The 68,808-nt window shown below is 40.1% G+C and overlaps 3 protein-coding genes, 1 long non-coding RNA gene and 1 pseudogene across 4 annotated transcripts; 2 read left to right on the top strand and 3 right to left on the bottom strand.

Annotated features, from left to right (window-relative positions):
• Positions 1-8,252: 8,252 nt before the first annotated feature.
• On the bottom strand, positions 8,253-9,208 carry LOC120563556 (leukocyte cysteine proteinase inhibitor 1-like). Its single transcript, XM_039807785.1, has 3 exons — positions 9,062-9,208; positions 8,877-8,978; positions 8,253-8,560 (listed from the first exon to the last, which is right to left on the bottom strand). Exons 1-3 carry the CDS (start codon positions 9,131-9,133, stop codon positions 8,441-8,443), a joined length of 294 nt encoding a protein of 97 aa, XP_039663719.1. The 5' UTR covers positions 9,134-9,208; the 3' UTR covers positions 8,253-8,440.
• Positions 9,209-24,336: 15,128 nt separating this feature from the next.
• LOC120563554 lies at positions 24,337-31,916 on the top strand. Its single transcript, XM_039807782.1, has 5 exons — positions 24,337-24,454; positions 26,074-26,108; positions 26,437-26,486; positions 26,571-26,968; positions 31,321-31,916. The coding sequence occupies exons 2-5, from the start codon at positions 26,083-26,085 to the stop codon at positions 31,450-31,452; spliced, it is 606 nt and encodes a 201-aa protein (XP_039663716.1). The 5' UTR covers positions 24,337-24,454; positions 26,074-26,082; the 3' UTR covers positions 31,453-31,916.
• Positions 31,917-33,595: 1,679 nt separating this feature from the next.
• On the top strand, positions 33,596-37,624 carry LOC120563551. Its single transcript, XM_039807778.1, has 5 exons — positions 33,596-33,728; positions 33,841-33,860; positions 35,244-35,352; positions 35,779-35,952; positions 36,374-37,624. Exons 1-5 carry the CDS (start codon positions 33,726-33,728, stop codon positions 37,007-37,009), a joined length of 942 nt encoding a protein of 313 aa, XP_039663712.1. The 5' UTR covers positions 33,596-33,725; the 3' UTR covers positions 37,010-37,624.
• Positions 37,625-45,100: 7,476 nt separating this feature from the next.
• LOC120563558 lies at positions 45,101-46,352 on the bottom strand. Its single transcript, XR_005639976.1, has 3 exons — positions 46,239-46,352; positions 46,051-46,155; positions 45,101-45,425 (listed from the first exon to the last, which is right to left on the bottom strand). It is a non-coding gene; the product is annotated as an uncharacterized LOC120563558 (long non-coding RNA).
• Positions 46,353-64,751: 18,399 nt separating this feature from the next.
• LOC120563550 overlaps positions 64,752-68,808 on the bottom strand; it is a 6,628-nt pseudogene continuing 2,571 nt past the window's right edge.

Below are 68,808 nucleotides of genomic sequence, written 5' to 3'. Positions count from 1 at the left end.
CTTGGTTTTCGGTTGAGGCTTCTCTGTGCCTCTGTGGTTTAGTTACCATGAATTATATAAAAGCAACAGCCGGGGGCATCGTTTTACTTCTAAATAAATGCATCAGGTTAAGGGAGCACATAGGCAGGCTTGTCTATTTTCTTTGGAGGGCATATTAGGCAAGCTGGTTCTGTCCTGACATTTGCTTATATTTCACACGCTCAAACATTTCAGCTGACGTTCTTAAATTCACGTGTGCATTAGCAGTGGTATACGTCTCTTGCTGTTATTACCGAAGCCCTCTAGTGGTTCACTCCGTCTATGCTTCGGGGGACTCTGGGAAGCAGCTCTTTGATTATCATGCTCAATACGTTATCTTGCAGTATCTGGTGTGAGTTTCATACTCTTCACCAATACTGAGTTTTAGTCATTTATATTTTATGTTGATTGGCGATTGAGTGGCTTCCATGCATTTGTCACATACTCGTGACATGTTGTGGGGTTAAATCACTGTTCTAATACTTGAGCAGGTATCAGATTCTTTTCTTGTTAGGGAAACGTCACGCATGTTAAAAGTTTGTCTTCGGAGTTGTCACGATAATTATCAGTAGTTCATTGTTACGTCAAGCAGCATGCATGAGGCATTTATATTCTGCCTCTGTTTCAATATTATATATACAGTATATATTTATATATTCATTCTTGTTAGGCGGGTAGTGATATATTCATTGTATTTTATAAACTGTGTATCAATGTAAAAGTTTTCTCAGCCTCAGTATTCTTTGATTTTTTACAATGACGTCATATCATCGTTGCTGGCTTATGACTTATTTCATTGATATTTAATTGTCTGTTATCAAACAGGCTGCATTCTTCGCTTGTACATGCATGCTCTTGCTTGTGCTTAAATTTAGTATTTGGGGGAAATCCCTATACTAGCTGTGGTGGCAGTAGATCCATCTTACTGGGCAAGCAGTGGTCATTAATTGTTCTCATAAATATTGAAGCAAACTCAATTTTGTTGCAGGTCCAACAGGTTTTATCTCTGCATTACATTTAACAGCATTTCATTTTGCAGCAGGGATTCTCACCACGCGTTCATGGGCATCAGAAAAACATTTTTCCCAGTGAAAACGGCATCATTCACGTAACTTCCTGTGGGAATCGGCGGTGGGAAACTGGAGCTAGATTTGCTAACAGTTTCCCAGTTGGTGACGATGTTGACAACGTACAGAAACATGGCCGGCGATCGTTCAAATGTGTTGAATGGTGAGAAACATTTCCTAAATATAGAACATTCACGCATACATGTGATGTATTTCCCGGTCGTGGTCCCGCAGGTAACGCAAACACCTGTCCATGTGCTGTTTGTATGCCCACATAAGGACACAGCAGCATATTTTTTGTTATTATGGCCTCCATGTTTTCACACACCTATTGCTCTAGGCCACGCCCAACAGTTGGTGGCAGTCATGCTACAAGTTATGTCAAACGCCAACATAACAGAAGAAGAACACGCATCTCGACCATGGACTGTAAGAAGCACATGAACGCTGTCAATCGGAACAAACAACGTAACCACGGGAGCGGTCCCTGATATTCCCAGGTGGCATGAACGGCATCACGTTTGATGTATCATCATGAGCACGTTTTACATGATGTCATTGCAACATGGTCAACTAGACTTCATTATCAGCGCCTTCAACTTGTCTTTTTCTGCAGCATGTTTATCCCATCATTCTCATGCAGCATGGTTAAAATGATCCTCTTAATAGAGCATGCACAATACAATTATTCTTCCTATTGCAGCATTATAAACATGATGTTGAAGGTGGTTAATTTATGGCATCTGGCCTCAGTCAAGTCGTACTGCTTACAACACTAACATTCTAAACGTGGACACTGCGCTGAAGAACTTAATATCAGCATTCGTTCTGGATAAGGGCTGCGACTACTGGGACAAATCAAGGCATCTGTCGTACTTCTCTGTGAATGTTGGGTTGGTGGTCATCTTGTCCTTACCCCTCGTACATTTGGCCAGACATCAACGACGTTCTTGCTAACATTCTGAAGCCTAAAGCCATGAATCTGGAGAGCATGCATATGACTGGTGGTGGTGAGAGTTCATGGTCATTTTCATATGGCTCACATCTACGGAGTCATCCTGCTATTTTTGCATTTCATCATTTGTAGTATATTAACACCCTATTTTATCTGACCATTCTATATAACTTGTATTTAAGCTTTATCTGAACATTTATGACTTGTACTTAAGATTCGGCATGATGACTCAAATGAAGTCTACCACACTTCTATAGGAAATGGTTACAGGAAATGGCCACAGGAAACATCTGGAATGTGTTATCAGTGGGGCCCCCAAAACAGAGAGGTCCTTGTTGGATATGTGCCAAAATACTATTGGTCAAACTATTATTCCCTCCCCTATCTATGATACATGGTTACATATATATATATATATATATATACGATTTTCAAACAAAGAAAGTTAGAGTGACTATTCAGAGAATTGGGAAACGGTTGCTCTCCGGGCTCTGCAGAAGCTTGTAAATTGATGCTGAATTCTTTGATGTAAATAAACCTTTATAATCAAGAATCGTGTCAGCAGATTCCTCTCCACACAGCATTACACTATCGCTGCTAAACTACACCACAAATTCCTTCATGAGTATTTAGTTTACTGGCCAGAATTGCCAATATCGGACGCTGTGTCCTGGGGAAAATAAAACATCTGCATGTTTTGCCGGCCGAGTGCCCTATCGGCGGAGATGCTGAGATTTATTTCTTGGCTTTAGTTGCCACACCGGTGGTGATGCCCAGATTTATTCTTCACATTTTGGGGGATATGTCTGTTTCCCTACCCCTTTGAAAGAAAATTATTTTAATGATGGAGTCTAATTTCCAAAAGACTCTGTGCGTTCATTAAGCATATTGTATAATAAACTTTTGCATATCTGCAACGAAGTCTCTCCTAATTGAGTTATCGTGGGTGTGTCTGATGTGTTTAGGCGGGCATTCAAGAAGACTCGGGGCAGTAATTTTGACGCTCGATAATTACGAGAATATCATTCAGAATCTTGTTGAGAATTTAGGTTATACTTGCGGGCAAGTGCAAAAGTTCTTACAGACGAACTTTGGACTGAACAGGGGGGCAAGCATCTCGTCATTACACAAGTTTTGCACAGAGCGCAAAATACACAGGCTTGATTATGCAAGACTAGGAAGGGAAGGGAGTGGGACGTATCAAGTTGTGGCGTCTGCGGCAGCCTCAAGTGGTCCTGTGTATGGGCGGAGGATGACGACCGGTTCACTAAGAGCGGCGGGGTTACCGGTTAGGTGAGAGAAGTGTCAGACATGCACTCGCAGAGATGACCCCAGTGTTGTTACATTAAACTCTGATGAAGAGATTTTATGTTGAATAATGAAAACCCAACTTTAGGTCCAGCTGCAGTCGCTGCTGATTTTATTAATGACATTTTAAATCATGACTTCTGTTCTGAAAATAGAGAATAAAGTCCCGCCCCTTCCTGTGTCCACTTGATCAATTATCTTTTAAAGTGACAAACATCATCATGTGTGAAATTCAGACATCTCTCTGTCAGTTCCCTACTCTAACAGGGGAGTTTGTCTGTTTTATGTGTAATTATTGTTACACGTGAACTGGTAACGTGTGTTTTATTAAAACAATATAAAATCCTATGACCGATACTTAGAATATCTGTTGTCTAGATTCATGTTTTTATATCTACGATGAGAAGTGTGTAAATATTTGTAATCACCAACCAACCTGGGGTCCATTCTTCGTACGTTGCTTAAAACATCCGAGATCAAATGACACATCCTAGATGATATCATCGTGCTAATCATGATCTGGCTAATTAGGTTCTTCGAACACACCTGCTGTTGATGATTAGTATAGCTGGATTGAGTTAGTGAGATAATTGCGCGTTCATGCGCTTGTTTAAAAGGGGAGATGTATCGATAGCAGAAACTTTGATCAGCAACGCTGCTATTGGCTGCTCACCATGGCCAAAGAGCGCGCTCAGTTTTTCAACGCAGCAGAGCACGAACTATGACTGGAAGGGTATGCTGAATTTGAAACAATATTTAAAACGCCAGGGAACACCTCAAAGTCTGCAAAAGCCAGGAGAGAGGGCTGGCAAAAAGAAGCAGACAAATTAAATCCGTAAGTGTTCCATGTTATGGTTATATCACTTATGACAGTATATATTCTTGTATTTTAATAATTTCATAATTGCTTAATGTCAGAGCCAGCTCAGGACCCACTAGAACATGAGAACAAGTAAAAGTGAAGTACAAGAATATTCTTCAAACTGGTAAGATTTTCTACTTCTACTGTTTAGTCTCTTTTACCCAAAAACATTTTAAATGATGTTTGTCTGTTTATAACAGCAACCAAGAAAAAGGCGGAGCATAAAAAAACAGGTGGTGGTCCTGCACCCCCACATTATACCCCGGCAGAAGAGCTGGCCTTTGGGCTAAATGCGAACCGACCCACTGTGGAGGGCATCCCTGGGGGCAGCTCTTCCTTAGACCTACAGCCAGGGACCAGTAACAGCAACACCTTCATTACAGGGAAATGAGTTTGAAATCATCTTGCTACAGTGTAAATAATTTGTTGCTGCATTAAATTAAGTATGTCTATAATCCAAATGGCTGGTACAGTCATTCCAACAGATAAATACTGAGTCAATTGCTTTGACTTGTGAAGGTGAAAACTGCATAACTTAATGTAGTAATGTTTTGATCATATTTTTTCCTAGTGTAGTTCATTGTAATGCCATTGTGTTCTCTTTTCCGACGAGTCAAACTTTTAACGTGTGGCTCCAACAAGTTGATAATGTAGATGAGACCCTCCCGAGAAAAACGATATCGCTCAATCAGCAGATTATCTAAAGGATCCTGTCGATCTCGCAAAACGCGATTGCTTCGAAAAGCTCTTTGAATTATTCTGGCACCTTCAGCAACAGGTTCCTGACGTAGAAACGGACCAGACATGGCTGTGACAGACTTCCCAAATCACCTCCGTTTATATAGCCGGGATCTAATCCTGTTGACATGAAATAAGCCTGCTCGCGAGCAGGTTTAAGATTGCGCACCTGTTGCTATGACAGCAAGTCCAGGATGAGAGTTGAAGAACTAAACAATCCAAGATCATGCCAAATCGCCAACAATCAAATCCAGCTAATTGAGTTAGCGACGTATGAAGAATGGGCCCCTGGAGAAGAGAGGAAGGCATGAACACACACACAGACAAAATACAAAGAGACAGAGAGTTGTTTTAACTTTAGAGAACAAATGGAGCTGCGTCACGCGGCCTGAGGTTCAATCTCTCACCGCTGTGCAGTGGTTCCTGGTTGGAGGAGAACCAGATGTTTCCTCTGAGCTCTGTGCAGCGGTTCCTGGTTGAAGGAGAACCAGATGTTTCCTCTGAGCTCTGTGCAGTGGTTCCTGGTTGAAGGAGAACCAGATGTTTCCTCTGAGCTCTGTGCAGTGGTTCCTGGTTGAAGGAGAACCAGATGTTTCCTCTGAGCTCTGTGCAGCGGTTCCTGGTTGGAGGAGAACCAGATGTTTCCTCTGAGCTCTGTGCAGCGGTTCCTGGTTGGAGGAGAACCAGATGTTTCCTCTGAGCTCTGTGCAGCGGTTCCTGGTTGAAGGAGAACCAGATGTTTCCTCTGAGCTCTGTGCAGCGGTTCCTGGTTGGAGGAGAACCAGATGTTTCCTCTGAGCTCTGTGCAGCGGTTCCTGGTTGGAGGAGAACCAGATGTTTCCTCTGAGCTCTGTGCAGCGGTTCCTGGTTGAAGGAGAACCAGATGTTTCCTCTGAGCTCTGTGCAGCAGGCTCTGAGGTCTGTTTTCTCTGGTTGGTGTCTGTAAACCTGTGGTGATGAAAAGGCAGAGCGCTCACAGCAGAGTGTCCAATGCCCCTCCCCCCCCATTTCAGTTTAAATTAGCATGTTGCTACGTGGTGTCAGGGCTGAACGTGGCTCAGGTGTTGTAGTAAAAGGAAGTCAGTAAAAGATGCCCGTTGTTACATTAAATTATGTAGTATTTCTTCGCTGTTTTCTTGCAGGTTTCTCTATAGAGCCCCCCCTCACTACAGCTTCAGAGTAGATATTTGGCAACATCTTCTCCCTCTGGTCATGTGCATTTGTTTTCAAAGAAGCCGGCGAACGCACGGAGCCATGTCCACTGAGGTAGACCGCTAGTACCAGACAGCGATCAGAATAAAAACCTTTACAGACAATAACAAGAAATAGAAAGATTAAACTGAGTTTATCCCAAAGATACTTCCATGAGCAGCAGCAAGAAGGCCAGGTCAGCATCAGATCAGCAGGCTTCTGTTTGTCTCAGTTCTCTCCGTTCTGAAAACACAGCTCCTACAGTATGTTTCCTCGTGTCTGACCCCTCCCTCGGTCAGTCTGCCGTTTCTTCTCTCTCTGTTCCTCAGACAATGCTCTCCTAGCTTTCTGCTTCTTTTTTACCGGCTCAGATGACCATAGCGTGAAAAAGAACTTCAGGGGGGAGGACTACTCTCTACCACCACCAAGGTGTAGCCCCCACCTGGGTGATGCACGGCAGCACTACGGCGCCAGACGCTCACCACACATCAGCTCGGTAGAACATGTTTTTAGTGGTGGGGGGGGGGGCTGGATCACCCGGAGAAAACCCACGCAGACACGGGGAGAACATGCTAACTCCACACAGAAAGGCCCGGGACGACCAGGGTTTGAACCCGGGACCTTCTTGCTGTGAGGCCAGAGTGCTGTTATTAAAGTCATATGAAAAATAAAAATAACATGAAAGAAGTCATATAACCATTCCAATAACTCCGAAGCTGTTCAGTTAGGGTAAATGAAGGTAAAAAAAACTGCAGAGTTCCCCTTTAAACTCTGATGAAGAGATTTTATGTGCTGAATAATGAAAACCCAACTTTAGCTCCAGCTGCAGTCGCTGCTGATTTTATTAATGACATTTTAAATCATGACTTCTGTTCTGAAAATAGAAGCAAAGTCCCGCCCCTTCCTGTGTCCACTTGATCAATTATCTTTTAAAGTGACAAACATCATCATGTGTGTAATTCAGACAGGATCTAAACATCCTCTCTGTCAGGTCACTCCTCCTCTAACGGGGGAGTTAGTTTGATTTATGTGTAATTATTGTACTATGATTTATATGTAATTATTGTACTATGACTATGTTTTATGTGTAATTATTGTACTATGTTTTATGTGTAATTATTGTACTATGACTATGTTTTATGTGTAATTATTGTACTATGATTTATGTGTAATTATTGTACTATGACTATGATTTATGTGTAATTATTGTACTATGACTAACTGGTAGCATGTGTTTTATTGACCCATGGGTCAATAAAACACATGCTATAGCTTATAGGATTTTATATTGTTTATGCATAAACAATATAAAATCCTATAACCGATACTAAGAATATCTGTGATCTAGATTCATGTTTTTATATCTATGATGAGAAGTGTGTAAATATTTGTAAAAAAGAGAAAAGAAGTTATTTTATGGAGGTGATGGAAGTGAAGTGCCTTTATTTTTTACTCGTGAAGCTGTTTTTATGATGTTTAAAATCTCTGATGTAATAAAATGTTTAATGTGATGTTGTTGTTGGTGTGTGTGTGTGTGTGTGTGTGTGTGTGTGTGTGTGTGTGTGTGTGTGTGTGGACACTAAATAGAGCTGTGGGAGAATATGAATGTTTTTGGGTTTATTTTTGGGTCTTAACTCTTGTGTTGTCTTCGGGTCAAATATGACCCATTTTCAAAAAGTTTCTATATCAGAAATTTTGGGTTTCTTTCTTTCTTGTCTTCCTGCTGATCATGCGCGCCGTGAAGCTTAAGACCTCATTTATTATGACATATGATCAGATGTTTGAGTGAAAGAAGAAGTAAGTTATGAAGTATTTTGCCTAATTAAAATCAGAGGAAGGTTTGTTGATGGATTATTATTATTATTATATATTATTATACTTCAGCAGATTTAGTCAGGATACGGTTATGAAACCATTTTATTATTTGTAATGGCAATAAATAATCACATCTGTGATCTGGGAAGAAAATGTATTCTATAAAATTAAATAAAACACCTAAAATTAATTCATTTTAGAACATTGTATAAAATCATTCATGTTATTTTGGGGCATTTAGGTTGAAAGAAACCATAATTGTATGTATAGAAGTTTAAATAAGTCCCAAACACTGTAGGATAGTGGCAGAATATTTATTTGGGATTAAAGGATATTGCATTCCACCAAATCTCTTCATCTCTCAGCGTTAAAACATTCAAAATCAATGTTATATCATTTCAGAATAAAGAAGCAGAAGATTTTAACATGAGACTGCAGCCTTTAAATATTTTTCTGTTGAACCTGGTTCTGGGATTGGTCAATAGGTTAGAGGGGGCTGTCTTTGGTCTGATGACTCTTTACATTAGTCAGCGACACCTTTCCTCCGTTACACGGAAGAGCTTGGAAGACCTCCAGATGAATGTAGTTCGCTCCTCCAACATGAACCTGTAAGAACAACAGAGGGAAATTAGACGTCTAAACACATGGATTCATGTTGATCTGGTGTTGTTGAGCAGTGAGAGTGTGGTTAACACACACAGACACACACACACACACACACACACACACACACACACACACACAGATCTTCCATGTTCAACTGCACACACACACACACACACACACACACACACACACACACACACACACACACACACACACACACACACACACACACACACACACACACTCTAACACCTGCCATGGTTCAACAGCATCTGACTAATAATTCAACCTGTTTATTAAAGACATATCTATTTACCTTGATAACGAAGTTGGTTCCTGCCACAGGTTGACTCCTGTATTTAACTGCTTTGAATTCCTTATAATTTGCTCCTGTCTTTTTCTCCACCTGGTGCTTCACCTGTGTATGAAGGAAATAAATCTGATGTAAATTCAGACCTTGGGTGTGGAGGTTGTGAAGAATGAAGGTAGAGAGAAGCTCACCTGATGACAAAGATCCTGAGTTTCCTTAGTGGCGTCTATTATCGGATTGTATCCTCCGACTATGGTTGCCATTGTGTCGAGGTCTGTTGAAGTTAACAGAGAAGTCAACTGTCTGCTTGTTCTTGTGTCAACTGTTTATCACATACAGTAAGCATGTATTTATAGAGAGTAACCCCCCCACCCCCAGAGAGCTCCACCTGACAGGTGGTTCCCCTGCATGTTGGGAGGAGCTGTATGAGTAACAACAACCCTTTTGTTCCTCTTATGAATTCCTTTCCAAATTCTGTTTGAGGATTTTCAACAAAAGGATGTTTCAAATCTTATCATTCAGATTTTCATTGTTGTACAGAACTAAAATTCAAAAAATTAATGTTTTGATGTGAAATGATGATGCAGCATTAAGAGTGTTGACCTGAACTAAAACATTAACAGTGTATGTTTCATTAACATTTAATTCATATAAACAATGTCTAAGTCTTATGTAGATGGTTACACAAATGAACAATCAGTTCAGTAAAGTAATTTTACTAAGGTAACACACACACACAGACACACACAAAAAACACACACACATACTCACACACACACACACACACACACACACACACACACACACACACACACACACACACACACACACACACAACCCTTTCAGTACAGTCTAATCCTAGCATTGTTTATCACAAATTTCTAATTAATTCAACAATGACTTTGACACTATAAATAAAATTGAATTGAATACATAGGCTCCAGGTTGAAAAAGACTAAACTAACCTTTAAAATCAGTTCTTGTGCAAGTTCTAAAAACCGTGGGAAAGGGCGTGTTCACTTCTGTCGAAACCACACCTGCAAAAGATTGATAGTGATCTTGGCTGGAGTTTAAGAACATTGTATTATTATTTTAAAATAACAGCCTAACTTGAACACCCACACTCATACACACACACACACACACACACACACACACAAACACACTTTCAGAAAATTCAGTCTAATCCTATCAGCGTTTATCACAATTAATTAACAATGAATAATTTCATAATGACAGCATGAACTTTCTTCATGTGTCTTTCCTGGTATCAGACCTGATGATCCAGAAGATCAACCTTTGGTCTGTTGTTGTTCAGCAGAGTCAAAGCATCAGCTTTAATATTTGGGATTTTAATGTGCTGGCTGCATTGACTTGTGTGGTCAAGACCTCCTCTATCTGGAAAGGGCCCAAAAATAACTCCTGCTGGGATTTGACACTATCAATAAAGTTGAATTGAATACTGGAGCAATTTCAGAGATAGTTGTTCCCATCAGTCATAGAAACTAACCTTTAACTTCACTTATAGAGACCTGGACCATAACAACCAGGTTGTAATGCACTGTTTCATATTTTAACATCAAGAAATACAGCAAGTAAAGACAGGATACTAGTTTGATAATAATCAGTTATTGTGCAACTTTTAATAACTGTGAGAAAGGGTGTGTTCAATTCTGTAGAAACCTGCTGAGGACTAATATGTGTTGTTGGCAGGAATTTAAAGGTGCTCTAAGCGATGTTGGCTGACGTTACTTCTTGTTGACGTTCAAAGTATTTTCAATCAAAACAAAGACTAGCTCACCCCTCCCTCCTCTCTATGATTTATGTATAATTATTGTACTCAGTCCCTCCGAAACAAGTCGGATGAACTGAAGGACCATGTCAAGTACCAACATGAATTCAAAGAAGCTTGTATCCTGGCTCTGACAGAAACCTGGCTGGGAGAAGCTGACTCGGATGCTGGCATTGCATTGGAGGGGTTCAGTGCTCCTTTTCGTATGGACCGGGTTGCAGCGAGCACTGGAAAGTCGCGAGGGGGCGGGGTTTGCCTCTACATGAATGAGCGCTGGTGTAAAACAACACTAGTGAGAGAAAAGCTGTGTACAAAAGACATTGAACTGCTCTCAGTCTCCTTGCGCCCCTTCTATTTGCCCAGAGAATTCCCGCAGATTTTTGTAGCTGTTGTTTACATTCACCCAAAGGCCAATGAAAGCACTGCCCTAGAATTAATCCATAGCACTGTCCAGAAACTACAGGCACTATCCCCCGATGCCCCAAATCTAATTTTAGGTGACTTCAATCACTGTCACTTGGACAAAATTTTAAAATGTTTTTATAAATATGTGTCCTGTCCAACTCGAAATGGGAAGATTCTTGATCAGTGTTATGGCTCTAACAAAGGTGCCTATAAATCTGTCCCTCTCCCTCCCCTGGGTTCTGCCGATCACAACTGTGTGCATCTTATACCAGCGTACCGCACTTGCCTACAGAGGGGGAAAGTAGATACCAGGCAAGTGAAGGTCTGGTCTGAGGAGGCTATGCTGGCCCTGCAAGGCTGCCTGGACTGCACCTTATGGGAGGAGTTTGTCCAATCTTCACGGGACACAGATGAACTGACTGAAGTGGGCAGCTCATGGGTTGCATATTGTGAGGACACGGTAATTCCTAAAAAAGTTGTCAAAATATACCCAAATAACAAGCCATGGGTGAGAAAACAACTTAAAGATTTGTTGAAAAAGAAAAAGCTAGCATTCAGACAAAATAATTTTCAGGAATTATACAGCATTCAAAGGAGATTAAACTTGAAATTAAAAGGGCTAAATGGGACTATAAACTCAAAGTGGAACACAAACTTAGTAATAACCTCTTAGGCTCAGCATGGGACAGTATTAAAACAATGGTGGGTCTAAATGACAAAACAAAAAAAAAGGGTGGCACTGGAAGGCTTTACCTCAGATATATCCCTGGCCCAAGAACTAAATCATTTTTATTCAAGATATGACAAATATGATTTTAGCAACAACATTTTTGGCCTAAAACAGTCCTTACTTCCCCTGTCCCAATCACCTGTCTGCTTCTCTACACAAAGTGTTGTGAACATCTTCGGGCGGGCTCTACACCAATCACAACCGTTGAGGCGGGCTTTACACCAATCACAACCGTTGAGGAGGGCTCTACACCAATCACAACCGTTGAGGCGGGCTTTACACCAATCACAACCGTTGAGGCGGGCTTTACACCAATCACAACCGTTGAGGCGGGCTCTACACCAATCACAACCGTTGAGGAGGGCTTTACACCAATCACAACCGTTGAGGCGGGCTTTACACCAATCACAACCGTTGAGGCGGGCTTTACACCAATCACAACCGTTGAGGCGGGCTTTACACCAATCACAACCGCTGAGGCGGGCTTTACACCAATCACAACCGTTGAGGCGGGCTTTACGCAGACGAGGATAGCGCAGCAACAGCGAGCAGCTTTTTGTTTACATTCAACATGACGGCCATGACCGGCGAGCTGCAGGTCAGTCTGACATATGGCGATTTCATGGCGGTCAACGTTACAATTAACTGACACCATAAGTTATACGAGTTACAGTTCTCAAGGACGCACGCACACACGCCACAGCACGGTCTCTTTCTCCTTTCTCTCAACTTCTCCGCCGTGTGTGGCGCGTACCTGCAGTGCTCGCCGTGTGAAGCGTGTGTCCGCACTATTCTCCCACATGTAGGAACCTGGTGAGTTAACCTGCAACATGTCAGCTGTTTGGACATTCTTCAGCGTGTGGTCAGAAGATAACAAGTTTACAATATGAACACCTGCAGGGAGACAGTAGGGCGTGGAGGGACCACACCAAACCATCACCTGCAGGGAGACAGTAGGGCGTGGAGGGACCACACCAAACCATCACCTGCAGGGAGACAGCAGGGCGTGGAGGGACCACACCAAACCATCACCTGCAGGGAGACAGCAGGGCGTGGAGGGACCACACCAAACCATCACCTGCAGGGAGACAGCAGGGCGTGGACTTCTTATGTACTGTCTATGGGTGTGGAGGGAACCAAAAACCACAATCACATTTTTTTTGTTGGATATTGGATGTGAAAAGCGTCACCTGGATCATTGGTCTGATTGGTTGAAGGACTATCCAATGAGCCCAGAGGCATTTGAGTGGCATCCGTTGGTGACGCCCCTTTGGAAATGAACTGTCAATGAACCTTTCCCAGACCCTTCTCAGTTACAGCTGAGGAGGGTCTGGTGTCAACCAGGCTATAGGATAGTGGCAGAATATTTATTTGGGATTAAAGGACATTGTGAGCAAACAGGAAAAAGAAATATGAATCATTTTAAAGCTTTGATCTAAGTGCATTCCACCAAATCTCTTCATCTCTCAGCGTTAAAACATTCAAAACCAATGTTAAATCATTTCAGAATAAAGAAGCAGAAGATTTTAACATGAGACTGCAGCCTTTATACACACAAACACACACACACACACACACACACACACACACACACACAGACACACCAACACACAAACACACAGACACACACACACACACTCACACACACATACACACACAAACACTCACACACACACACAGACACAAACACACAAACACACACACACACACAAACACTCACACACACACAGACACAAACACACAAACACACAGACACACTCACACACAACACACACACACACAAACACACACACAAACACACACAAACACTCACACACAAACACACACACAGACAAACACACACGCACGCACACACATACACAGACAGACAGACAGACAGACACACACACACACACTCTCACACACGCGGACCTGCCATGGTTCATCTGCATACACACAGAAGCACCACACACACACACACACACACATACACACACACACACACACACACACACACACACACACACACACACACACACACACACACACACTCACACACACACACACATCAAACAAAACACACACACACCATAGCTGCCAACACTCCCCTTTTTCCCGGGTTTCTCACGTTTTCTGTCTCCTGGACCCCTCCCGGTTTCTTATTTCTCCCGGGAACTCTGTCAGTACCCGATCCGTTCCACCTGCACAATCCGTTCTGCGCATGTGCAAGATGACACGTATGCCATGACGTAGGCGCAGATGATAATGCTGCGTTCACGCCACCTCGAAATAACAGGCACCGCCCCACTGGTTACGTTGTTTCTGCAGCTGGTTTCTGGTGCCGTTATTCCAAGGTGGTGGTGGAATGAACGCAGCTTTATCATCTACGCCTACGTCATGGCATACGTGTCATCTTGCACATGCGCAGAACGGATTGTGCAGGTGGAACGGATCGGGTACTGACAAACTCCTGTAATTTGCAGCACGGCCCAAACTCCTTTATCAATAATCACACCAATATGTTTGACTAATGTTGACTAGTTGCCAGATCTTGTATGAAACGCACCCTATTCACACAATCCACCATATACAATGTTCAACCCGTTAGTCACCTTAACCTGGCAACCTGTAACCCTCAACCTGGCAACCTATAACCCTCAACCTGGCAACCTGTAACCCTCAACCTGGCAACCTGTAACCCTCAACCTGGCAACCTGTAACCCTCAACCTGGCAACCTATAACCCTCAACCTGGCAACCTGGCAACCTGTAACCTCAACCTGGCAACCTGTAACCCTCAACCTGGCAACCTATAACCCTCAACCTGGCAACCTGTAACCCTCAACCTGGCAACCTATAACCCTCAACCTGGCAACCTAATAACCTCAACCTGCGCAACCTGTAACCCTCAACCTGGCAACCTATAACCCTCAACCCGGCAACCTGTAACCCTCAACCCAGCAACCTGTAACCCTCAACCTGGCAACCTATAACCTCAACGGCAACCCTGGCAACCTGCAACCCTCAACCTGGCAACCTGTAACCCTCAACCTGGCAACCTGTAACCCTCAAACCGGCAACCTATAACCCTCAACCTGGCACCCTGTAACCCTCAACCTGGCAACCTTCTAAGCCTCAACCTGGCAACCTGTAACCCTCAACCTGGCAACCTACAACCCTCAACTGGCAACTTGCAATAACCTCAACCTGGCAACCTGTAACCCTCAAACCGGCAGCCTGTAACCCTCAACCTGGCAACCTATAACCCTCAACCTGGCAACCTGGCAACCTATAACCCTCAACCTGGCAACCTGTAACCCTCAACCTGGCAGACCTATAACCCTCAACCTGGCAGCCTGTAACCCTCAACACGGCAACCTAAAACCTCAACCTGGCAACCTATAACCCTCACCTGGCAACCTGTAACCCTCAACCTGGCAACCTGTAACCTCCAACCTGGCAACCTATAATCCTCAACCTGGCAACCTATAACCCTCAACATGGCCTGGCCTCAACCTGGCGACCTATAACCCTCAACATGGCAACCTATAACCCTCAACCTGGCAACCTATAACCCTCAACCTGGCAACCTATAACCCTCAACCTGGCAACCTATAACCCTCAACCTGGCAACCTATAACCCTCAACCTGGCAACCTATAACCCTCAACCTGGCAACCTATAACCCTCAATGATCTCTGCTTCGCGGAAAGTTCAGACCCGAAAGCGAGCCGATAAAAATGAAGGTGAAGGTGGTGTTCTCGCAAAGAAATCAAAATATAGCTGTAAATTTCAACAGTTTTGGCATGCTCACACACACACACACACACACACAGACAGACACACACACAGAAAAACACACACACACACACACAGACAGACACACACACAGACACACACACAAACACACACACACACACACACACACACAGACACACACACAGACAGCACACACAAACACACACACACACACACACAGACCTGCCATGGTTTGACTGCACACACACATAAACACACACACACACACACACACACACACACACACTCACAAAGAGACACACACACACACACACACACCGAGTAACACACACACAGAGACAGACACACACACACACACACACACACAGAGTAACACACACACACACACACACACACAAAAAAACAGAGACACACACACACACACATAAACAGAGACACACACACACACACACACAACACACACACATAAACACACACACACACACACACACACACACACACACACACACACACACACACACACACACACACAAAATAAAAAGATACTTTCCATACACAACCAGATACATTTTATACATACAAGAAGAAGAATACTACCAGAGTAGACATTATCCTCCTGTAGGAGATATTTCACGATAGACTTTATTCTCCCTGTAGGAGATGCTTTCTACCAGCAGATAGACTTTATTCTCTCCCTGTAGGAGATGCTTTCTACCGCAAATGGTAACTTTATTCTCCTGTAGGAGATACTTTCTACCAGCAGATAGACTTTATTCTCCCTGTAGGAGATGTTTTCTACCAGCAGATAGACTTTATTCTCCCTGTAGGAGATGTTTTCTACCAGCAGATAGACTTTATTCTCCCTGTAGGAGATGTTTTCTACCAGCAGATAGACTTTATTCTCCCTGTAGGAGATGTTTTCTACCAGCAGATAGACTTTATTCTCCCTGTAGGAGATACTTTCTACCAGCAGATAGACTTTATTCTCCCTGTAGGAGATGTTTTCTACCAGCAGATAGACTTTATTCTCCCTGTAGGAGATGTTTTCTACCAGCAGATAGACTTTATTCTCCCTGTAGGAGATGTTTTCTACCAGCAGATAGACTTTATTCTCCCTGTAGGAGATGTTTTCTACCAGCAGATAGACTTTATTCTCTGATAACCACCGTCGTGACACAGATTATGCAGGACCGTGTTTGTTAGGTTAGGTGAAGCCAGGGAACTGAAGGAAATCCAGGGCATGTTGATCTGGATTCGTAGTACAGGCCTCTGCTGTCTTCAAAATCCCATCAGCTGAAAGCTCTCAGTGCTGTGGCTGCTGCTTTAGCCAAATACATATCAACATTCAGTCTGCTAATGTAAGAGACTTCAAACCTCCTGTAGAAGCAGAAAGACTCTGACAACAGAGATCAGAGGAGCAGTACCATTATATAACCACCAGCAGTGATGAACGGGAGATTAAACTTCAGTTAAAAGTTATTTTAACTGTTAAAAACAATGACATGATGAATTATAATGTTACGGATTATTGTTAATGTTGTCATTTGTTATTTTAGAGAGAAATACCAAAATAAAGAACAATCAAAGTAAGCCAAATTCCCATGTTTGTTTTCATCTCTGAGCTGTTAGTGACGTCATGGCGCCCTCTGGTGGACATCAGCAGGAGCTACAAGCAGAGCTCCACCAAACATATTCACACATTATAACATGTTTACACATTACTATTTTAATCACAAAAGCTAAACGATATTTTCAGCTACGATCAAATGAAAGGTCTCTGCTTGTTACAGCTATGAACTCAAGTCTGACTTCACGTTACTACTAGTATCTCTTAGCAGGGTTCTGGTTCTAGGTAGTCTACCTGTTGGAGGGAAGAGAAATACAGTCAGAAAACTCTCTGATGGGGCATTACACGGTTCTATGGATTTGGTACACAATGGAAATAAGTCTTGGGCTTTATTGTGTGACACAGAGTACTGTTTCATATTTTTATATTTAAGTGGCCAAATAAAATCAATCAATCAATCAATCAATCAATCAATCAATCAATCAATCACACACACACACACACACACACACACACACACACACACACACACACACACACACACACACACACACATAAACAGGTTTGTGGCACTATTTTTGTGGGGACCCGTCATTAGCTAAGTCTCCATCCACTTGTCAATCGAATTATCTGAAGTTTGGTAAAAAAACTCGTGAATAAAGCTGAGTGTGGAAGTGTGTTTCCATCCAACGGCTTTGAAGCGAATACAAACCTGTTGCGTAATGACGTCACATGCTGTTTTGCGATTAAATTGGTATATCGAATTGATTTGAACATTTTAAGGTTTTTCCATTCATTTTTGCACTGAATCGCACAAGATTCAAGCAAACTTTTGCGAACTAAGTTTTGCTAGACAGAAGTAGTTGTTGTTGTTAATATAAGGCCGGTTACACACTGGAAGCGTCACGCGAGCGTTTCAGCTGCGTGGCGTGTCCGTTTATATTTAGAAATAGAACCCTAAATGGAACCGACGCCTATTTTTCACGCGAGACGCGAGCGTGTTGGAAGCGTTTCCAGGCAAAATAGAATAGGAAAATATGTTTTTATGTCATTTAGACACAAATACATATTAATAAATGACATATTGATGTTTGAAAGTCTAGGTTTTGACATCAATGTAGATATATTGAAATATTGCACAGTCATACAGAACTAAATATTCTGTAACATATTTTGCAGTCAATACTGCCGATGTTGTCTTGCTTTAATCAAATCAGTAGGCTATATATAAAGGGTAGGATAGGCTACTATATATAAAGGGTAGGATAGGCTACTAAACATAAAGGGTAGGATAGGCTACTATACATAAAGGGTAGGATAGGCTACTATACATAAAGGGTAGGATAGGCTACTATATATAAAGGGTAGGATAGGCTACTATATATAAAGGGTAGGATAGGCTACTATATATAAAGAGTAGGATAGGCTACAATATATAAAGGGTAGGATAGGCTACAATATATAAAGGGTAGGATAGGCTACTATATATAAAGGGTAGGATAGGCTACAATATATAAAGGGTAGGATAGGCTACTATATATAAAGAGTAGGATAGGCTACAATATATAAAGGGTAGGATAGGCTACTATATATAAAGAGTAGGATAGGCTACAATATATAAAGGGTAGGATAGGCTACAATATATAAAAAAGTAGGATAGGCTACTATACATAAAAGGTTAGGATAGGCTACTATTATATAAAGGGTAGGATAGGCTACTATATATATAAAAGGTAGGATAGGCTACAATATATAAAGGGTAGGATAGGCTACTATATATAAAGGTAGAATAGGCTACAATATATATAAAGGGTAGGATAGGCTACTATATATAAAGGGTGGGATAGGCTACTATACATAAAGGGGTAGGATAGGCTACTATATATAAAAGAGTAGGATAGGCTACAATATATAAAGGGGTAGGATAGGCTACATATATATAAGGGTAGGATAGGCTACTATACATAAAAGGGTAGGATAGGCTACTATATATAAAGGGTAGGATAGGCTACTATATATAAAGAGTAGGATAGGCTACAATATATAAAGGGTAGGATAGGCTACAATATATAAAGGGTAGGATAGGCTACAATATATAAAGAGTAGGATAGGCTACTATATATAAAGGGTAGGATAGGCTACTATATATAAAGAGTAGGATAGGCTACAATATATAAAGGGTAGGATAGGCTACTATATATAAAGGGTAGGATAGGCTACTATATATAAAGAGTAGGATAGGCTACAATATATAAAGGGTAGGATAGGCTACTATACATAAAGGGGTAGGATAGGCTACTATATATAAAGGGTAGGATAGGCTACTATATAAAAGTAGGATAGGCTACAATATATAAAGGGGTGGGATAGGCTACTATATATAAAGGGGTAGGATAGGCTACTATATAAAAGGGGTAGGATAGGCTACTATATATAAAGAGTGGGATAGGCTACAATATATATAAAAGGGTAGGATAGGCTACATATATATAAAGGGTAGGATAGGCTACTATACATAAAGGGTAGGATAGGCTACTATATATAAAGGAAGTAGGATAGGCTACAATATATAAAAGGGTAGGATAGGCTACAATATATAAAAAGTGGGGGATAGGCTACTATATATAAAAGAGTAGGATAGGCTACAATATATAAAAGAGTAGGATAGGCTACAATATATAAAAGAAGTAGGATAGGCTACAATATATATAAAAAGTTAGGATAGGCTACAATATATAAAGGGTAGGATAGGCTACTATATATAAAAGTAGGATAGGCTACAATATATAAAAGGGGTAGGATAGGCTACAATATATAAAAGGGTAGGATAGGCTACAATATATATAAAGGGTAGGATAGGCTACTATATATAAAAGTAGGATAGGCTACAATATATAAAGAGGGTAGGATAGGCTACAATATATATAAAAGGGGTAGGATAGGCTACAATATATAAAAGTAGGATGGGCTACTATATATAAAGGGTGGGATAGGCTACTATATATAAAAAAGTAGGATAGGCTACAATATATAAAAGGGGAGTAGGATAGGCTACTATATATAAAGGGGTAGGATAGGCTACTATATATAAAAGTGGGATAGGCTACAATATATAAAAGATAGGATAGCTACTATATATAAAGAAGGGTAGGATACACTATAAAGGTGGGATAGCTACATATATAAAGGGGGGATAGCTACTATATATAAAGGGTAGGATAGGCTACTATAAAGGGTGAGTAATATATACAAAAGGAGGAAGTACAATATATAAAGGGTAGATACTACTATAAAGGGTGGGATAGGCTAATATATAAAGGGTAGGATAGTACTATATATAAAGGGTAGGATAGCACTATATATGTGGTGGTAGGGATAGGCTACTATATATTAGCTACTATATAAAAGGGTAGGATAGGCTATATATATAAAGGGGATGGTAGGTACTATATATAAAGGGTAGGATAGGCTACAATATATAAAGGGTAGGATAGGCTACAATATATAAAGGGTAGGATAGGCTACTATATATAAAGGGTAGGATAGGCTACTATATATAAAGAGTAGGATAGGCTACAATATATAAAGGGTAGGATAGGCTACTATATATAAAGGGTAGGATAGGCTACTATATATAAAGGGTAGGATAGGCTACAATATATAAAGAGTAGGATAGGCTACAATATATAAAGGGTAGGATAGGCTACAATATATAAAGGGTAGGATAGGCTACTATATATAAAGGGTAGGATAGGCTACTATGTATAAAGGGTAGGATAGGCTACTATATATAAAGAGTAGGATAGGCTACAATATATAAAGAGTAGGATAGGCTACAATATATAAAGGGTAGGATAGGCTACAATATATAAAGGGTAGGATAGGCTACTATATATAAAGAGTAGGATAGGCTACAATATATAAAGAGTAGGATAGGCTACAATATATAAAGGGTAGGATAGGCTACTATATATAAAGGGTAGGATAGGCTACTATATATAAAGAGTAGGATAGGCTACAATATATAAAGAGTAGGATAGGCTACAATATATAAAGGGTAGGATAGGCTACTATATATAAAGGGTAGGATAGGCTACTATATATAAAGGGTAGGATAGGCTACTATATATAAAGGGTAGGATAGGCTACAATATATAAAGGGTAGGATAGGCTACTATATATAAAGGGTAGGATAGGCTACTATATATAAAGGGTAGGATAGGCTACAATATATAAAGGGTAGATAGGCTACAATATATAAAAGGGTAGGATAGGCTACTATATAAAGGGTAGGGATAGGCTACTATACATAAAGGGTGTGGATAGGCTACTATATATAAAGGGTAGGATAGGCTACATATTAAAGGGTAGGATAGGCTACTATATATAAAGGGTAGGATAGGCTACTATATATAAAGGGTAGGATAGGCTACTATATATAAAGGGTAGGATAGGCTACTATATATAAAGGGTAGGATAGGCTACTATACATAAAGGGTAGGATAGGCTACTATACATAAAGGGTAGGATAGGCTACTATATATAAAGGGTAGGATAGGCTACTATATATAAAGGGTAGGATAGGCTACTATATATAAAGGGTAGGATAGGCTACTATATATAAAGGGTAGGATAGGCTACTATAACAACGTAGTGTGTGTTCTGAGTGACGGTCCAACATCAGATAGGCTATATCGGCTCTTTACAGCTACACTAAGTTGTTCAGACAGCCCACTTACCCATTTATCAGAGCTTGAATCTGTCGGCACTATGTCCCGAGATCAGCCCTCCCTGTTACCTAGCAGCAGGAGCAGCGCCGCGTCAGACACGCTTCTGGTATGTAGGACGCAGAAAAATCCACGCAGCTGACACGCAGCTGAGACGCAACAGAAACGCCACGCTCGCGAGACGCGTGCAGTGTGTAACCGGCCTTAGAAGCCAAGCTATAAGCTACGATGGACCTTTGGCCGAGGATCTGATCCAGCTCATCAAAAAGGTGGAACATGCTTTTTATTTTCCCTCCGGCACTGCTGAGAGACAACTCTCTTTTTTGAGCCGTGTATCGCTGTTTGAGCTCCTTCCATTTACTCCGCAGGACGTCCCACGGCTTGTTGTAAGGGACATTCTAAAACGCTTAACGTGAAAAAGCTTTACCTGGTTTAATATCTAAACAAAGATCAGTCATCACCAGATGTATCGTGGTCATATCTTGTCGTGAACACTTAAGCCTGTCAAAATAACTAAATCGAAATCCAACGATTATAGAAGTTATCTCACGTTAATGTGTCAGATAACGTCCATAATATTTGGACATTGGGTTAGATTTGACCGTTTTAAGTGGTTATGATGAGCAATATAGAAGAGGATTTTTTGGTGATGATTGATCGTTGTTTAGATACATTAAACCATGTTAAAGCTTTTTCACATTAGGACTCATAAAGCCAATGAGAACCGTGGAGAGTCAACCCCCAGCCGCTCCGCTGCCGTGAAGCAGAAACGCTTTATGTCAGATAACGTCCATAATAATTGGACATTGGGTTGGATTATTTGACAGTTTTCCGTGGTTATGATGGGTAATATGAGAGAGAAATTTGGTGATGATTGATCATTGTTTAGGTACATTAAACCACGTTAAGCTTTTTCCTCGCCATACGGCCACTGATGAAGAAAACATTAACGTGAGATAACTTCTATAATCGTTGGATTTCGATTTAGTTTTTTTCACAGGCTTAAGTATTCATGACAAGATATGACCATGATAAATCTGGTGATGATCATCGTTGTTTAGATACATTAAACCACGTTAAGCTTTTTCACGTTAAGCGTTTTAGAATGCCCCTGTCACAACCTTTGTTGGTCATTTCCTTCGCGAGCTCCTGATAAATGATGGCGTTTCTTAGATTTTTGCTATCTAAAAAAGCTGTTATATTTTTCTGGTAAATTAAATTAAAAAAGTATCTCGTCTCCTCGTTTGTCCACTTACATCTGTTTTTGTTGCCCCCTTGTCATGTGTGCAAACAGAGCGGAAATACTGGGCGGAAATGAACTGAAATTTCTTCTTCTTCGTTTTATTGGGGGTTGCAACCATAAAATGACCTAAAACTTAATCGCAATTCATTATTTATTCGGCAAATAACGTTTCCATCAGCGTTTATCGCATAAGCCGTATATCGATCAAGAGAAAATCCGATGAGATCGAACATATTTTCTTTGAGTCGAAATTCATGAAATTCAATCGGATTTTACTGTTTCCATGACAGCATTTTTCATTCAATGTCACTTAATTCGGATAAAAACAGGTCGATGGAAACATAGCTATTGACATAATGCATTCCCTAGCCCCTTACCCTAACCTTAACCATCACAACTAGATGCCTAACCTTAACCCTTACCCTAACCTTAACCATCACAACTAGATGCCTAACCTTAACCCTTACCCTAACCTTACCCATCACAACTAAATGTCTAACCTTAACCTTAACCCTTACCCTAACCTTAAGCATAACCTAATTCTATCCCTAATCCTAAAACCAAGTCTTAACCCTCAAACAGCCCTTTAAACTTGGGGGTCCAGCATTTTGGCCCCACAAAGCTTTCGGGACCCCACAAGTATACTGGACTCCCGGTTTTTGGAACCCACAATTATAGTTAAACAAGCCCCCACACACACACACACACACACACACACACACACACCAGAGATGGGGGACTGGAGTCTGAGACTCGGACTAGAGTCACACTTGAGTCGCACACACAGCTGACTTCAGACTTGACTCAGACTGGTCACGGACACACACACACACACACACACACACACACACACACACACACACACACACACACACACACACACACACACACACACACACACACAGACAGACAGACAGACAGACAGAGCAGATAGACTTTATTCTCTCTGTAGGAGATACTTTCTACCAGCAGATAGACTTTATTCTCCCTGTAGGAGATGTTTTCTACCAGCAGATAGACTTTATTCTCCCTGTAGGAGATGATTTCTAGCAGCAGATAGACTTTATTCTCCCTGTAGGAGATGTTTTCTACCAGCAGATAGACTTTATTCTCCCTGTAGGAGATGCTTTCTACCAGCAGATAGACTTTATTCTCCCTGTAGGAGATGCTTTCTACCAGCAGATAGACATTATTCTCCCTGTAGGAGATGCTTTCTACCACCAGATGTCAATATTTCCACAGCTTCCCCTGAACTGATGACTGAAAGGAAATGCTGCAAAATCTGAAGAGCACTTGAAGGCATCACAGAGAGGAAGAGTCGCCATGCTGCTGTTGTCATATCTCCGTGAGGACGGTGAAGCCTTCAGTCTACTCTTCAGCTCAGGTAACACATCTTATTTCAGCTGGTCTGATGAGGAGTTCTCTCACCCTTTCAATGGATTAGTTTCAGTCTTAACTATCTCTGTTAAAACAATGTAGGAACATTATTGAAAAGAACTCTTGCTCTGTTTTTGTGCCTTTTACGTAACTTACTGAACATTGGTTAGAATTTAACTTTCTGAAAAATTTGATTTGAGATATAAGGAAGAGGGAAGATGTTTCTGCTGATTCTTTGTTGCAACGCCACATTTATTAGTGTTGCAGCTGTAAGCAGTCCAACAAAGGGCTGCCGCGAGGGACTAAACTCTGATATATATAGTATAGGCCTACTTTACATTTATTATAGTTGCTTAAACATTGTACAAATAAAATAAAGTTTAAAAAGTTATATAAAAACACTTAATTAAAAGGATATGAAGAGGAAGAGAGATGATTGTGAAGGTGGGTTAGTGTAAGGATTGTTATGGTGATGGATTACGGAATTGGGTTGTTGACTTACATAAAATGTAAATAAATAAAACAAAAGGTTTGGATTGTGAAAAAGTTGAGATGTATTGTTGTGTATATTGGTTATCCTGTTGTAAAAATATATGATGAAAAAGAAACAAGTTAAAGTGAATGAGGGGTAGGAAACATTATAAGCTTCGGCTTCATCCTGCTCCTTTTCGGACAATTTTTTGAAATTAGAAATTGTAATAGTATTTTTTATAATATTTGTAAACACTGTGTGGGTATTGTTCTTTTTCCTTTGAGTGTTGCTACACACTTTTTATTCTATATGTATACATATGTATATGGGTGTATGTATGTATGTATGTATATATATATATATATATATATATATATATATATACATATATATATATATCTATATCTATATATATACATATATATATATGCATGTGTGTATATATGTGTATATATGTATATATGTGTGTGTATGTAAATGTATGTATACGTATATGTGTGTATGTGTATTTGTGTGTATATGTATGTGCATGTGTATGTATGCATGTACGTATGTGTATATATGGGTACATACTGTATACGTATATGTATTTTTAGTTTTGTTCGAAATAAAAATAAATGAAATGAAAGAACAAAAAATCTGAATTTAAGGCTTTCATTTAACAAATCTTCTGTTAAGCCTCGTGTTGTCTGTCCCTCGAACCAACTTTTGGTTTATCTGGGTCAAAATTTAAAATTAAAACTTTCTGTCATCAATGTTTTTTTTCAAATGCTATCAAATTGAATAAAACACCCCAATTCAATGAAAGTAGTGAACTGATCATATTTTTTACTTGTGAAGAGCGTTGTAGGGAGCCATCCACGTTATTTTTTTGGACAATGTGGTTTTATGAAATGGGTCAAATTTGACCTGAGAACAACAGGAGGGTTAAGAAGATGATTGTGAGTTCTGAGTTTAAAGTCAAACCACCCAGTGTTTTTAATTTAAAAGGGTTTTTAGTGTTTTGTCTTTCAATAAAAAAATAAAGGCCCAGAAACTGTGATAATATTAATATTTCAATCTATTGTAATCTCATTACTTTCATTACTGGAGTAAATGTTTGAAGTATTTTTCCACTACTACGTTTAACAATGAACACATTTTGTTTTCTACAGAGACCCAGAATGGCGACAAGTCGAGTGGCCATCCAGTAAGAACCAGTTTTCTATTCTGTTCAGGGAAGATAAAATGATTAATGAATGACAGACACGTATTGAAGTTATACTTAATAATTGACAAATCTGGTTGATTTAATTTAAATAATAACTTTCAGATAAAGTGTTACATGGTGGGACTCATTGACTTTATTTAAATATATTATTTATCCATTTATTCATGTGTAGTCCATTTGATTTTAGTTGGTTTTCTAATTGATTCTAATTCTAATTTCATTAGTTCAGTGTGCCATAACATCCCCGAGAAACGCTCTCTGTTTTTGTAAACTCACTTTTGGTGTTAAATCATTTTCTACCTTTCAGGTTAGCAGATCAGCTGTTGGCTCTGCTTAAGGAAAGCACCAAAGTAAAAGGTAGACTACACACATCATAAAACTATCTATGGTTAGTGTTTTACATGTTCCATCCTAATTCCTCTTGTCCACCATGGGTTGCAGAGCCAGATTACCTGAAAGATTACCTGAAATGGGTTTCAGACTTTGTGTTCAAGAACAGACACAAGACCATCGCCTTAAAGAATCCAGCTGGTGCCAGGTTGAAGATAGGAGGCCTGGAAGACACCGTTTACAAAGGGAATGTTGGCAAGTTGAATGGGTGGGGGAAATTCTACCTTCCTAAGATAGTAAAGATGGAGGTTCTAGGAGTAGTGGAGGGGACGTCGTGCCCGTGTGATCAGCTGGTCCTGATGACCTGTGAGAACAGAAAGCTGTATGCCTTCGATGGAGAGGAAGAGGAGCTGCACATGGTGGCTGAGAGCCTGGAGAAGCTCAGTGAGAAGGGACTGATGTATCCGTCATCACAGAGCTACTACAAAGGAGAGGCCTTCAAAGATATGGTGAGAAGTTACAGTTAATTCAATTTCAATTTCAATTTCAATGTTATTTATAGTATCAAATCATAATAAGAATTATCTCAAGAAGTTTTAAAGAAAGAGTAGGTCTAGACCACACTCTATAATTTACAAAGACCCAACAATTCCAGTACTACTCTTGGTAGGCGGTGTCTGATGGTGCCTGTTGGGGGTGTGATTAACAGTGGCAATTATAGTCACAAAAAAGATAAAGAACTATGACTAAAAATAGTAAATGTAGTAGTTCATGGTGTAGCAGGGCACAGCAGGGCATAGCAGGGAGTAGCAGAGCGTCGAGCAGGACCAGGGTGCCACCCTAATCCAAGGAAAACTGTGGGGCAAGAAAAGATAAGGACTCCGGTGAATAAGCTCCCCAAAACTAAGTTAGTAACAAGCATTTCTGGGACATTTTTCCTTTATTTATTTCATTCATTTAAAACAAATGCAACAACAGCATTTAACATGAATGAAAAGGAGCAGAAAGAAAACTTATAATGTATGCCCCCTATCAACACAATATCATTTACAGTTCCAATTCATTTCAGCTGTCTCATGCAGCCGTCTCTTTTTCTAAGACATCAAAACACAAAATACATCAATAAAGTTGATCTGCTACTCCGCAGTATTATATTTCTGCAACATTGATAATTTAACACACTTCTTAAAACACATAGATGGACTTTGAAGTTTTAATTCTACAATCAAGACTGTTCCACAAACTGACTCCTTTGATTGTGACACATTTTTCCTATACAGCCGATTGGAACCTGGGTTTTGTAAAAACCTCAGTACCTTTTAGTTCATATCTACTTGACCTCTTGGTGAATCTATTTTGCAAATTGTTTGGTAAACTTTCCAGATGGGCTTTATACATGATTTTTAGAAGGTTATACTCTACTAATTCATTAATTTTCAGTGTTTTTAGTTGTATGAATAAAGGATCAGTTGGATCTCTGTATCCACTTCCACTTGTAACTCTAATCACTCTTTTCTGTAAAAGTAAGATTGGATTAATGTATGTTTTGTTTGCACTTCCCCACACTTCAATGCAATAGGTCAGATATGGAACAATCAGTGAATTGTACAAAAAAACAATGCATTCATATTTAGAAAATCTTTAACTTTATGCAGCACAGCTATTATTTGGGATACCTTTACTTTGATATTATCAACATGTGATTTCCATGTCAAATGTTCGTGAATCGTAATACCTAGAAACTTAATCTAATCTACCCTTTCAATTTCTAATCCGTTGATAAACAATGATGTTTCAACATATTTCTTTTTACTACAAAATATCATAAATTTAGTTTTGCTGATATTTAGGGACAATCTATTGGCATTGAACCACTTCATAATTTTCTGAAATTCATTCTCTACAATTTGTAGTACATCTTTTATATTTTTTCCTGAATAGAATAAAGTGGTGTCATCCGCAAACAGAATGCACCCAAGTAACTGTGACACAGATACAATGTAATTTACATACAGTAGAAAAAGGATAGGTCCTAAGACCGATCCTTGTGGTACCCCGCAAGTTATGTTACAATTTTTAGATTTTATGTTTTCAATTTCAACAAACTGACTTCTTTTTTTTAAATAACTGGTAACCCATTGGTGTGCCACACCTCTGATACCATATTTCTATAATTTATGCAAAAATATCTTGTGGTCCAGCGTATCAAACGCTTTTTGAAGATCCACAAAAATGCTTCCTAAATAGTGCTTTTTGTCTAAAGCATTGGTGATTTCTTCAGTTAGTTCCATAATTGCTGTAGCAGTTGAGTGATTAGGACGAAACCCATATTGACTATTACTTAAAATCTTAGATTCATTTAGAAATGTATTCAGTCTAATCGCAAATAACTTCTCCAGAAGTTTAGAGAACTGTGGAAGTAATGATATTGGTCTGTAATTAGAAAATTCAGATTTATTTCCTTTTTTAAACAATGGAATTACTTTGGCTATTTTCATACAATCTGGAAATATCCCTGAAGTAAATGACAAATTACAGATATAGGTAAATGGCTCAATAATTACATCTATAATTTGCTTTATCAATTTCATATTCATGTCAGTATAATCATTTGATTTTTTGTTGGCACACTGCTGGACAATTGTCAATATATCACTCGCTTGTACACCTTCAAGAAAAACACTGTTAACATTATCTAGTACTGTTCCACCATTGATGTCTCCATCTAAAATTTGTTGTGACAAAGTAGGGCCAATATTTACAAAGTAATTATTAAATTAATTTACAATTTCAGTTTTATTACAAATGTCAACATTATTCCTTGTAAACGTATTTGGAAATTTCGTTTTTACCTTGCCTTTTTGCATAACAGAATTTATAATGCTCCATATGTCTTTTGTACTATTTTTATTTTTGTCTAACAATTTAGTGTAGTAATCCTTTTTTTGCTTTCTTATGATTCCAACCAATTTGTTTTTATATTTTTAATATCTATCTTCAGCATCTTTAGTTCTTGCTTTTAGAAACAATCGGTACAAATAATTTTTTTTCTTGCAGGCATTTTTCAGTCCATTTGTCATCCATGTGTTGTTAACTATTTTTCACGATAAATTTGCTTTGGTTATTTTACAATTTTTATCATATAATTAATGTTGCCATGAAAGCCTCATATGCAGTATTTACATTATCTGTGTACACCCTATCCCAACTCTGTTTCTTCAAATCTTCTCTGAAGGCCTCTAAAGCCTTACTAGATTTATCTCGAGTGAATGTTGTAATTTCATCTTGTACTACAATATCATACGATTTTTTTCTCATAAATCATGAATATAAGGAGATGATCACTCACATCTGTCATAAAGATACCACTAATTAATTTACCATGTACATTTGTAAATATATTTTCAATAATGGTTGCACGTGTGGTCACCCTTGGTGGTTTAGTTATCATTGGGTATAGATCTGTGCTTTTCATGTAATTCTTAAATTCACTTGAAGCTTTAGGGTTTCCCAGATCTATATTGAAGTCACCACACAAAATTAATGATTTGTTATACATTTTTTCAAACATCTCTAGGATTTGGTCTGTAAATAATTCAACACAAGACCCTGGTGCTCTATATACACAACTAATCAACATATTTTTACCAATTTCATTTGTTAATTCTACAGTAAACAGTTCCATCACACTTTCCACAGCAATTGTTTTTTGTTCAATAATTTTACATTTTAAATGATAATTAATGTAGAGGGCCACACCCCCTCCCTTTTTACTTACTCTATTGAAATAAAACATATTGTATCCTTCAATCTGAACGTCATTGATATCAGAGTCTTTCAACCAACTTTCAGTTATATTAATCACTTTAAATTTTGTATCTAACTGACAAAGTAGTTCTTTTATTTTTACTAAGTTACCCTTTAAACTTCGACTATTAAAGTGTATGATAGATAATGCTTCATCAAGCACTTTCCTGATTTCAACATTATATTGTTGTACAGTATAATAATTACATACAATTTCTTCAGGGGTTAGCAAGTCATGTTCAATATAATTTTCTAGATCGTAAACTTTATCATTGTTAGTGTCTACGTCCATAGTTCAATCTATGTCCAAGGGTATCCAACCTGATTGCAAGGAAAAACTCACTTTTAGGAAGAAACCTTGGAAAGACCCAAACTCTTGATGGGTGGTGTCTGACGGTGCCGGTTGGGGGTGTAATAAACAGTGGCAATAACAATCACAATGAAGATAATGGATCAGTGACTAGAAACAGTAGCAGGGCACTGCAGAGTGTACCAGGCATAACAGGGCATAGTAGGGCGCACAGCAGGACCACGGGCTGCAACCATGATTTAAGGGGCACCCTAATCCAAGGAAACATGCTGGGCGAAAAGAAAACAATAAGACTCTGGGGAATAAGCTCCCCAGAGCTAGGTGCCATCCAGAGTAGCTATATCTTTAGATAATGAGGTTCAGAGGTATTTAGGGCCAAGCACAATAACCTCAGTTTTGTCTGACCTTAACATCAGAAAATTGTAGGTCATCCATGATTTTATATCTTTAACGCATGCTTGAAGTTTAGCTAACTGACTGGTTTCATCTGGCTTGATTGATAGGTATAATTGGGTATCATCCGCATAACAGTGAAAGTTAATTGAGTGTTTCCTAATAATATAGCACTGTCAGATAGGCATCTAGTGTACAAGCTTTTATCTAATTTTGTTTAGTTGGGTAATAAGGATTCAAAAGTTATTAAAGAATGGTCTGTTAAGATGCTGGAAACAAGCAGAGCTTTGTGCTTGTTGACTCTGATGATTCATCACCTGATTTTCTGATATTTTCTTCTTTGGTGTTTAGACCGAGAAGGACTGGGATAAAGTGAGGAAGGGTGCTGTGGGAAAGAAGCTGGAAGCAGATCATCTTAAACTGGTGACAGCAAACAAGTCCAAACTCCTGGAGAAACTCAAATCAGCCAAAGCTGCTGCCTGAGCTGTTTCACTATTTGTTAGGAGGAAAATAAAAAGGTGTGAGGGTTCAGGTACCCTGTACATTTGATCTTTGGTCTATATCTTTACTATCCATGAAAAAAATGTTAAAGAAATGTGTCTGGGAGCGTGTGCCCGATGTTTAATAAAAGGCTTAGTCCTTCCCGTCTTTACTGAATGTCATCCACCCCAGCCAACTTGAAGCCTTAAACAACAATAAATGACATAAGTGTTTGTGAAAGCTGCAGGGAGCCTGTGGAGAGGGCTGAAGGCTGCAGACTCCTGGTCTACATGCACCAGGTTGTTTTAGGGTTCTTTTGTTCATTAAGTAAGTTAAAGCTTTTTGTTTCAGAGAGATTATTCAGGCCAGATTTATTATATTGTTTCCTTTGTGTGTCCAATCCTCCTCCACATTATGAAAATCTTTCTGTTTGCAAGATGAACTATTAATAAAACATTTTATTCTCACTTCTACTCTGACTCCCTCAAATCATTGATTGGTAACAATAAATAGAGAACTTAGCTCAGGTTAGTTCTCTACATTATCTGGAGCTCCATCAGCAAAAACAGTAGAAGACATTCAGGATCAAAACGTAATTCATAATGTATTAAAAAACATTCATGAAGCTGTCTCGCCAGTGTTTTCAACTGAATAAACGAATAGAAACTAATCTCTTCAGAGAAATAAAATAAGAAGACATAGTGACGTCGGAAGTCAAACAAGGTCAATCTAAAGTAGATTAAACTCTTGGACATTTAGAAACTGGATCCACATTCATTTCGTATCTCAACTGGCTGTTATATTGACACATTTATATCTGTTCACCGTGTAGAGTTACATCCCTACAGGTCATATTACAACAAATCAGAGCATCTGTAGGAAGTTGAATATTGCTCATCATTTATTCATCAAGCCTCACTAATAATAATACTATATTAAATAAGTAAAACCCTTATCAGTTCACCTGGAAAAGATGGATCCAGACACCACGAATATTGTGGTATATAAGTGGGACCAACAAACTCAATTAAATACTGAAAGAAATGTAGACTGTAGAATACCAAACATAATTTGTCAGTCTACAGATATGTTTTATACTGTATATACATATATCTATATATATATATATATATAGATATATATATATATATACTGAGGGAAAACAGTATGTTTACTTACATATTTTATATACTATTAGAGTAGATTGAATATATTTATTCACTACTTGTTGTACATTCTTTCCTGAGTTTATTTCCTGAGTAGTGTGTTCTCATTTTATTTTAGCACAGAAATTGGTATGTTTTGAGAAAGTTTTACTCAAACATGAACCCAAAGTACTCGTGGTGAAATTAATCTTTACTTTTTGCTTACAGTTCAGTTTCAGTTCAGCCTTTTTGATACCACACCCAAGTATGCAGGAGTCTGTCTAATGCAAGATACCGTAACTAGTCATGTGACTTTTTGTCAGTGCTCTTGAGCTCTTTTACTGGCACACCCACCTTCCCAAAGTCCTGCTAAGTTAATCTTTAATGGGTTGATTTCCACAGAACTGATCAAAACTCTTCATGGGAACATGTTGAAGATTAATTTTCCTCATTTAAAGTCATCGCTGTTGACTCAACACACATTTACTCTTGAAACAGCATTCATGAATTAAATGTAGTACTTAGTACATGTACAGGAATGTACAAAAAATAATAGTATCTCATGAATGAGATCAATATGTTCATGAATGCAACTGGTATCTTAATCATCATGATGACATCATGATTTTGACACACACACACACACACACACACACACACACACACACACCTACATATGTGCAAAGACTTCCTTCTCCGTAAAGTAGTAAGCAAACTGAGCAAACTGTTCTGGGTGCATTCAACTTAACAAAGTAAGTGGCGGCCAATTGAATAATAAGAGCTTCAGTTCCTAGTAGTAGCATTGCATTCCCCCCCAACTCATTTCCTGGTTCCTTTCTCCATATACAACAGGAAATCAAGGAGAGGGTTAACTTTTCACACAAACACACACACACACACACACACAGACACACTGAGACACACACACACACACACAAAGAGAAACACACGGAAACACACACACACACACACACATGCCGGCCCTGCTATTCTCTTAAAGAGACAAGACAGAATAAGCTCTGCGTGGAGCCTCTGCAGGACCGTAGATCAAGCTTTAAGGCTTGGTCATTTGAAATATCAGAGCGCACAGCTTCAGTTCCTTCTTTCCATTTCATTCACTCAGAACTAACAATGGTGAGTAGCTGCTTTGACATGAATGTTTGAATATTTGACAGCATTATTATTCAATTCTACATGACTAAATTCATTCATGTTGTAATGTGCCTTTTATTTCTGATTGCATTAGGCTGCTGCTGAACTGCAGAGGTGAGTCAAAAACATCGAGACATGTTATTGTAATTCTTGACAAAATGTATATATTGAAATCCAAACATCTTAGTATAGAGGATTATCTTCAAGAGAAACTTATGAAAGGTAAAGACAAAATAGACCCTTTTTAGGGGGCTCATGCTAAATTATAATATAAAACTTTTTTTTTTAAATCAGTTTTGGTGTTTCAAGTGAGTTTCTGTTAATTACAGACGACAAACAATTACAGGTTCAAAGGGCTTGAAACAGGTTTAATATCCTGTGTGTCTGTAGCCAATGCTATACACCTGTAACCCCGTCAAGGAAAGGATTAACAGAAACGCAATGTTGGCCAATCAGAGGAGGTTATGGTGCCAGACTCCCGCCTTTGGTGAGTCTCTGTCTGATCTGTCGGAGGGAGAGCAGGAGACGGTTGGGAAGTTTAACGTTGGTAGTCCCCAGAGAAGACGTTGGTCATTTCATGGTGCAGATTAGAACCCAAATGAAAAACGTAAGCAACTGAACATTGTGTCAAATTAGTCGTTATTACTGTGACTTATAAAGTGTCAAAAAACTTTAGCTGACGTTGTTGTTCAGTAGCTCAAAGATTATCGGCTAAAGAAGTTACTGATTTAGCTGATTTATATTTTATACTGTATTTTATATACAGTATAAAATATATATGTAGACTACCAAATTATGTTCCACATTTCCTTCAGTATTTAATTGAGTATGTTGGTCCCACTTTTGATAATATTCGTTGTGTCTGGATCCATCTTTTCCAGGTGAACTGATAAGAGTTTTACTTATTTAATATAGTATTATGCATGCAATAAATCCGTGTCACATTCCTATTAGGGGCTGAGTCCCCCTAAACGTCTGATCCTTGAATCGCCCCAGGTTGAGACTGATATTATCTAAAACTTAAAGTAGTGTTACTCTGATTTTAGTTTTTGTGTTTGAATGTAGTATTTAAAGGGATACACCACCGTTTGTTGAAATAGGGCTTATCACGGTCTCCCCTGGCTGTAGAGAGGTGGGCCATTGCAATTTTTTGTCTCAGTGCAAGTAATAAGGTTGTTTTTTTTGTCATTTGTTGGCTCACTTTTACTCACAACATGCTAACCGGCAACATAGGATTCCATTCACTACGCTAAGCTAACTAGCGGCGGCGCTGCCGGTGTTGCACCGGACTTAAACGATGCATGCACAAAAAATGCGTTGGCCCACCTATCTCCAGCTAGGGGAGACCGTGATAAGCCCTATTTCAACAAACGGTGGCGTATTCCTTTAACATTAATGTATGTAAATATATGTATCTATTGTATGTTTGATTTACTCAAACACATTATCGCTGCATTCTGCTTTTAATTCTCCATTTTTACATGTTTATCATTTTAGACGAGAAGAATTCCTGGTAGAGGGAGACCCTTTCAGACAGAATGCTTTCCTGATTATCAATGAAATGGTGTTGATGAGTACAAGACCTACTACGGTGTTAGTGGATGAGGTATGTCTGATGGAGACTTTTTAAAAACTATTGAAATGTGTTTGTGAACATAATGCATGACCCTGTAAGTGTATTTTGTAAGCTTCTCAGTTCTGCCTGTTCTCATGATGTCTGCTTCCTAGCTGACTAAACTTTAGCCGGCATCACATGACCCGCCTAATAGACCTTTTTTCACGGCAGACATGTTGACATGTCATAGTAGGAAAAGCACAGGTGTATTCAAAACCATTACTGATGGCTGCATTCCACTTAGGAGAGGTCCTGGTATTGTGCATGCTGACTCACTGAAATATCTTACTGGGACACTTGATGGAATTGAACCATCGTTGAGGTTATCAATTTCAGCTGTGCTTTTCCTACTATGTTGCTCGGTTACACACAACACACACAATGATATTTCTCTCTGAATGTGTTTCGACTTCACAGATTCTTCACAGCATCTTCTTTTTGGGAAAGATCAACACACCGCCATTTTCCCCAGAAATGATTCTGAGTGATGCTGAAGTGCTAAATACATTTAAGAAACAATACCCTCGGCCTTTTGCCCTCTGTTCCTCTGAGGTACCCAGGCGGAGTCCATTTTCATGTGTGCTCGACATGGTAAGAGGACAGTTTCTCAAAAGATAACACACTTCTTCTTTGTAAAGTTGTAAGCGTTGCTACTTCACCTAAACGTCTCCAAATATTACAGATTGTTATTAATATCTCAGTACAGCTGTGCTAGTAATAAAACATTGATTGTGATTTTAATTCTGGCTCCTAACGATCACAAAAACAGAGTAATCGTGGAAAAAGATTATTTTACACATTATGTTCAAACTGTTGATTTATTTAACTGCTCTCATTGTTATTTATCTTCAAAAGTCAACGAGGAATCCTGTTAGATAATCCTGATTTTAATAGTGACTAAAATAACTTGATTATGATTTTTTCCATGATCGAGCAGCCGTACTGAACATTAACAAAGCATGACTTGGTGAATGATTGGATGCATCAGCAGCTTGATGATATTTTCTTGCAGGTTGTCCACGTGAAGGGACAAGTCAATGAAGGAACAATCAGACAGCAGCTGCAACAGCTCGTCGGTAGACTGAGGGGGGATGTTAACAAAAAGCCTCTGGTCTCCAAAACCATCTGTGTCTCTCAGAGTAGAAGCCCAGATTCAGTCAGGTTCTACGGAGTCTCCATGTCCACTGATGCTGCTGTACGCAAGAAAGTCCTGATTGGTGCTTCCTGTCTCAGCAAGTGGGAGAGATATGTAGCTGACGCAGTGATGACCTACTATCCAGAGCCAAATACTAGGCCATTTGTCAAAAAGACATATTTTGATGGAACCATTAGAGTTCCAGAGCAGCATGTCCGGTGCGAAACGTTTGATCTCTATAACGGAGAAGTTAAGCCTCCTTGTAAATCATGTCATGAGTTGTTCGGTTTGACAACAGAGGCAACAGGGGTATTCCCCCATGGCAACTGTGCCGAAGCTGAAAGTCTGAGCAACTTGTTTCAAGGTGATAGAGCAGTTAGAGATCAAGTACCACCACCAACTGGTGGTAACAGAGAGAGGGCTATGACAAGCATCCATGATGCTCTCAGACGTTTTGTGCATGCCTTTGAGGGATTTAGACAATGGACAGATCGTTTCTACACCCCACAGTAAGTCAGATCTTAAAAAGAAGAAAGACTGAATCAGGGCCGGGACGATGTGCTTTAGTCCTGATTTGGATTCTTTCCTGATACACGAGTGCGATTTTCATTTATTGTTATGCGATAGGAGTATTGGGATTTTCTTTTCCTTCTTTAACAAAAACCAAAATTTAATAAAACATTTCTAGAAACGATATATCATGAGACATTTCTAAAAACTAACATGTTTTCTAAGAAGAATGACATCACATGTCAGTCAGTCTGATGTTGATTTACTTTGTAAAGAAGAACAGAACATGGATCTTCTGCTTTTTCTGCTTTCGTTTTTCCCACCCCTAGATTAAATATCAACTATTGATGAGTACACTTCATATGGTCATTTATTACACAGTGAAGATGATTCTTTATCAAAAAGCAGAGATCAGTGTAGAACTTGTTACTGAACGTGGAGGTCATGTTCTTCTCTTTGATTCTGGCTGTTCTGAGTTTTATCTTCATGGTTGAAGTCTTATTGGGAGTCTCTTCACATCAAATCAAATCAAATGCGTCAACTGTTTGAGTAAAGCATGCAGAAGATGGAAATGATAAATGTATCATGTTGTTTGCAATAAAATGATGTTGATGAAAACTCTGGCTCATCATTTTTTTTGATTTGATCTCTTAACCTCTCAAGAAGTGATTCTTTGTCTCTGTGTACAAAACTATTTACATATTACAAAATAACTTCTGTTGGGATTTGACATTATAAATAAAATGTAATTGAATACTGGAGCTATTTCAGAGATAGTTGTTCCCATCAGTCATAGAATCTAACCTTTAACTCCACTTATAGAGACCTGGAACATAACAACCGGGTTGTAATGCAACGTTTAATATTTTAACATCAAGAAATACAGCAAGTAAAGACTAGTTTGATAAAAAACGGTTTGTGTGCAAGTTTTAACAACTGTAGGAAAGGGCATGTTCACTTCTATAGAAACCACACCCGCTAAAGAATGTTATTGTTCTTGGCAGGAGTTTAAGGAAGAAGACACACACACAATCACACAGACAAGCACACACACAAACGCACGCACACACACACACACACACACACACACACACACACACACACACACACACACACACACACACACACACACACACACATATACAATCACACAGACAAGCACACAGACAGACAGACACACACAAACAGACACACACAGACGGACACATAGACACACATACACACACACACACACATATATACAATCACACAGACAAGCACACAGACAGACAGACACACACACACATACACACACACACACACACACACAGACACACACAGACGGACACAGACACACATACACACACACACACACAGACGGACACACAGACACACACATACACACATACACACAGGGGCCCTTGCGCAAAGAGGGGCCTTCTGTGATGGGAGTTTTTTTTGTTCCACATAACAAAGTATACACAAGGCTTAGCCTCTATCTTGATAATTATCTCTATTATTTGAAATAATATTTAATAATTATCCTTCTTCAATCCGATTATTGACAGTTTGCTGTCAGGAATGAACAAACGGCTGGATGCATACAGAGACATAAATGGTCATTTTGGTGTCTAGTTTGACATGGACTGTGATGACACTGATCTCCACAAACGGGCCAATGCTCTCTCATCTTTATATCCAACTGACATGGATTCTGCTCTAGCTGATGAGCTGATCCAGTTTAGGTCTTTTATCAGCAGTGAGCAAGATAAGACACCTGCAAACATATTGCAGGTTATGCTGAGGAATGGACTGCAGACTACCTTCTCCAACTTTGAGGATTTGATCTGCGACTTTGCATAGAAAAAGACAAGAAAGAAGAACTTCTAAAGGTAAGAGCTATTATGCTATCTGTAAATTGAGCAGTCTAATATAATCTGTTGTGACTGTGTGATCAGATAATAAACATATTTTGCTGAGTTTATTGAAATGCTGTTTGCGTATTGAATGTGAATTGCATCATGTTGTGGTGCTGCTATAGGCCTGTTTGAGACTTACTTGTCAAGAGCAGTATCTGTTTGCGTATGCAGTTTGTGAAGTTGCCCAACTCACTTAGTGACTGTTCTTTTTGCATCCTGCACTCAGCTGTGTTGTGTGATGGCATTGTTGTATCTTCAGTCAATCCCATTTCATAATTTCTTTTGTGCTTTCTGCTTTCGTGAGTTTTAGTGAACACTATATTGCCATATATAATAGCCAAACATTGCCTTGGGATAATTTTATGCATTGTATTATTGTCTTGTGTCTTGTGATTTTTGTTTAGCAGTGACTATCACATAAAAGTAACTGTATGTTTTAATCTCATAGTTTTATGGTTTAACAAAGTACATCTACTCCAGTACACACTTTTACTGAAGTAACATTTTAACTGCAGGCCTTGAACTGTAACAGAGTATATTTACAGTGTGGCATTAGTACTTTTACTGCAGTACAGGATCTGAATACTTCTTCCAGCGCTGTTAACAACAATAAAAGCAGACAAAGGGCACTATCTTGCATCCAGGATAGGGGCGCAGCAAGCCCGCATCCAGTGGAAGCGAAGCCCGACCCGTCCAGCACCCACGTCGTTTAAACAGCAAATGCACCTGCACCCATCTGTGGCCCATGGGCGTGCTGGTCTTACAGGGAGGTGTGTTCAGGTGCATTCTGGGCATGCTGGTCTTACAGGGAGGTGTGTTCAGGTGCATTCTGGGCGTGCTGGTCTTACAGGGAGGTGTGTTCAGGTGCATTCTGGGAGTATTGCTATCTTGAGGCAGCATGAAGTGATCACTCCATTTACCAACAAAAACCTGGTCTAAAGCATTTTAGCAGCATTTCATTGTTATTTTAACTAGTAACTAGTTTTAATTAGTAAAGGCTAGGCTCGTGCACACCCCCACACACAACTATGATTAATGAAGACACTAAGTACAACCCTTTTGAACCATGTGCCTGGCGCATAAAAATCTTGATTCATTACTAGGTAACATAGTATCTTCATTAATACAATGTTGTGCCATATTATGAGGCAGAAAGAAAAGTCTGGAGAATGTCTCAGAGAGACAGGACGTCTTTTTGTTGACAGTAGTTAACAAACTTTTACCTAAAAGATACAAAAACATGCCCTCAACTGGATGGAAAGTAACATTTCCATCCTTACTCTGTCCATTTATCAGATAACAATAATAGTAATCATTAAACATGGTCATGCAGCTGGGAGAGCCAACTTTGTTCATGTGTTTAGCTTGTTAAATTGCTCTTTAATACAAATGCATATATAGCTTTGAAAAGGTCAATGGTCTGAACTGGATTTCATGGAACTGGCAGTGTTCCCCTCTCCTGCATGATCATTTTACAATTCATCTACAAAACTCTGTTTAAAGTATATGCTTAAAATACACAACACCCGTCCAAGTGTCTCATCTTGTTTCATTGAATATTTCTGGCATCTTTCTGTTTATGTCGTTTAAAAAAACAAAACATTTTTGTCTCCTTTTTGGGTGTTTCTGTGGCTTTGTTTTAGAACATGCTGTGACAGACCCTAACCCACTGTAACCCTAACCCAACATCTGGATGTCCAAGTGAACTCCAGTTTGCTCCAAACTCTGTTAAGAGTACTTTTAAAATAAACAACACATGTGACTCATTGTCGAGTGTCTCATTTTGTTTCACAGAAGATTGTGATCCCAGGATTCTTGTCAACTTGTGATTCCATTGAAACAGTTTGGAGTTTGATAATGAGGAGACCTAAAGAGCGAAGCCTCCTGCAGTCAGTCAGTTTGAACACGACGGTGGGTTATCCTTGGTGAACAGCGACATCTAGTGGTCGCATCGCAGGAAAGGAGGTTCACTTTCTACAGCCTTTAAAAATAAGACTATTTAACAAGAGAACAGAAAGATTTCAATGATTCAACATCCCATTTTTCTTCTTCAACAGCCCCACAGTCCTCAGGTTTGGACTATAGAGGCTCCTGGTTTGGTTTCCGGTGTCTCCTTTATGAAGTGGTAGTACTGGAAACATAACAAACAAATTATTCTCATCGTGACAAACTTCTGCGTTGTTTTGGAGTTTCTTTTTTCTTCAAACGAGACACTGTGATAGAGAGATCTCTCTGTCGATGTGTTTATTCTGGTGACGAATGCACAACCTGCCCCTCCTCATCAGCTAAAGCTGCCGCTCTTCAAGCTTTCATTACGTTTTCCCTCTTCCACGTTAACAGCAGAGGAAGTGATTTGCAAACATTAGCCATCACTCGGCGCCAGCTGAGCTTCAGATGTGATTAATGAGAAACCAGGGAGGAGTTCCCATGTAGTCATCACTGGGACACAGGTGGAGATAGAGGTTGACACAACCCACCAAAAGAACCACAGGCACGATAAATCACACAGAAATATATATTCACTTTACATAGGCTAAGAACCCTCTGAATTAACACACTTAGCATTTAAGTCATTTTTTTCATTGAAAACAGGTAAAGTTGTGTGATGTCAGCTTGTTAAATGTGAATATTTTGTAGTTTCTTCTCTCCTCTGGAACAGGAAACTGAAGATCTTTGAGTTGTGGACAGAACAAGACATTTGAGGACGTCATCTTGGACATTGGGAAATACATGATGAAAAATAATGTTGTAGTTGCAGCTCTTTGAAAAGATTAAGTGGAAGATCATTACACCCTGTTGCAATGGTTCCTGCACACAAGAAGTTAACATGATAACTTATAAAAAGCTACTTGAGTCCAAGAGAGAGGAAGGAAGCCTGAAAGTTTCTTCAGAGTCCTCCCCTAATGTTGGAGCCGACATTACGATTTGGATATTAACTTTTATTTTGATGAATGTTGCATAAATATATTGTTATTGATAGTAAAGCTAGTCATTATAAACATGTAATATATATATATATATATAATTACTTTAGATGTGAAAATTAAAAAGGTGGTTTGACAAAAACAAACTATCATTAAACTTAAGTAAAACTAAAACCATGTTATTTGGTAATTGTAAAAAGAGTACTCAAGTACAGATACAGGTGGAAGGTGTGGATATTAAAATAGTAGATGAAAATAATTTTCTTGGTGTAATAATAGATGACAAAATATAAAATCCCACATAAAACATGCACACAACAAGCATCAAGAAGCATTTCTGTACTCAATAAGGCAAAACACATTGTGGAACAGAAATCACTAGAAGAGGGCTAATCAGCAGGTTAACTGAAAACACCTGTGTGTGTGTGTGTGTGTGTGTGTGTGTGTGTGTGTGTGTGTGTGTGTGTGTGTGTGTGTGTGTGTGTGTGTGTGTGTGTGTGTGTGTGTGTGGGTGGGTGTTCAAGGCCTTTAAACGCTGTGGTCTGTCACCTGCATCGAGGCTGTTACCGAAACATGGCATCCAGACAGCAGGGGTCAGTTCTTCTTTTCTTTCATTTCTTATAAATGTTGATAATGACATTTAGTATGCCGTTTAGGCCTGTGTCACAGCCAAATGTGCCCGATATTATTTTGTTAAAAACACCACATTTAACACCGTTTTAATCTTCTCTGAACTCTGTTAAATGTGATGATGCTGAAGTTGGCTTGCAGTTTGCAGCTTCCTGTAATGCGTGTGCAGATTAATTTGGGGAATAAGTAGTGTATTTAATACTATAAATTACAAACAAGTAAACAGCAAACAAAGTATTACCAAGTAACTAACACAGTAAAGAACTGAAATTAAGACATAAAGCAGCTATCATTTATCATTTTATAACAGCGTTATAAATGACAATGTGAAAGGGGGTCGCTCGTAGTGATCAACCTACAGAGAATAATCATCTGTCCGGCCACATCTTTACCATTTTAGTTTACTCTGGCTGCTCTCAGAGGGTCATTTTGAGTCACATCAGGAAGCAGTTTTCAGAGAAAAATCTCTAAAAACTGGCCATACACTACCTTTTCATCACCAAACTGCAGACAGACACAGTAACCAGCTATCTAGTTAACATAGTGGAGCTTTTAGCAGCTTAAGAGACAGATATTTCACTCAGGAGGTGTAGAGACCAAAAAAATTCATCAGGTGGCCACAAAATTAAAATAATGTTGCTCTGTAACAACTTTATATGTAAATCAGCAGCTGAACGGTTTACGGTTTCAAGTCATATCAACTTTAAAAAGGTGATATGTCAGCCTTGTCCTCCCCATTTCTCTGCTGCTTTGAAGATTTGCTTCACAGCTCTGGGAATGACACCCCTGTAATCATCAAACTCGCTTCCCTCCATGGTATACATCTTTCTACCTCCTGTCTAGCCATAGGCAAAGCAGCAGAAATTGTAGCCATCCAATGCTGACTGCACCAGCGGTGCAGAATATATATATTCTGTGGTTTGTACTTTTCAGCTGAGAAAAAGAATCAAAATAGAAGACTAAGGTGTTATTTCAATAAACACTGTGGAGACGTGGAACAGAGAATGTTCTGTCGGCTCATATCCTTTCAAATATGTTTGACACACGTGTGTGTGTGTGTGTGTGTGTGTGTGTGTGTGTGTGTGTGTGTGTGTGTGTGTGTGTGTGTGTGTGAGGACATAGAAATCCATACATATAACCAGAGCTGAATAGTTGACTCCCAGGGAAATGTTTCAGAACATATTATGTTTTGACAACAGCGTCATCTAGTGACCATTTAAGAGTATAGAAATAAAAGTAATATAACACACATGATCCTAAAATACAAATACTGCTTAAAATAAGCAGCGATGAACGGGCCCTCACACTACGTGCACGTCGGGGGTCGATGACCGTTGGACACTGCTAATCAACCAATCAAGAACAAAGAACTCAAAAACTGTCACATGGTCCAATTTAAAAATATACCAAAAGTAAAAGTTAAACCCTTGTGTTGTCTTCCCGTCAACCTTGACATTTTTTTTGACACGTTGTTTGTTTTTGCCTTTTGTTTTAAATTGTTACATTTTTATTCTACACATTTTCAGCTCTTATTTCTACGTCCCATATTTTCTGATATAAAACAAAAATTGAAAACGGGTCAATGTGACCCAAAGTCAACACAAGGGCAAAAGGCCGACTGGCCTAGAGTGAGACTGTGTGGACTCAGCAGAGACAATAATTATGAGAAAAGTTCATTTACAGGAGAATTCATATTTAAAAAGAAATAGAGAATGCCTGAGAGCTTTACTGTATCATATCCCATAGAGTCTTCACCTATGTTTCCATGTACATGTATAGTCCTGCATAAATTAATGCAGAAAAAGGTAGAAAGAGGAGCAGGAAATAAAGTGTTTAATGCTCAAAATGTTAGGGAGCGTTAATCAGAGAAAAATCATCACCAGAGTCAATAAGTTAACACAAAGCTTCTCTCATGTTGGTTTTTGCTACTGCAAATGCAAATTAAGAATACTCCCAGTGTCAGGAAAATCTATTCTAGTAAACAATCAATAAGTCCCAAACACTGTAGGATAGTGGCAGGATATTTATTTGGAGTTAAAGGACATTGCATTCCACCAAATATCTTCATCTCTCAGCGTTAATACATTCAAAATCAAAGTTAAATCATTTCAGAATAAAGAAGCAGAAGATTTTAACAAGAGACTGCAGCCTTTAAAGGTCCAGTATGTAATATATTTACTGTAATAAATCCAAAAATGACCCCAATGCATCATCAAATATTAAGGAAACATGCTAAGGTGAAATACTATCTTTTCTGACAACAATGCTAATGCCAGTATTTTCTCCTTTTGAAATTTCCGTTCCGTGTCTAAACTTGTGTTTGTGTGTTGGTATCAACTGCCCAGTGAGTTATTTGAAGCCAAATAGGGGGGCTGTAAATCGGAAAGAGAGTACTGTAAGTTTGCAATGTGTTTAGCGATTGTTGCCGTAATTCTAAGCCAATGAAGTGTGTTCAGTCGGCAAGGTAGTGGTATTTTTAGTGGTATTCTACTGTAATTCTAAGCCGAAAAAGTGTGTCTGTCAGTTGGGTACAGAGCTCCACGTGAGCACGGGCTTTTATGACTGTCAATATAGCCGACATCTAGCGTTAGCTACTCTGCTGTGCTGTGGAGTAATGTCTGGCTATGTGAGACAATCGTCTAGCAACATTGTTGTGGATGCTGCGGTCTCAGCCTGGCAACCTCCATGAACTTTGAGTCTGGGGAGGCGGGGGTGGGGGAGATGACGCTCTCCAGTATTTTGAATTTGTACTGCAGTAACTATTTTCAACACTAGCTGTCAGTATTACATATTGCACCTTTAAGTATTTTACTGTTGAAACTGGTTTTGGGATCAGTTTCTAAAAAGGTACGAGGAGGTTGTCTTTGGTCTGATGCTCTAGTACATTAATCAGCAAAACATTTTGTCCATCACGCAGAATTTCTAGGGTGACTTCCAGATGAGTGTAGTTCGCTCCTCCAACATAACCTGCAAGAACAAAAGAGGAAAATTAGAAATTAGACGTCTAAACACATGTATTCATCTTGATCTTTTGTTGTTGAGCAGTGAGGATGTGGTTAACACACACACACACACACACACACACACACACACACACACACACACACACACACACACACACACACACACACACACACACACACAGGGCATTGCACTTTGTGGGGACCCGTCATTGACATAATGCGTTCCCTAGCCCCTTACCCTAACCTTAACCATCACAACTAAATGCCTAACCTTAACCCTTGCCCTAACCTTAACCATCACAACTAAATGCCTAACCTTAACCCTTACCCTCACCCTAACCATAACCTCATTCTATCCCTAATCCTAAAACCAAGTCTTAACCCTCAAACAGCCCTTTAAACTTGTGGGGTCCAGCATTTTGGCCCCACAAAGCTGTCAGGACCCCACAAGTATACTGTATTTGGACCACACGAATGTAGTTAAACAAGAAGACACACACACACACACACACACACACACACACACACACACACACACACACACACACACACACACACACACACAGACCTTCCATGGTTTAACATGTCACTAATAATTCTACCTGTATATTAAAGACATATCTATTTACCTTGATAAGGTAGTTGGTTCCTCCCGCAACATCTTGACTCCTGTATTTAAATGCTTTGAATTCCACATAATTCTTTCTTGTATTTTCCTCCACTTGGGACTTCACCTGTGTATGAATGAAATACATATGATGTAAATGCAGACATTGGGTGTGGAGGTTGTGAAGAATGAAGGTAGAGAGAAGCTCACCTGATCACAGAGATCCTGAGTTTCCTTCGTGGTGGGCATTATCGGACAGTATCCGTCCCTGTTTGCCATTGTCTCGAGGTCTGCTGAAGTTATCAGAGAAGTCAACTGCGTGCTTTTACGTGTCTAAACTGTTTATCACATATGCATGTATTTATAGAGAGTAACCCCCCTCCCCTCCAGAGAGCTACACATGGTTCCCCTACATGATGGGTGGAGCTGTAGGAGGAACAACAACCCTCACATGATTGGGGTCGTTTTTTTTCCTCTTATGAATTCCTTTCTAAATTCCATTTGACGATGGATGGCTGTTTGAAATCTAAGTCAACACACACACACACACACACACACACACACACACACACACACACACACACACACAGTTTCATATTGTATCAACAAGAAATACAGCAAGTAAAGCTGGGATACTAGTTTGATAAAAATCAGTTCTTGTTGATAAAAATCAGTTCTTCAAAGTTCAACTTTGATCAACTGTGAGAAAGACAGTGTTCACTTCTATAGAAACCTGCTAAAGAATGTCAGTGTTCTTGGCACGAGTTTAAGGAAGAAGTTTTTATTTAAACTCAGACACACACACACACTTTCAGTACATTCATTCTAATCCTAGCATCGTTTATCACAGAATTTCTTAATGACTGCATAGAAACCACACCTGCAAAAGAAAGACAGAGTTCAAGGCAGGAGTTTAAGGAAGAAGACACACACACACACACACACACACACACACCAGAGATGGGGTCTGAGACTCGGACTCGCATCACACTTTAAGCTCCCATGACATGGTGCTCTTTGGATGCTTTTATATAGGCCTCAGTGGTCCCGTAATACTGTATCTGAAGTCTCTTTTATAATTTGTGGTGGCAGTAGCTCAGTCTGTAGGGACTTGGGGACTTGGGTTGGGAACCGGAGGGTCACTGGTTCAAGTCCCAGTACGGACTAAAGTACAGAATGTGGATTGGTAGCTGGAGAGATGCCAGTTCACCTCCTGGGCACTGCCAGGTGCTCGTGAGCAAGGCACCTTACCCCCCAACCGCTCAGGGTGCTGGTCCAGCACTGGCAGCCCACTCACTCTGACATCTCTCCATTTGTGCATGAATAGGTCCTGAGCATGTCTGTGTGTATTTCAGACCTGTGTGTAGTGATTTCTAACAAACAGAGTGTAAATTGTAATTTCCCCCCTGGGGATCAATAAACAGTATAATTATTGTTATTAAAATTATCTGAAGTCTCTTTTATATAGACCTTAGTGGTCCCCTAATACTATATCTGTAGTCTCTTTTATATAGACCTTAGTGGTCCTCTAATACTGTATCTGTAGTCTCTTTTATATAGACCTTAGTGGTCCCCTAATACTGTATCTGAAGTCTCTTTTATATAGGACTTAGTGGTCCCCTAATACTGTATCTAAAGTCTCTTTTATATAGACCTTAGTGGTCCCCTAATACTGTATCTAAAGTCTCTTTTATATAGACCTTAGTGGTCCCTTAATACTGTATCTGAAGTCTCTTTTATATAGGCCTTAGTGGTCCTCTAATACTGTATCTGAAGTCTCTTTTATATAGGCCTTAGTGGTCCCTTAATACTGTATCTGAAGTCTCTTTTATATAGACCTTAGTGGTCCCCTAATACTGTATCTGAAGTCTCTTTTATATAGACCTTAGTGGTCCCCTAATACTGTATCTGAAGTCTCTTTTATATAGACCTTAGTGGTCTCCTAATACTGTATCTGAAGTCTCTTTTATATAGACCTTAGTGGTCCCTTAATACTGTATCTGAAGTCTTTATAGACAGTAGCCCCCCCCCCCCCACTAACGTGGGAAAGAGAGTATTCACTTCTGTGGAAACCAAAACCTGCTTAAAAACGATAGTGATAGAGTTCTTGGCAGGAGAGACAGACACACTCACATGTTTTCTAATGAAGTGTTTTCATCAGTTCTTTGGAAACCTGCAAGAGAATGTTGCTGACAGTGTTTAAGGAAGACGTTTGGATCCAGAAGAAAAAGCTTAACACACACACACACACAGACACACAAAGACACGCAGACAGACACATACAGACACACACGCGCACACACACACACACACACACACACACACACACACACACACACACACAGACACACAAAGACACGCAGACAGACACATACAGACACACAGACACACACACGCGCACACACACACACACACACACACACACACACACACACACACACACACACACACACACAACACACACACACACACACACACAGACAGACAGACAGAGACTAACACACACACAAAAAATTTGTCAACAGACACATGAAGCGTATGGCGTCCAATATATGTCATATCTTGCCAGCATGATGAAAACATGCTCTATGATCAAATTATATCATTTCACACACGCAGATATCTGGCACATATTCCAGCCTCAGATTGTCAGTATTCCTTTATTCACAGTAATATGTTGCACTACATTGTTATGAAGACAGAACAACTGTTCTTCGGCCAGGACAACTACTCCGAGCTTCCTGACTGAAAGCTGTCATTCAAGGTAAACAAAGGAGGTCCATGGGTGGGATGGCCTTAAAAGTGACCAATCAGAGGAGGGCCAGTGCCTCCTTGGTTTCCACCCCCAAAATGTCAAAAGTGAGTTTCATTTGGGCGTGCAGAAATCACCTTCTAGAGCAGTGTGTATGTCCTCCTCCGCCCCGTCATTCTTTCCCTCTCCCTATGTTAAGATTCACGCTCGCAGCTGCCATTTCACTTCAATTGTTGAATTAGTGCACAAAGAGTGATATCTGCACGCGTGAAATTATATAATTTGTTCGTGGAGCATGTTTAATCGCGCTCGTGAGATATGACATAATCTGGATGCCAGAGATTTGAACCTGTGGATCTTTCCTCTCCCAAATCTCTGCTGAAGCAACCGTTATCTCCAGCACTCATGTTCTGCAGCTCCTCTACCAGCAGATAGACTTTATTCTCCCTGTAGGAGATGCTTTCTACCAGCAGATAGACTTTATTCTCCCTGTAGGAGATACTTTCTACCAGCAGATAGACTTTATTCTCCCTGTAGGAGATACTTTCTACCAGCAGATAGACTTTATTCTCCCTGTAGGAGATGCTTTCTACCAGCAGATAGACTTTATTCTCCCTGTAGGAGATGCTTTCTACCAGCAGATAGACTTTATTCTCCCTGTAGGAGATACTTTCTACCAGCAGATAGACTTTATTCTCCCTGTAGGAGATGTTTTCTACCAGCTGATAGACTTTATTCTCCCTGTAGGAGATGTTTTCTACCAGCAGATAGACTTTATTCTCCCTGTAGGAGATGTTTTCTACCAGCAGATAGACTTTATTCTCCCTGTAGGAGATGATTTCTACCAGCAGATGGAAACATTTTCACAGTTTTCCTCTGAACTGATGACTGATGACTCTCACTAACAAAGACCACGGCAACAAACACGAGTTTAGAATAAAGATGATGAAAAGCATTTAAATTAGTGAAACTACATACTTACAAACCCATATTCACATGCATACAAACATATACATACTTACACACATATATACATGCATACAAATATAAATACATAGACATATACACATGCATACATACATATATACATACTTACACACACATATACACATGCATACATACATATATACACTCTGTTTCCCAGGGTTACAGTCTCTTCTTCCTTTAACAATCTGTCTTTTCTACTTTACAGCATGTGTGATGATGTTTCCAGCCATCGTCCTCCCAGCACCAAAAAGTCTTTATATAATAAGAGACATCCTTCCGGAGGCCCCCAGCAACTGTCTCTGCTCAGAATCCTGAGAGAGATCCGGCTCAGGGTCCAGGTTCTGAGGATCCCGAGAGAGATCTGGCTTCAGGGTCCAGGTTCTGAGGATCCCGAGAGAGATCTTGCTCAGGGTCCAGGTTCTGAGGATCTTGACTGAGATCTGGCTTAGGGTCCAGGTTCTGAGGATCCTGACAGAGATCTGGCTCAAGGTCCAGGTTTTGAGGATCCAGGAGAACAAGGGATGGTGTTGACAGCGCTGATCCAGGCCGACCTGCAGAGACGACAGCTGAAGCTTCGGAGGAATGCTGCAGTCTGAGCTGCCGCTGCTCCCAGCATGCATCTGACTGACTCAGGTGGAGCGTGAGGCCGGGCCGTCTGCTGTGAGGAGGCTCGGCCTGCAGGGGGCCCTCTTCCTCCGGGCTGCTGCCGCTCAAACCCCTGAGACTCTGAACACATGTCCACAGACAAAGACAGAGAGGAAGGAACCATCTCTTCTCCTTCATTTCATGTACTGTAGTATTTTTCAACCTGGACTACATGTGTCCATGTTTCTGTGTCTGAGTGTCTGATGTGAACAACAATCTCTGAAACTGGTCCAGTATTAAACCAGAACCAAGCTGTACTGTAACCCTACAGGGCTAATGTTCAGCAGCAGTTAGAGTCACTAAAAGTTCTCCATATTTACATCCAGACTCCATGTAAATAATCAGGACTTTTAGCGTGTATAGAGCCAGCATATCTCCACCAGACTCCATGTAAATAATCAGGACTTTTAGCGTGTATAGAGCCAGCATATCTCCACCAGACTCCATGTAAATAATCAGGACTTTTAGTGTGTATAGAGCCAGCATATCTCCACCAGACTCCATGTAAATAATCAGGACTTTTAGCGTGTATAGAGCCAGCATATCTCCACCAGACTCCATGTAAATAATCAGGACTTTTAGCATGTATAGAGCCAGCATATCTCCACCAGACTCCATGTAAAGAATCAGGACTTTTAGCGTGTATAGAGCCAGCATATCTCCACCAGACTCCATGTAAATAATCAGGACTTTTAGTGTGTATAGAGCCAGCATATCTCCACATAATGTAACAGAAAGACTCAAAGGGAAACAAACTTGCCAGAGGATGACATAACAAGTTTATTTGTTATTACAGTCACGTAAACCAGACTTTATTTGTGAATTAGGAGCTTTCTTTAAATAATGTATGTTGTTTGTTGTTCCTGCTGGGTGACATAGTTCTGTTGTAAGAGTATTGATTTTTTTGTTGACTTAAATCTAAATCTAATCTTAATCTTAGTTTGAACATTCAGTATTTATCTCCTCCCATGTTTCAGCCCCCGTCACTAAAACATAAAGCTTCACAAAATGCTGCTCAGAGTTCACCGATCACCTTTTGGTCCAAAATTTAAGTGAGATTAAGATATATTGTTTAGAGATGTTCCGATACCGATACCAGTATCGGTATCGGCCAGTATCGGTATCGGCGCCGATACTGCCTAAAACGCTGGTATCGGTATCGGGAAGTACTGGAGTTTATGCACCGATCCGATACCACGTAATAAAGCCCTAAAGAAAATCTACATTAAAGTAGTTTATTTATGTTCTTTTCCGTTATAACTGACTGTCAAACTGGAGAATAAAAGAAAGTTCTACGGCATTCATTGTTTGTGTTTGTTCATGTTTCACAAAGAGTTTAACCTGATAGAAATAATATCACATCCATACAGGGATACAGCTGTTAAAACATAATAAAATATATGACACACTGGTATCGGATCGGTACTCGGTATCGGCCGATACACAAGTTCAGGTATCAGAATCGGTATCGGGAAGCAAAAAAGTGGTATCGGGCCATCTCTAATATTGTTTATCATCACTTCAACAAACATAAAAGGTAGGACTTAGACATCAGTCGTTAGACTATTAATAAACCAGATAACAGAATATATTAAATATGAGACAATAACAAGGTTAAGGTTGCTTTTACTGCCTAAAGTGTCTTACAATAAGAATACTGCAGCAAATAAAAGATAAGAGGCAATAAAAACATTTAAAACATGAAGGTGGATAGGATCAACATCTAACTAACAGATATCACCATTCATTACTGACATTAGAACAAAGGATGAGCTGTTTTTAGACATTTTAATTCAGAAATATTAAATATTATATCTTCAAGTTTAAAGATATAAACACTCTGCTCCAACAGCTCGGAGAATAAACTAAATGTTTCTGTCTGGAGGACATAAATAAATACATTTAACCCTTGGTTGTCTTCCCGTAGACCGTGAACTTGTTGTCCTTCCAGGTCAAAATTGCAAATTAACTTTTTTTTGATGCTTTTTGAAACGTTTTTGTCACTTTTTTCCACGCTTTTTAAAATAAATGGTCAATAAACATAATTTAAATGATATAACTATTTGTTTTAAACACATACACACATATACACATACACAAACACATACATTGTGGATTATTTTGTCTGATCGTTAAGATCAGAGGATGTTGAGTGGATCACAGTTTATTTCAAATGCTATAAAATTGAGAAAAAAAAACACAATTCAATGAAAGTAATCATTACTTTTACCTGCCAAGAATGTTTCATGGCTTCCATACAACATACAGTACATCCACGCATTCATGTTTCTTTGGGGAAATTTGGTTCAAAGAAATCCATAATTCTGATATATAAAAATGGCTCAAATTTGACCCAAGGACAACACAAGAGTTAAGTGAGAAAAAGACTAAAAGAATAGTTTGTTATCTTGGCTGACAAACATAAAAAGCAGGATTCACACATTAGATGTAATACAGATGAAAGAATATATACTAATATATTACTTTTACTGCCTAAAGTGTCTTGCAATAAGAAGACTGCAGCAACGACTGAAAGAGGATTCTTCCATAAATACATTTCCACACGTCTGACAAACGGGAGCCTGCAGGTGGTTTGTAGTTTTGGACATTGTGTGTTTGGGTTTGTTTACTTCTGATCCCAATAGGTTAGCGGCGGCTAGGCTAACAGGATGCCACCTATAGTAAAACACATGGAGCAGCTTCCTGCTGAGTGATATTCAGCAGTAAGGGTCACTGGAGGAATGACTGCAAGCAAATGGCACCATCTGTCACACAGCTTCAGCCAAACCTCCAGCGGCCCGCCGGAGCAGATCTGCACCGCCGTTATTCACACCTTCAGCTCCCTTCACGCCTTTACTTTTCATATTTTATATCTAACTGAACAACAACACAACGACCGTTCAAGTCTCTTTACAAACTATCAGAAAGGAAATGAATCTGCAACTGTTTTCAGCTCCAAACACCTGAGAGAACTCGCTGCTTGTCTGGGTCTTAATCCCAGTAAAGTGAAGGTTTCGGGGTAAAATAAGACTTTTAAAGACAAGACTTTGTGTTTTAAGATATCCTGACGAGGAATTATTAATGTTTTTGTGACATTTTAACCCGTGTGTTGTCCTCGGGTCAAAGTTTTTTATGACAGAATTATGGGTTTCTTTCAACCAAAATTCCCAAAAATAACCTGGATGCATGGATGTATGTTTGATGGAACCCATATAACGTTCTTCACAGGTACAATTAATGCGTTTTGGATTGTTGTTTTTTTCAATTTTATAGCATTTAAAAAAAAATGTTTAAATGGCTTTCAGTATAAAGACAATACTGGGCAATATCATTACACCACACTGCATATATCACACTGTATATAAAACCATTTTTTTCAATATATGTATATAGCGTCTCCGATCTGATTTTTGCACTACTTATTTTATTCCATGTTGTTATATTTATTTTATGTACATGTTGACACTGGAAAAGGAGTTGCTTTAAATCTCGTTGTACATGTGTATGGTGACAATAAAAGGCATTGTATAAGACTGAACTTTAACAGGTACCCGTCTGTGATCCACTCAACATCCTCTGATATTAACTATTAATTATAATGTCATTATTATAATTCATAATTTCTGCTTTGTTTTAACAAAAAATGTGGTATAATATCTTATAAATAAGGTTTATTTAAAATGAAATGAGTGAAAAAAAACATTTTGTTGTTGGTTCTTTGAAACTTTGTCACAAGGTTTTATTGATTTTTTTAGCACTTTGTGGCAATTTTTTTGTTTGTTGCTTTTTTCCTTGCATTTTTTATGCCTTTTCTGACATTTTTGTCACTTTTTTCAACAGACTTTTATCATTTTTTTTCTCCAAATGCTATTAAACTGAATAAAATACCTAAATTCAATGAAAGTAATGAACTGATCATTTATTTAACTCGTGAGGAGCGTTGTAACCATCAACCTTACTTTCGTTGACAATTTGGTTGATAGAAACCCAAATTTCTGATAAAGAAACTTTTTGAAAATGGGTCAAATTTGATCCGTTGACAACAGGAGGGTTAAAAGAGGAACAACGCACATTAATCAACATGATAACAGAGTCCAACATGTACATGGGCCAGATGCAGGATCATTTTCACCTGCAGTCCCTGTCATGGTTGTTGTTTTCAGTTTCCTGTTTTACTTTGTACTGTCTGTTTGGTTTCCTGTGTCTTGTCTTGTTTAACTTCCCGCCCTTGTGATTGTCCTCCCTGCCCTGATATGTTTCACCTGTTCCCCCCCTCCCTCCTCCTTTGCCCCTGTATTTAATGTGCTCTGTTCTGTCCTTGTCGCGTCGCCGAGTGTACCTGCTTGTTCCTGTTCCTGTTCTCTACGTACCCCTCGTGTTGGACCTTTAGAGGCCTTTGTCGAGTCCATTCACTATTTTGGAATTTCTACCTTGTTTGGATCCTTTAAGACTCACGTAAGCCTGGATTGTTTTCTGTAATAAATTCTACACCTGCGTCAGCCCTGTTGTTTCGGCATTGCCTGTCCCTCGCAGGTTGGTCGCTTTAAACATTAGATAAGCTTCAATAATACAACACATGAACATAAAACAAGAACACATAAGACGCACATATACCACGGTTCCAGATCATGACAGCTGGCAGGTTGAGAGTATGAGAGAAACATGACAGTAGCATATACAGACAGGTAGAAGTGCATAGACACACTTTAAGACACATCAACATCCCAGAAGCACACACATACACACTACTGTTGCAACCATAATGATATTTTACCATGTCTTGATGATTACTGGAGGTCTTACAGATGCTTTTTGTGTTCTTATGTTTATGAAAAATGCATATCTTATCTTATGTTATCTTATGTTTTTTCGTATTATGTTATCTTATGTTATGCTATCTTATGTTATCTTCTGTTGTGTTATGTTATCTTACCTTCAGAGGCCAGCAGGGGGCACTGCAGAGAAGAGAAGCTTCTTTAACAGCTGTGAATAAAACATCAGGTAATGTTTTGAGAAACTTCTTGTTCCTATATTTTAGGGGAAAAGAGAAGGGTGGGGGGGAGAAGACGGAAGGAAGGAAGAAAGTATTCACATTTAACAAGCTGACATCACACAAGTTTACCTGTTTTTTTTAACCCTTGTGTTGACTTCGGGTCAAATTGACCCATTTTCAATTTTTGTTTTATATCAGAAAATATAGGACGTAGAAATAAGCGCTGAAAATGTGTAGAAGAAAAATGTAACAATTTAAAACAAATTGAAAAAAGGCATCAAAAAATGTCGAAAGAAAAAGTGTTTTTTCAAGGTTGACGGCAAGACAACACCAGGGTTAAAAAGTCTTTGCAGCTCTGGAGGACGGTGTTAAATATGTGAGTGTAGCTGTGATGTGAGGAAGGATCTGGCAGCAGACTGGTTTTAGTTTTAGCTGCAGCGTGGCGGCGTCCCTGGGGACACCGGAGCAGTTTGAGGGACAGCACATTTCGGGGAGCTGCGGGGGGGTGGGGGGACGTGCTGGTTGGCCTGATGGCAGGGTGAAGCAGCAGGGTTGAGTGGCATCACATCTGCCAGTCCTGGGGGGTGAGACGGCCTCTTGCTGGCTCGCCAACATGCTCGCTGCTGTCTGACAGCATTTAGCTCGCTGCAAACACGCAGCTGGAGGCGCCAGGCGTACAGGAAGCAGACTGTACATAAAGGAGGGGGGGGGGCATGCTGCTGGGTGACATGTTGTGTTTGTGTTGGAGGAAAAGCATAGCCTGGAGTTAAAACGGAGGATATCTACAGCCACAGATCTGCAGATATACTTGCTTTTTAGCCACCGGCTGCGCTGTGTACTAAGCATTTTACTGCAGGATTCCACCAGAGGGCGCAACAGAAAACTCAGACCACATATTGCAGCGTTTCTGTAAAGCGGCGCTGACACTTTGTACAGAGGCGGGTAATTGCGGACTAATACTGTGTCTCAGATTACGCACTTCTGTAATTCCACTTGTCATTTTAATTACAGAATGCGTTTACACTGAGAAAGTGTGTCCAAACGCAGCACCAAGAGTCCCTGGATGCTGCACTGGACGCTGAACGGTCAACACGTCACACAACTCGCCCTTAACAATCACCACCAACGTATCTTTAAACTTGTAAAAGTGGCACTGAGGAAGCTGCATCGGTTGTGATTGAGACATCCATAAACAAACTGTAATACCGTACTCATTTCTAAGTGTTTTTTTCTTCAATAAGTACCATTGTATTGTGGTCAGAAAGTGACAAAACAAGCCGGTATATATTTGTTTCGAGCAACAACAGGAGGTGGTAAGGCTCCGCTCCGCTGCAAATTACAATTTAAACCGTTCCAGTCGATGCATAACGGCAGAGACAACAATACCCTTTAGAAGTGTACACATTACACAAGTGAGTACACAGGGTACTACATGTAAGTGCACTCATGGAAGTATTCAAAATTGAGACAGTTTTGGTCTATTAGCTGGTACAAGTACTCCTTTATACCTGCAGCCATTTCCTTCTTGAATAGGGGTCACGGGAGGTCTTCTTTGATCTCTTGGCTACTTCATTTCGTTGTCTGTCTTTTCTTTCTTTCTTTAATCCCTGGTTGGTTGGTTATATATTCTAGTCTGTTGACTATGTGTTGAGGATGTCAGAAACGTTGATAAAAGGGGTTGGTGATGTAATGGAAGCTGATGTTCTAGACGATGGTCATTGTTGATTATATTGTGTCAACTTTGTAGGCTGATATGCATGTTATCCTACCCTATGTAGGTTACTTTAACGCTACTATCCATGCACCTTGTACTGGTATTTATTTGTCCTCGTACTGTTACGGTTGTGTTCCAGTTGGACTGTGTATAGAACTTGTATGTATTTATGTGTCTTGTATGTTTTTATACTTTCTGCACACCTAATCGCCCTTCAGGGACACAAAAAGTTGAAGTTGAAGTTGAAGTTGCCTTTTAAACGGCTCTGTCTAAATGACCCGTTTTGTATGTGTGAGATGTGGTTATGTTTGGCCGAAGCCTTGCGGTGACCTTTAAATCGTAGCTCAAGCATCAGTGGATAACGACACATTACGTGAAAAGGATCTGTCTTGTGTATTAATATGAAGTTGTCACTCATCTGGCGATAGCAATATTCTTTACACTGTGACAGTGTGACAACAGTGTGTAGATGAAGCATTAAATATTAAGCAGCTGGCTAGTTATCTTTCTTGCTAATCCCACCATGCTTTAATGCTACTCTGGTTAGAGAAAATGAGCCAAACAGCGGGCTGATAGCTGATAGCGGCAGACTTCTTCCCGCCCGCTAACCCTCCCGATGTTCCCGGGATACTCCCACTTTTAATCGCCCTCTCCCGGTTTCCTCCACAATTCCTCACAATTTCCTCACTATTCTCCCATTTTTATCCCGATATATGACATATTTTCACATCTTTTTTTTATCATTTTTGTCATCACACCCTGGAACTGCTCATCGTGTATAATCCCTACGACCATAAAGGTCTACTGTTTCCTCTCCGTCGGTGCTTCCCCCTCTCTCACCTTCCGGGGCCGGAGACTAACGTCCCGTCAGGCACACGTGAGTCGGACGCAAGTATGCAAGTATGTTGCCAGAAAATGACTTTGGTAGAAGTCCAAGTCTCCTTTAAAAGAAAAAATTAAAGTATCTGATATTTGTACTGTACTTAGGGACTGTTCGTTATTTATTTAAGGGGCTACCGGAGGACTTTTGGGATCTTTAGTCAAAATAGATTTGACCCTCCCTTCGCAGGCAATACATTTTTCTATGACACTCCAAAATGAACAGAGGCATGACCCTCCCCAACTATTTATTGATATCTTCTGTTCTGGTTTGCACTTGGCAAAGATGTACAGATGATCGATCACTGTTTATTACAATCATGACAGACATGACTTAACCTCTGCTTTCTCATCTTACACATCACACTCCACCAAGATGGTGGCCATTTCAGTAGATTTACTCACTATAAGTCAAAGATGAACTGCAATTTTATTTGACATTGTGTTCAATGAGTTTACAACACCTCAGCGGTTCTTCAGAGCTCATTAAAAGCTGTAAAAACTGATAACGAAAAACGGTTGTTGAGTGACAGATGTGTGCCTGTTTGGGAAATGAAATCTGGTCAAGATAAACAATATGTACAGTATGTCCTAATTCTCTTGTGTTTTAAAGTCTGGATATTTTCGGCCTATAAAATAATTTTATTTCATCATCTGCTGTAATCTGGCAGTCGTGGCATCATGATACCAACGCGGATCCAGTGCTCCAGGGGCAGAGATCCCGCCATGGCAGCTGCATTTAGGTGCTCTAAGTAGGCCTGTGTTAGTTGTGTGAAACTGGTGTATGCAAACGTGGGGTGCTGTCCACCCAACACAGATAATGGGTACATAGGGGCATGGTACATGACGGGAATTGAAGCAAGACTGGATTATTCCTTTAAGTTGTGCGGCCCGTGGAGACGGGGTGTCTGCGCGGTGGCAGGATAAAGGGGTTTCGCTGCTCAGACCAGGGGAGAGGTCTCGGCTCACATGGTTGGTCTCATCAGCAAGCAGGGCATCAATTCGGAAGTTTTTCGATTTCTCCATGACGGCTTCACTCAGCAGGACTGCAGAGTCTCAAAAAGACTAACGTGTTTTGCTTGGCAGGTGTGCACATGTGCCCTGCGACAGTGGAGCCTCCTTCAGTCACGAACATATGTTCTCTAGCGATGGGGGGCAGAGACTGAGAGCTACCTGGAAAAATTTGCACCAAACAAGCCACTTTGAAATTTTGCTGTTTTCATGAAACTAAAAACGTTGGGTGACCCTCCCCTCAACAAAGAATACAAAAACATGACCCCTATTTTCCTCCCAGTGGTCCATTCCATAAATACCGAACGGTCCCTTAAGTATCAAAAGTAATTTTCTGATATTAAATGTAGTTGTTAGGTGTTAGGTGTTAAGGAAAACTCAGGAACTCATTTCACAAAGTGAAGAAGGTTCGGGAGGCTTTGATGACTTACACAGGAGTATTTATTGAACACTCAGTTGAGGAGAATTTAGGATAATACAGTACAGTGTGCCATCCCAACTTATGAAGTTCCTGTTTCCTCAAGTTGTATTTAAACTAACGCTGGAGGTGATAAGTTTAGCTGAACCTGTTTAAGGTGAATAAAGATATTGCTGGCGCCCAAATATCTCAGCACAGTGAGTATGTGTTGTGTGTTTACTTCCTCTATGGGCTTGGCAGGGTGAGACAGCTATGTCTTATCATGCAGCTGCTACGTCTCCATCTTCCAAGGAGACAGAGTTGAAGTACTCCTCTGAGGTTATGTTGAACACGGACCTGAATGACACCTGGGTAGTGCTGTCTCAAATTACATACTTAGGCCTCCTGCACACTGGCTGCGTGGCGTGAGCGTGTCAGCTGCGTGGCGTGTCCGTTTTTATTTTGGCTCCCATGGTAACAGGTTAGAGCTTGCACACTGCCTGTGTGACACGCACATCTCAGGCGCGGCAAAAACGTGTGCATGCTACGAATAGGACTGACGCCTATTTTTCACGTGACAGGCAAGCGTGTTGGAAGCGTTTACGGGCAAAATACAGTACAGGCCAAAAGTTTGGACACACCTCATTCAATGCGTTTCCTTTTTATTTTCATGACTATTTACATTGTAGATTCTCACACAAGGCATCAAAACTATGAATGAACACATATGGAATTATGTACTTAACAAAAAAGTGTGAAATAACTTAAAACATGTCTTATATTTTAGATTCCTCAAAGTAGCCACCCTTTGCTTTTTTTGATAACTCTGCAAACCCTTGGTGTTCTCCAGAGGTGTATAGTCCAGGTGCCAGAAAGTAGAAATCCTGTCCAGCAGCTGTCCCAACCATCACTAAACCAGCTCCTCTACCAGGTAGATGAGCTCGTTAGTGAAAACACCTGTTCTAGATGTAGAGGCAGATCCAAAAACATGGCAGGATTTTTACTTTCTGGCACCTGGACTATACACCTCTGGTGTTCTCTCAATGAGCTTCATGAGGTAGTCACCTGAAATGGTTTTACCTTCACAGGTGTGCCTCGTCAGGGTTAATTAGTGGAATTATTTCCCTTATTAATAAAAAAAGCAAAGGGTGGCTACTTTGAAGAATCTAAAATATAAGACATGTTTTCAGTTATTTCACACTTTTTTGTTAAGTACATAATTCCATATGTGTTCATTCATAGTTTTGATGCCTTCAGTGAGAATCTACAATGTAAATAGTCATGAAAATAAAAAGGAAACGCATTGAATGAGAAGGTGTGTCCAAACTTTTGGCCTGTACTGTAGAATAGGAAAAGATGTTTATATGTCATTTTAGTCACCTACAGCTTTTTAATCAGGGAAAGAAAGAGGGATGCTGGACTGCAGGATAGCCTATGCTTTTAACATTTTAACAATTTAGCAAAATCTGTTGAACTCCTTTTTAAATTGTATTTCAATTGGATTCTGATAAAACAATAACATGGATTTTATTATCTCAGGAAAGGGAATTGGAATATAAAAACATATATCGAAATATGTGCAAACAAATATACAAACAAAAATATTGACAAAATAAAGTTGAAGAACAAACTATTATTTAATTTTATCATTGGGAAAAATACATGTGTACATACAAGTCTAGCAACAGCAGCGCCGCGTCAGACACGTTTCTGGTGTGTAAAGACAGAAAACGCCACACAGCCACCACGCAACTGACACACAACAGAAACGCCATGAAGGAAGTGTGCATTGTGAATCAGTTCAGTGAATCAGTCAGTCAAAGGGAGAGCTGTGGCTCAGGTGGTAGAACAGTCATCTACCAATCGGAGGGTCGGTGGTTAGATCCTTGCAGTCTATACATGTCAAAGTGTCCTCGGGCAAGACACTGAACCCCGAAATTGGTGCTGATGCTGCAACATCGGTGTGTGAATGTTTGTGTAAACAGTGAATGGTTCCTGTAATGTGTAAAACACTTTGTGTAGCCGTTAAGACTAAAAAGAAAACGCTATATAAATACAGTCATTTAAGGCCGTCTACGCCTACACCGTAGCCTGACGTCACCTCTCGAAAAATGTACTACACGTCGCAGCGACGCACGCCGCTTGGCCGTGCCTTGGTAGCGTGGCATTTCACCCCCGACTCATTTCCTGGTTCTCCTTTTCTATAAACAACATGAAATCAAGGAGAGGGTTAATTTTTACTGCTACATATTTCCCATTGTGGTCAGAAAGAACAGGGGAGACACTTTGTTTCTCTCACTAGGAGTCTAGAATAACTACTCACTCCGAAGCTAATCGCCGTCACTCTCTCAATTTTCCCTCGCTCTAAAACACACTCCCCACACACACACACATGCCGGCTTGACGCACAAACCAGCGCACAAGTACAAACATCAGGCCACTTACATCGGCTACGGTGAAAGCTCTGCGTGGAGCCATAAAACAGCCTTTACATTCAGTTTCCTCACTCCTCTGTGACAGTAAACTGAATATCTTTGAGTTGTGCAATCACAGAAGTTTTACTGTTTTGATAATCGATTATCAACATAGTCGGTGGTTAATTTAATAGTTGACAACTGGTATATTAATCTTTGCAGCTCTGAACATAACACCTGGAAAGAAAAGTATGATTCAAGATGAATGTAGTGAAGATGTAAATACTTGTCTGTGTACTTCTTTACTAAACATGAGTACATTTACACCCACTGGGCAGAGCGTCCTCTTCCTCCTGGAACATGGCCCTTTGAGCCGTTCAGTCCACAGATTTAACTCTCTGCGTGTAATTGTGCACAGCGCTCGCACTGATACACACTTCCTGTTTGTTGCTGTAGGATCAGGATCAAAAGAGAAGCAAGTCCGGCTGAAATTTACACAATTAATTCCTCAAAGATGCCCTGAGAAAATGTAAAAGATGTAAAAAATTTAAGCCTCTTAACTGCTGATATTCTCCAGGCTGAAAGGTGTGTGTGTGTGTGTGTGTGTGTGTGTGTGTGTGTGTTTTGTTCCTCTGAGCAGCACTAAACATTTTCGGTGAAAAAATAAAACTTGCTGTATAAAAAGACAATGCAGCTCTGCACTGTCAGTGTCCAAAAACAATATTGTGACCTAAAAAATCTTTAAAAGCTACATTTCAAATATTTAAAATCAATAAATCCATTCATGAGTTTAAGAATCATGTGAATGACATAAAAGTTGGAACATTTTGAGAAAAAAGTCAGATGTACAGACACCTATCACTGGATTCCTTTGATACTGAAGAGAAGCCTTTCTCTGATTTCTAAGTTGATTTATTGACATTTATTCTGGATGGACATCAGAGATAAAGATATCCTCGGGAAGTGGAAGTCATACTGAGTCTAAAAATATGTGTTTCATGTCTGTGTTCACATTTCACTGAGAGTTTTGCATATCTTTTCCTCCTGTTCAACTCTCCGGTTCAATTTTCTGCAGCTGATAATTAAAAAAAAACTCCTGTTCATATTTCCCCTGAGCTTTGATTTAAAGTGAATACGAACGATATGTATATATATCCGTCAACAAATAGCAGGTGGTCAGTTCGGTATTAATAAAACTAGCTTTTAATGATACTTCATGTTCTGTGCAGAAACGCACTACAAAGATTACATCTTATCAACATAGAAAAAACATCTAAAATTGAATATTTGTGTTTCTAAATAAAAGTCAGAGGCCTCTGCAGGAGGCTGTCGTCCGTGTTTAATAAAGTTTTCTTTTATATCCAGGACGTTTCAGAGGAGAATCGCACCGACACCGGTCCCAGGGTTTGCGGCTAGATTGCACCCGATGCACGTGTCAACATCAACACATGAGCATACTGTGCAGGCGTCAACACTCCCTGTCCGTGTCACTGCAGCCAAAGACTGACAGTAACAGAGTGTTGCAGCACTTTCTACCTTGAGGAACCACGATAAATGCTTCTAAACTGAAAATTACACAAAGGAGCGACATGCAGACAAATTATTATATGTCTGCACGTCATCTGCAACCAAGATAGGTTTCCCTGACGGTAGCATGTAGCTACATGTAGCAGTGGAACGACTGTTACAGAGTATAGCAGCAAAATCACCAGTAAGGCTTCTAAACCAAAAACTACACATTCAAACATGTTCCAAACAACCAGATCTCACTCCTAACTCTTATACTGGTGCTTGGTCAGCGACTCTCAGCGGCAGATGTATGGCACGCATCGGGCAGAGCAGCAGCTAAGCGTGGCGCTGTAAGATGACGTAGTATTAAGAGACACATCAGTAGAGAGTAGTATGTAGAGAGACCTCAGTAGAGAGTTGTATGTAGAGAGACAACGGTAGAGAGTAGTATGTGGAGAGACAACAGTAGAGAGTAGTATGTGGAGAGACAACAGTAGAAAGTAGTATGTAGAGAGACAACAGTAGAGAGTAGGATGTGGAGAGACAACCGTAGATAATAGTATGTAGAGAGTAGTATGTAGAGAGACAGCAGTAGAGAGTAGTATGTAGAGAGAAAACAGTAGAGAGTAGTATGTGGAGAGAAAACAGTAGAGAGTAGTATGTAGAGAGACAACAGTAGAGAGTAGTATGTAGAGAGACAACAGTAGAGAGTAGTATGTAGAGAGACAGTAGTAGAGAGTAGTATGTGGAGAGACAGCAGTAGAGAGTAGTATGTAGAGATACAACAGTAGAGAGTAGTATGTAGAGAGACAACAGTAGAGAGTAGTATGTAGAGAGACAACAGTAGAGAGTAGTATGTAGAGAGACAGTAGTAGAGAGTAGTATGTAGAGAAACAACAGTAGAGAGTAGTATGTAGAGAGACAACAGTAGAGAGTATGTAGAGAGACAGCAGTAGAGAGTAGTATGTAGAGAGACAACAGTAGAGAGTAGTATGTAGAGAGACAGTAGTAGAGAGTAGTATGTAGAGAAACAACAGTAGAGAGTAGTATGTAGAGAGACAACAGTAGAGAGTAGTATGTAGAGAGACAGCAGTAGAGAGTAGTATGTAGAGAGACAGCAGTAGAGAGTAGTATGTAGAGAGACAGCAGTAGAGAGTAGTATGTAGAGAGACAAAATAGTAGTTTTATCCTGCACGTTAAAAAAATACGCCCTACCCAGAGCATCTAAAAATGACACCAAAAGTCTTCACCCAGCATTTTAACAATTACTCCAAAGTGTTACCCAGAGCATCAGATATCTCCGTGGATGGGATTATACTAGAATTAGTTCCCTACGTCTGACTGAGACGCTAAAGAAGACTTTTTGCGTCAGTAACTGTAACTGACATGCTGGGAGTGAGACTGAGGCGGTTCCAACAGGAATGTGATCCAAAATTGGGGAAACATTTATTATCAACATTAGCAACCAAAATAGTGAAGTGTAAACAATGCAGTGACGGCTGTTGAACAGTGTTAAACCCTGCAGTGTTGACGCCTGCCCGTGTTAAAGTTGACACGTGTATCTATTGATCGAGCGTCTACCCAGGTTCACCGGTCCCAGTGAATAACGTGTTCAAAGGTTCGTCGTGCTTTCCTTGAGTTTGTGCAGCTCCATCTGCTGACTGCGCAGTTTGCATTCTCTGGCCATCGCCTCGGCTCTCTGCAGCATCGTCTGCTGTAATCCGCTTAAGTGTGAGCCACCGTGCATCGGCCCCAGAGCGGCGTAGCTCGAGTATCCTGGGACAAAGGGGGAGGCGTAGTAGAGGTGTCGTGGCAGGGCGGGACTGTGCAGGTACGGGGTCCGGGCCAGGGCCCCCCTGCTCTGCGAAGAGTCACTAGATCCTTTACTTTTATCCGAAGAAGTGGCGATTTCAGCCAGGGACCATAGTTTGGGTTTCGGAGCCGGGTTCGGTCCCTGGATGGCGCCGCAGGAGTCAACGTGCTTTTTAGATGGCGGGCTCGGCGGTCGCTCCATCTCTGGCGCTCTGACCATCCCCAGGGGTGCGTTTAGGGGAGGAGTGGGGCCGGGAGGAGCAGCAGCCTCTGGTCCCCCGAGTCTTTAAAGTCTGGGTCAGTGTCACTGCTGCTACCGCTGTCCTCTCTGTACACCAAAACACAGGCGGTCCCCACAGAGGCAGGAAGACGAGAAGCTGCACAAACACACAGGAGAGGTTTGGTTTACTTTGGTTTTAAAACACCTGACACACTTTTCGGTATATTTAACAAACAAAAGGACTCATAGGGCCTTATCTTGCATCCGGCACGGCTCAAAGCCCGACGCAAGTGTCTTTGCTAGTTTAAGAGCGACTCAGTTGTCAGTTTCCCGTCCAGTGCCCGCGTCGTTTAAATAACAAATGCACCTGCACCCATCTGTGGCCCATGGCCGTGCTGGTCTTACAGGGAGGTGTGTTCAGGTGCGTTCTGGGCGTGCTGGTCTTACAGGGAGGTGTGTTCAGGTGCATTCTGGGCGTATTGCTATCTTGAGGCAACGGGAAGTGATCGCGCCATTGACCAACAAAAACCTGGTCTAAAGTCAATAACGCAGCATTTCATTGTTATTTTAACAGAGCATTAGTAAAATGCTCCTAGGCTCGTGCACAGCGCGCACACACTATGCTTGTTACACACACAGGGACACACAGCAGCACACACACATGCAGAAGATTACAAATAAAAATATTAGGGTGCAAATCCTCCATCATAACAGCAATGCTCCAAGGTCCAAACGCTCCTGGCTTTTAAAGGGAATGGGAGATGATCTCTGATTGGTTGATTGCATATTACGCCCAAAACACACCTCTGATTAATGAAGACACTAAGAACAACCCTTTAGAACCAGGCGCCCAGCACACGGACCCTTTTTTTCCGCCGTCAAACTAGCAAAAGTGGATTTGGACACGCCCTAAATGCACCGGTGCCAGATCGTAAAAATAGGACAGATTCACAGATGAGTCTGATATGAAACATGAACATGCAGAAACACAAAACCAACAAAATAAAACTATAAACAGCATTAAAGCTGCAACGATTTGTTCATTCTGCCTCACCGTCTTCTCTATTGGTCTCGAGCTTGCCGTTGACAGACTTGATCGGTTCGTCGTCGTCGTCGTTTCTCTCCAGGTCGATGTTATCTTCGTCCTCCTCGTCCTCGCTCCGGTTCCTCGGCGTCCATGTCATCTTGTTCTCCTTCTTCAGCCGCCGGCGTGCGTTGGCGAACCAGGTGGACACCTGCGTCAGCGTCATCTTGGTGATGATGGCCAGCATGATCTTCTCTCCCTTGGTGGGGTACGGGTTCTTCCGGTGCTCGTTGAGCCAGGCCTTCAGCGTGGCCGTAGCGTCCCGCGTGGCGTTCTTCCTGTAGGCGGGGTCTCCGTAAGGGTAGGGCCCCAAGGCCCCGAACGGGTGGTAGTCCAAGGAGCCGGAGGCACCCGAGGACGGATCATACCCTGGACTCTGAAACAGACAACGGAGAGATTATTAGAGACTGTCCTTCCCTCCCCATAAATCAGACGTTACTTCACTTCCTGAAGGACGTAGCTCCATTTGTTCCCTAAAGTAAAAAAAAACTCTCTGTTTCCTTTTTTTTTCAAACGGGTCTCCTGGGTGAAAGTTCTCTAAAAAGGCGAGAAAAACGTAAATGTTTTATTGAATAGGGCGGCGAAAACTCCCAAATAAGCAACAAAAACGTTTAACAAAGCGACAAAAATGTCGGAAAAAGCGACAAAAACATTGAAACTGTGACGAAAACGTCCAAAAAAAGCAACAAAAACTTTGGAAAAAGCCCAGTTATGATTATTTGGGGGGTTGTAACCCTCCCACTCCCCCCCCCCCACCAGAAATTACGCCTATGTCTTCTTCCACCCACCTACTGTGCAATATTTAATATTTAACACTATTGATAATACTGTGCAATTCCACTACTGTGCAATATCTGTATACTTTGCAATAACATTAATTTCATTGTTGAATATCTTTTAACTCATTGAATATGATCTTCACTATTGGGCAATATTCAAATAATGTGCAATAACCCACACTGCATATCACACTGTATATAAAACCATACCAAACCATCACCCATTTTTTCTTCTGTGCACCTTATCCCCCTTTTTTGCACTACTTATTTTATTCAATGTTGTTATATTTATGTTTACGTACATGTTGGCACTGGAAAATGAGTTGGTTTTAATCTCGGTGTACATATGTATAGTGATAAAAGGCATTCTATTCTATTCTAAAAGATCCGTCTCAGGCAGTGGTGTAGTCTAATGTGTTGTAGTGGGTATACTGTACTGTATATGTATGGGCCAGGATGGGCCTTGGTGGGGAGAGCATATCAAAGTGGAGGGTCTGGGTGTCCTCCCCCAAGAAAATTTGAGTGTCAAAGACTTCATTTCCTGCATTTGGATACACTTTTATGCACCAATTTACGGTGGAAATACCTTTATTTAGCCTATGTGAAGAAGAAAACACAGAAGACAATTCAAAATATATCAAAAATATAATGCAAAATATGTTGTTGCGTGTCATTGAGCATTTTTAAGTGGGTATATGGAAATCCTGAAGCTTTCTTAGTGGGTATACTGTGTATCATGTAGACTACACCACTGGGCTCATGATTTAAAGGATCAATATCTGATCATTCAAATGCAGATGGATTTTGAATCGGAACATGGATTGTCTTAAATCCTCATCCTCCTGTTCTTCTCTCGGCCTGCGTGGCGTTCTTCTTTAGATGCCCGGGGACGGATCATCACCACGACACAAAAACATGAAGCCAGTTTTCTGTCCTCGGCTCGACTTCACGCACGCGTCACACTGTTTTCTGTCTGACTGTTTTCTGTCTGACTGTTTTCTGTCTGACTGTTTTCTGTCTGACTGTTTTCTGTCTGACTGTTTTCTGTCTGACTGTTTTCTGTCTGACTGTTTTCTGTCTGCGAGCCGAAGCTGTTTTTCTTGGCAGCTCTTCAGCGGAGAGCAGATTACTAATCTTAATCAGACAATCGCTTAAAAAAAGCTTTAATTAAAACACACAAACAAGTTTTCATTTGCACACGGCCGCACCGTGCATCCAAGAAGCACATTATCATTTTATCTCCACTGCTGTCTGTCTTTAAATCTCACATTATTATTATTATTATTATGTTCTCACACATCCTGCACAAAACTGTACAGATTCAAATTCATAAACAGATTTTTAGGGCTGCAACTAAAGATTTTTTCATCGTCGAAAGGAAGTATGTAGGGAAGGAGGAAAAGAAGATTAAAAGTAAAAAGAAAAGAGGTAGGGAAGGAAAAGGAGAGAAGGAAGGAAGGATGATTTAGTTTCCTGTCCCAGAAGAGAGAAGAAACTAGAAAATATTCACATTTAACACGCTGATATCACACATTTACCTGATTTGTCATAACAAATGATCAAAATGATTAATAGATTGTCAGA

This window comes from Perca fluviatilis, chromosome 8, assembly GCF_010015445.1.
Source record: "Perca fluviatilis chromosome 8, GENO_Pfluv_1.0, whole genome shotgun sequence".
In the NCBI taxonomy this organism is placed as follows: Eukaryota; Metazoa; Chordata; class Actinopteri; order Perciformes; family Percidae; genus Perca; species Perca fluviatilis.
Note: the sequence above shows the minus strand (reverse complement) of the source record. Positions and strands in the feature narration are given on the sequence as shown.

Coding starts and splice junctions, on each gene's coding strand:
- LOC120563551 (XM_039807778.1), top strand. Junction 35,353..35,778: donor CTACGGTGTTAGTGGATGAG/GTATGTCTGATG, acceptor TCGACTTCACAG/ATTCTTCACAGCATCTTCTT. Junction 35,953..36,373: donor TTTCATGTGTGCTCGACATG/GTAAGAGGACAG, acceptor ATTTTCTTGCAG/GTTGTCCACGTGAAGGGACA.
- LOC120563554 (XM_039807782.1), top strand. CDS start 26,083: ATGGCGACAAGTCGAGTGGCCATCCA. Junction 26,109..26,436: donor ACAAGTCGAGTGGCCATCCA/GTAAGAACCAGT, acceptor TCTACCTTTCAG/GTTAGCAGATCAGCTGTTGG. Junction 26,969..31,320: donor GAGAGGCCTTCAAAGATATG/GTGAGAAGTTAC, acceptor TTTGGTGTTTAG/ACCGAGAAGGACTGGGATAA.
- LOC120563556 (XM_039807785.1), bottom strand. CDS start 9,133: ATGGCAACCATAGTCGGAGGATACAATCCGATAATAGACGCCACTAAG. Junction 8,979..9,061: donor CTCAGGATCTTTGTCATCAG/GTGAGCTTCTCT, acceptor CTTCATACACAG/GTGAAGCACCAGGTGGAGAA. Junction 8,561..8,876: donor GAACCAACTTCGTTATCAAG/GTAAATAGATAT, acceptor TTGTTCTTACAG/GTTCATGTTGGAGGAGCGAA.